The 72,089-nt window shown below is 46.5% G+C and overlaps 2 protein-coding genes and 1 pseudogene across 2 annotated transcripts; 2 read left to right on the plus strand and 1 right to left on the minus strand.

The window, feature by feature from the left end:
- The first annotated feature begins 26,199 nt into the window (after nucleotides 1-26,199).
- On the plus strand, nucleotides 26,200-33,852 carry LOC109775768 (vacuole membrane protein KMS1). Its single transcript, XM_020334466.4, has 8 exons — nucleotides 26,200-26,852; nucleotides 28,074-28,285; nucleotides 28,394-28,472; nucleotides 29,326-29,628; nucleotides 31,744-31,901; nucleotides 32,136-32,252; nucleotides 32,958-33,140; nucleotides 33,224-33,852. The coding sequence occupies exons 1-8, from the start codon at nucleotides 26,783-26,785 to the stop codon at nucleotides 33,401-33,403; spliced, it is 1,302 nt and encodes a 433-aa protein (XP_020190055.1). The 5' UTR covers nucleotides 26,200-26,782; the 3' UTR covers nucleotides 33,404-33,852.
- Nucleotides 33,853-34,560: 708 nt separating this feature from the next.
- Nucleotides 34,561-44,343, plus strand: LOC109775769 (insulin-degrading enzyme-like 1, peroxisomal). The gene is made up of 26 exons (XM_020334467.4): nucleotides 34,561-35,011; nucleotides 35,131-35,206; nucleotides 36,405-36,472; nucleotides 36,791-36,882; nucleotides 37,009-37,082; nucleotides 37,230-37,273; nucleotides 37,536-37,587; nucleotides 37,877-37,996; nucleotides 38,066-38,178; nucleotides 38,273-38,435; nucleotides 38,565-38,657; nucleotides 38,768-38,853; nucleotides 39,127-39,213; nucleotides 39,355-39,458; nucleotides 39,815-39,917; nucleotides 40,002-40,097; nucleotides 40,242-40,431; nucleotides 40,559-40,620; nucleotides 40,765-40,869; nucleotides 41,478-41,679; nucleotides 41,780-41,988; nucleotides 42,997-43,121; nucleotides 43,199-43,250; nucleotides 43,331-43,417; nucleotides 43,587-43,709; nucleotides 43,889-44,343. The coding sequence occupies exons 1-26, from the start codon at nucleotides 34,892-34,894 to the stop codon at nucleotides 44,141-44,143; spliced, it is 2,901 nt and encodes a 966-aa protein (XP_020190056.1). The 5' UTR covers nucleotides 34,561-34,891; the 3' UTR covers nucleotides 44,144-44,343.
- A 4,877-nt stretch (nucleotides 44,344-49,220) lies between these two features.
- On the minus strand, nucleotides 49,221-50,367 carry LOC109775767 (expansin-A8-like; annotated as a pseudogene).
- Between the last annotated feature and the right edge of the window lie 21,722 nt (nucleotides 50,368-72,089).

A 72,089-nucleotide genomic window follows, 5' to 3' on the forward strand; every position in this document is an offset into this window, starting at 1 on the left:
CCTATCAAGGGCAAACCATTGCCTTGCGTATAATCCACTTGAGCTAGATGATGACGATCTTGTCCTCCTCAAGATGGACCACCTTTCTTGATTGCGTTGGGTTGATGAAGACTAGTTGATTGCTCCCCCATACTCCACTATGGGTGAGCCACTCTTCGGCACATCTTCACAAGTCCATTGTCACCATAATGGACGGCAAGCTTCAAGCATGATCTCTTTGTGATGCTCCACTTGAACTTGCACACCGCAATCTTGATGACAATCACCACTTGATGTCATCCTCCATGGGTTGTATGATATCTTCTTCTAGATGCAAGCCCATGGACACATACCTAACCCTAGTTAGAACTCTCACATAGACCACGGGTTAGTACACAAAGCGTAATGGACAATGCTTACCATACCATGAGATCACTTGATCCCACTTGGTACATCTTCTACGCTTTGTGTGTTGATCAACTTGAATCACTCTTTGTACATAGTCTTGATCAACCTTGAATCTTTCCAACTCTCTCCATTAAGATGATGTCTTGAAGGTGAACATGAATGTTCACACAATCTTCTTCTTCAAGACATGCTTGCAATAATCTCAACTCACACATGATCAATCATTGGATAAATCCTTAATAACACCTTGGTCAACACATAAACTCCTTGAAACCAACACATGGACTTCAAGAAAAACCTATGGACAAATCCTTCAAATATAGCTGAAGGCAACCATTAGTCCATAGAGGATGTCATCAATTACCAAAACCAAACATGGGGGCACCACATGTCCTTTCAGGAAGGAACAAGCTAGACCAATACCAGATCTTGAAGTACTCTCTAGCTACACACACGGTCTTACCCCTCCGAGAGGAACAAGCCTGACCAGTACCAAATGCTCAGGTGCACTCGGGTCACTGGGTTAGACAAGCACCCACAGGAGGAACAAGCTTGACCAGTACCAAATCCTCAGGTGCACTCGGGTCGCTGGGTCAGACAAGCACCCCCAGGAAGAACAAGCTTGACCAATACCGAATATTGAAGTACCCCTGACCTATCCTCACTCGGTCGACCCATGAGTCAACAATGAAGAAGATAAAGGACAACAACACAAGATGGCCGCTTCATTCAGCTGACTTCTGAGTCAGCAATGAAGAAGGCTCTACCTATCATCTCGCCAATACACGAGTGTCGCCGAGCGACAATTCTAAAGACTACCATCGGTCGCCCAATATCGACGGCAGTCTTGGGGACTACACCCAGTGGGTGCACTCAGCGTGCCCCCACTGGAAAGTGACTCGTTGATGGAGCTAAAAAAATAGCCTAAGGGCGAAACGACCAATAAGTTCTAAGACTACTGATGCGGCTTGAACTACGTCGGTATTTCCCAAAAGAGGAAGGGATGATGCATCACAGCGACGGTAGGTATTTCCCTCAGTGATGAGACCAAGGTTATCGAACTAGTAGGAGAATCACGCAGCGCTACGTAAACGGTACCTGCACACAAAAAACAAATACTTGCAACCCAATGTGTTAAAGGGGTTGTCAATCCCTTTCGGGTAACGGTGCCAGAAATTGTCACGTGGACGGGAGAAAGTTGTAATAAATTGATAGATGCAAATAAAATTCAACGAGGTATTTTTGGGTTTTCATAATATAGATCTGAAAATAAAAGTTGTAAATAAAAAAAGAGACAAATAGCAAAATAGATCTGAAAGTAAATGATGAGAAAATAGACCCGAGGGCCATAGATTTCACTAGTGGCTTCTCTCAAGAAAAATAGCATACGGTGGGTAAACAAATTACTGTTGGGAAATTGATAGAACTTCAAATAATTAGGACGATATCCAGGCAAAGATCATTATGTAGGCATCATGTCCAAGATTAGTAGACCGACTCATGCCTGCATCTACTACTATTACTCCACACATCAACCGCTATCCGACATGCATCTAGTGTATTAAGTTCATGGAAAACGGATTAATGCAATAAGAATGTTGACATGATGTAGACAAAATCTATTCATGTAGGAATTAGACCCCATCTTGTTATCCTTAATGGAAACAATGCATACGTGTCGTTTCCCCTTCTGTCACTGGGATCAAGCACCGTAAGATCGAACCCATCACAAAAGCACCTCTTCCCATGGTAAGAAAAATCGATCTAGTCGGCCTAACTAAACCAAAGATTCGAAGAAGAAATAAGAGGCTATAAGTAATCATCCATATAAGAGATCAAAAGACTCAAATAATTTTCATGGATAAAAACAAAGATCTGATCATAAACTCAAAGTTCATCGGATCCCAGCAACCACACTGCAAAAAGAGTTACATCAAATAGATCTCCAAGAGACCATTGTATTGAGAATCAAAAGAGAGAGAGGAAGCCATCTAGCTACTAACTACAGACCCGTAGGTCTATAATGAACTACTCACGCATCATCGGAGAGGCACCAATGAGGATGATGAACCCCTCCGTGATGGTGTCAAGATTGGATCTGTGGTTTCTGGAACTTGCGCGGCTGGAATTGATTTTCGTTGCCTCCCCTAGGGTTTCTGGAATATTGGGGTATTTATAGAGCAAAGAGGCGGTGCAGGAGGCGGCCGAGGTGGGCACAACCCACCTGGGCGCGCCCTGGTGGGTTGTGCTCCCCTCGGAGCCCCCCTCATGTACTTTCTTGGCCCATTGTGTGTCTTCTGGTCCAGAAAAAATCACCAAAAAGTTTTGCTGCGTTTGGACTCCGTTTGGTATTGATTTTCTGCGAAGTAAAAAACAAGCAAAAAAACAACAACTGGCACGGGGCACTATGTCAATAGGTTAGTCCCAAAAAATGATATAAAGTTGCTATAAAATGGTTGTAAAACATCCAAGAATGATAATATAACAGCATGGAACAATAAAAAAATAGATACATTGGAGACGTATCATCATCCCCAAGCTTAATTCCTGCTCGTCCTCGAGTAGGTAAATGATAAAAACAGAATTTTTGATGTGGAATGCTGCCTAACATGTTCATCACATATTCTTTTCTTTGTAGCATAGACATTTGGACTTTTATATGATTCAAAGCAATAGTCTAGTTTTGACATGAAGATTTCAATACTCAAGCATATCAACAAACAACCATGTCTTTCAAAATATCAACACTAAAGCAAGTTATCCCTAGCCCATTATGCATAATCATTGATCCATTCATGAAACACACTCGCATATTAGCTATACCCAATGCTCAAGTACGATCATACTTCTCCTTAGTTGGTGCTTTGTAAGAGAAGATGGAGACTCAAATAAAAATAAAATTGCATAAAGTAAAATAGAAAGGCCCTTCACAGAGGGAAGTAGGGATTTGTAGCGGTGCCAGAGCTCAAAGCGAAAAAGATAGAGATAAAACATTTTGGGTAGCATGCCTTTCCTATCAACAAAAACGATCGAGTAGTTCCCAATACTTTCCATGCTAGATATATCATAGGCGGTTCCCAAACAGAAAATAAAGTTTATTCCTTTTTCCACCATACTTTCACATTCCACGGCTAACCGAATCCACGGGTGCCGTCCAAACCAACACTTTCCAAGGAGTTTATTATTTGACAACATAAAGTTAATTCATTTTTCATTTCGGGACTAGGCATCCCTAATACCTTTGTCGTACTCTCGTGCAATGACAAGTGAATAAACACTCATCTTGAGAATAACACATCTAGCATGGAAAAATATCAGCCACCCCCTACCGTTTCATTAGCGGTACGAGCACACAAAAGAGAAATTTATTTTGAAATTTAGAGATGCACATACAAATTTGCTTAGAACGACAAAATAATACCGCATATAGGTAGGTATAGTGGACTCATGTGGCAAAACTGGGTTTAAGGATTTGGATGCACAAGTAGTGATCATACGTAGTGCAAGTGAAGGCTAGCAAAAGATTGAGAAGCATCCAACCAAGAAACGAAAAATCTCATAAGCGAGCATTAAGCATAACTAACACCGAATAATGCACCACAAGTGGGATGTAATTTCATTGCATAACTATTGACTTTCGTGCTTGCATAGGGAATCACAAACCTTAACACCAATATTCTTACTAAAACATAATTACTCATTAACATGGCTCACATATCACTATCAACATATCGCAAAACTATTACAAAGAATCAAGTTTATTTTGTCCAATGATCTTCATGAAAGTTTTATTATATCCCTCTTGAATATTTATCACTTTGGGACTAATTTCATATGTTGCTTTTGATAGCTCAAACAAATCTAAGTGAAGAACATGAGCATAAAAAAAATTCTTCTCTCAAAATAATTTAAGTGGAGCAAGAGAGAATTTCTTAAAAAAATTGCTAACTCTCAAATAAATCTAAGTGAAGCATGAGAGCATTTCTTCAAAAATAATAAAGCACACCGTGCTCAAAAATATATAAGTGAAGCACTAGAGCAATTCCATATCTCATAAAGATTTAAGTGAAGCATAGAGAGCAATTCTAACAAGTCATAGCAAATTTCGGCTCCCTCAAATAGGTGTGTCCAGCAAGGATAGATGACACAAAATAAAAGGCAAAACAAGCAAATACTCATATCATACAAGACGCTCCAAGTGAAACTCATGATATGTGACGAATAAAAATATAGTTCCAAGTAAAATAGCGATGGTCGTTAGAAGAAAGAGGGGATGCCACTCGGGCATCCCCAAGCTTAGTTGCTTGCTTCTCTTTTAGATAATAGCTTGGGATGCCATGTGGCATCCCCAAGCTTAGGCTCTTCTTACTCCTCATTCCTTCATCCATCATGATCTCACCCAAAACTTGAAAACTTCAATCACACCAAACTCAACAAAACTTTTGTGAGATCCATTAGTATAACAAAGCAAACCACTACAATAAGTACTGTTTCAAACCCATTCATATTTTATTCTTGCATTATATCTACTGTATTACAACTTTACTATAGCTTATACCCTCCAATACAAACCATAGATTCATCAAAATAAGCATACAACACAAAGAAAACAGAATCTGCCAAAAACAGAACAGTCTGTAGTAATCAGGGAACTTCGTACACTTCTGTAACTCTAAAAATTCTGAAAAATTAGGACAACGTGAGCAATTTGTATATCCATGTTGTGTAAAACATTCAGAGCAAAATCACGTTTCTGTGATTTATGAAAATTATTTTACTGGGCGCAAAAGTTTCTATTTTTCAACAAGATCAAAGCAACTATCACTCAACATGATCCCAAAGGCTTCGCTTGGCACAAACACTAACTAAAACACAAATAACACAATCATAACATAGGCATAATTGTGCAAACACTCAAGAACAGAAAGAAAAAGACAAAAATAAATTTTATTCATTGGGTTGCCTCCCAACAAGCGCTATCGTTTTACGCCCCTAGCTAGGCACAATGCAAAGATCTAAGTGTTGTCATCTTTGTTTCCACTTCCCTTGGAAGTGTTTTTGTCAGGTGATTTTGCAAAGACAACATAAAACACCTCATCCATAGAGACTTTAGCACTATTAAGTTGCTTATCATTGTATCCCCTTTGATTTTCGGCAACAATCCAAGAATAGTGTTGATTAACATTATTGAAAACTTGTTGGATTATGTCTGAAATAGAGACTTCCTTTTTAAGATTCTCATAATTTTTTTGATTATTTCCAAGCAAGTGTCTTAACATATAATCACTATTACAAAGGATCTCATCTATTACCTTTTTTCATGGTTCATACCATAAAAATCAAAGATCTCCCTAGCTTCCCGTATTATATAGTCAAATTCATTCATAAGAACAAGGGTAGCCAACTTTTTAGCTTTGGGATTCTTTATAACAGGTAACTCATAAAACAATCTTTGCAAGGTAGGATGAGTACGGATGAACTTGTTCTCAAGTTTCAGAACTAGTGCTGAAATAGGCTCTGCATGTGATTTTGTTCTTTTAAGTATAGGAGCATCATCAAGAGTTAAATTTCCGACACAATTGAAAAATTCTTGGATATGTTCTTTTCCCATAATATTCTCTTGCCCCAAAACAAAAGTTTTAGCATCTAGATTGCCAGATCGTCCAATTTTAGGAGTTAGGCCATCATCTGTTTCTGCCATGCCAAAGTCACTCATGGTGACAAATTCAAGCAAATAGGAGATATGACAAGAAAACGGCGAACGAAAAAGAGGGCAAATAAAACGGCAAAATTTTGTGAAGTGGGGGAGAGAAAAATGAGAGGCAAATGGCAAATAATGTAAATTGCAAGGAGATGAGATTTGTGATTAGGAACCTGGTATATGTTAATGATGTCTCCCCGGCAACGGCGCCAGAAATTGGCGAGCGGCCGGGAGACTATCTTGACTTGATCCTCCCCGGCAACGGCGCCAGAAATTCCTTTTGATGCGGCTTGAACTACGTCGGTATTTCCCCAAAGAGGAAGGGATGATGCAGCACAGCGACGGTAGGTATTTCCCTCGGTGATGAGACCAAGGTTATCGAACCAGTAGGAGAATCACTCAACGCTACGTAAACGGTACCTGCACACAAAGAACAAATACTTGCAACCCGACGTGTTAAAGGGGTTGTTAGTCCCTTTCGGGTAACGGTGCCAGAAATTGTCACGTGGATGGGAGAAAGTTGTAATAAATTGATAGATGCAAATAAAATTCAACGAGGTATTTTTGGGTTTTTTATAATATAGATCTGAAAATAAAAGTTGCAAATAAATAAAGAGGCAAATAGCAAAATAGATCTGAAAGTAAATGATGAGAAAATAGACCCGGGGGCCGTAGATTTAACTAGTGGCTTCTCTCAAGAAAAATAGCATATGGTGGGTAAACAAATTATTGTTGGGCAATTGATAAAACTTCAAATAATTATGACGATGTCCAGGCAATGATCATTATATAGGCATCACGTCCAAGATTAGTAGACCGACTCCTGCCTGCATCTATTACTATTACTCCACACATCGACCGCTATCCAGCATGCATCTAGTGTATTAAGTTCATGGAAAAATGGAGTAATGCAATAAGAACGATGACATGATGTAGAAAAGATCTATTCATGTAGGAATTAGACCCCATCTTGTTATCCTTAATGGCAACGATACATACATGTTGTTTCCCCTTCTGTCACTCGCATCAAGCACCGTAAGATCGAATCCATCACAAAGCACCTCTTCCCATGGCAAGAAAAATTGATCTAGTCGGCCTAACTAAACCAAAGATTCGAAGAAGAAATACGAGGCTATAAGTAATCATGCATATAAGAGATCAAAAGACTCAAATAACTTTCATGGATAAAAACAAAAATCTGATCATAAACTCAAAGTTCATCGAATCCCAACAAACACACCGGAAAAAGAGTTACATCAAATAGATCTCCAAGAGACCATTGTATTGAGAATCAAAAGAGAGAGAGGAAGCCATCTAGCTACTACCTACGGACTCGTAGGTCTACAATGAACTACTCACGCATCATCGGAGAAGCACCAATGAGGATGATGAACCCCTCCGTGATGGTGTCTACGTTGGATCTGTGGTTTCTGGAACTTGCAGAGGCTGGAATTGATTTTCGTTGCTTCCCCTAGGGTTTCTGGAATATTGAGATATTTATAGAGCAAAGAGGCGATGAGGGAGGCGGCCGAGGTGGGCACAACCCACCTGGGCGCGCGTGGGCCCCCAGGCACGCCCTGGTGGGTTGTGCTCCCCTCAGAGCCCCCCTCATGTACTTCCTTGGCCCATCGTGTGTCTTCTGGTCCAGAAAAAATCACCAAAAAGTTTCGCTGCGTTTGGACTCCGTTTGGTATTGATTTTCTGCGAAGTAAAGAACAAGCAAAAAATAGCAACTGGCACTGGGCACTATGTCAATAGGTTAGTCCAAAAAATGATATAAAGTTGCTATAAAATGATTGTAAACCATCCAAGAATGACAATATAACAGCATGGAACAATCAAAAATTATAGATAGGTTGGAGACGTATCAACTACCGCCGACTATTCCTGTCAACGGTAGCCTCGGGGACTACACCTAGTGCATGCACTTAGCGTGCCCCCACTGGATCTTGTCCACTTGGCTACGCTCCGGCTAGACTCCGAGTGAATACAAAAGAAAAGCACACGAAAAAGGTTCAAAGACTCATGCCGATAGGAGCCTCGGGGACTCCACCTAGTGGGTGCACTCAGCGTGCCCCCACTGGATCCTGAACACCCGGTGGGTGTGCCCTGCACAAACCCACTGACAGAAATCTTACCCAAAGAGAAAAGAAAAACTTCGACTAGAAATCATACTCACAATGGTACTTACTCGGACGTTGGTCTGCAGCGCCGCGCTGGCATCATAAGCCTCCTTCAGCTGGTCGCACATCAGCCCCACATGGCTCAGAGCCTCCTTGCTCACCCCACCTGATCTTTAGGGACATGGTACAGGGGGAAGGAGGTTGTTGGGGTCGATGGAGCCGCAGGCGTCGGCCTCGGGCCGGAATCACCGCTGCCTCACTTGGAGGGGTCTGGGTAGACCCTGCAGGCAGCACCACTGCTGGCGAAGACGCCGAGCCACCTTGAGCCAAAGGACTCAGCCTCACAGTCTTGGCAGCAACCTTCGACAGAGAGGTACGGGCCACTCGGCGAGGGGAGGCGTCCGACATGGGTGTGTCGGCACTCGGTGCTCCCTCCCTGACGGCATCTGGATTGGGCGGTTCGGCCTTCCCATCATCGTCCAGCTGGATGACCACGGGTGGAGCTACATGAATTTACGAACCAAGCGATCATTAGAATTCTGTCGGAGAAGGCCTGGCTTGCGGGCATAACATACCTTTGCAAGTGGCAGCGTCCGCTGCATTAGCGTCATTCGGGCCTGGCTTGGGGGTGTGCGGGTCCGCTGAAGTCGTCGAGGTGTAATTGCTGCGGAAGTCAGAGAACACTCAGTCAGCAACCGAACCAAAGCAAAAATAAAGAAGGGATTGACTAGAGCACTCACGTCGAGGCCACGGGCACCGCCACCTTGATCCGAGGCACCGCGACCTTTCGAGGCTTGGAGGAGATCTGCTTGGGCAACTTGGACTGTTTCTCCGCCAAGCTCTCAGCCTCGGCACGAGCGTGCTTCGAGCTCCGTGTCGACCGACCAGAGGCAGTCGGTTGCTGAGCTGCACTCATCTTCCCCTTGGGGTCATGCAACGCCTTGGAGCGGGGTTCCTTGGGAGCCTCATAGGACGGAGAGTGACTCTGCCTCCTCTCCCTCCTCAGAGCTCTCCTCATCACTCTCCTCCTCGTCATCACTCTCATTGTCGTTGGATTCCTCTGTGTACCGTTGCTCGGTGTCACTCGTCAAGTCTTCGGGTGACCGGTCCACCACTGGGATCTTGGAGATCATCTTCAGGAAGTCCTGAAGGGAAAATTCATCACAACAACTAAAGTCAGGTACACATAAAATGACGCACGCATGGACCGACTGAGCATCACGTACATACCTCTAGGGGCTGCAAGTCTTTGGAATATGGAGGCACCCTCCTAGTCCCCCTCGGGTTGTCTCGGGCGTAGGTGATGGCCTTGATCTTGGCCCCCACGTTCGTCTCGGCAAGCTCCTCAGGATGCACTCGGGTGGGATCACTCGGCCCCTCATACACCCACATCAGATGAGCCCTGGCCTGCAGCGGCTGGATTCGCCGAGTGAGAAATGCCTCCAGCAAGTCCATCGCATTGACACCAGCGTTCACGACGCTAATGAGGGCAGTGGACAATATGTCCACCTCCGCCTTCTCCTCCTTCGCCACAGAGACTGATGGGGGAGCCCTCACTCTCTCCGAGATGTACGGTGGAAGGCCTAACCGGGTGCTGGTGCTGGGGACATCCCTGCAGTAGAACCAGGCGCCCTGCCATCCCTTGACGGAGTCAGGGAAACTCATTTTTGGGAAAGATCTCCCTCCGCGAACCTGGATGCCCAAACCCCCGCACAGCTAGGTGGCGTTGGTCTTCTCACCAATCGGCGAGTCTTTCTTGACGGTCATCGATCGGCAAGTGAAGATATACTTGAAGAGGCCCCAGTGGGGTGGGAAACCCAAGAAGTTCTCGCAGAGAGAGACAAAGGCCGAGAGGTAGATAATGGCGTTGGGAGGAAGATGATGAAGTTGCGCTCCGAAATAATCAAGAAATGCCCGAAGAAAGGGTGGGGAGGCATGAAAAAACCCCGCTCAGCGTGGGTGCAGAGCACGACGCGCTCGTCCTCCTGAGGCGCCAGCTCGACCTCCCCCATGCCCGAACGACGCCACCCTTCATGCGGGATTAGACCCTCCTCCCTAAGCTCCTCCAGTCGCTGGGCCGAGACGCGCGACGCGATCCAGTCTCCCGCCGCACTGCCGCGCCGGAGCCAGAGGAGGAAGCATTCCCCCTTCTTCGCTTTCTCCGCCTTGGCCGTGGAATCCCTCGCCATCGCTGCACGCTCGACAGGAGGAAGGAGGCGGAGGAGGCGGAGTGAGGAGAAGGGGATCTGAGGCCCGGAGCTCTGCCCCCAAATCTTTTATACCTCCAAACAAAATCTTCAGCCATATCTCCCACTGCGAATCCCCGGATCGACGGCCCGCACGGCAAGGCTTTGCACAGGGCAGGCGCGACACGTGGCGGGGATCGTGTGCACAAATCGAGGAGCCACGCCCCCACTTTCCCACTAACGCACGACGTTACCGCTTCAGCGCGCGAACACGTAAATTCAAATCCCGAGTTTTCCAGACAAACCAATCCGATATCACCAGCGGTTCCTTTCGCATGTTAGTCCGACTGACTACCCTCTGCGGGGACCCGTGCACTCTGCCACGTTAAACACCCGACTGAAGTCTTCATCAGGATCGTTATGTGATGAGCTTGACGCCCCTCTGTGGGTTCACTTGGCCCTCTCGGTAGGCTCCAAGGCGCATGACTCGTAAACCTGGACTCGTAGGAGGCCTGCGCTGGCGTTCCCCTGGGATAAGGAGTGGCATCTCTCCGGAGAGTCAAACCATGCGCCGGCATTGCCACTCGAGTTGTGATGGCATGCCCTCACTCGGGCCCCTAGTCTATCTCCTCCGAGAGACAAAACAAATGCCACCGGGTTTTTTCTCGACGATCGACAACACCCAGTCATCTGGGTAAACCTGAAGTCCAGAATCCATTTTTTTTATTTAAGGAAAAACAAACCACGGTACGGAAACATATTTCGAGTGCCCCTGCAGCACTCGGACTCAACCGAAGGGTCGGTTTGTTTGTCCTACGAAATCCCAACCGATTCAGGCGGCTAATGATGTGGTCACCTATTATAGGTAGGGTCAAGGACCCACATAGGGCCCATCACCATCATAGGTAGGTCCCTGGACCATGCCAGCATTCGGATGCATACATCAGGAGGTTCACTCGGACGACTCTGTGGCACTCGGATGATCACGTGTCACTCGGCTGATGGACCACCACTCGGACGTAGAGGACAGGATGGCGTCGTAGGAGCTGCAATGGTCGAGGAATCCTAAGTCATCCACTAAATAGAGTTATAGCTACCGTTACCTATAACTGCTGTAGTAGAGGCTCATTACACTAGTAATTGTCTCATTCAATGATATTAATTGCCTCGACGGCGTGGGAGACATGGGGCTGCAGCGCACTCTATATAAGCCGCACCCCTCTCCATAGTCGGGCACGTTCAATCTCTGTAACCATATCCATCAAATCAAAGCAAGCCTCAAGGCACGAGACGTAGGGATTTTACCTTCGCCGAGAGGGGTCTGAACTCGTTAAACACCGAGTGTTACACCTACGCTGTAGCTAGTCTCTGCCCCTTATTCATACACCTAGTACTCATTGTCAGGATCATAACCCCGACACGTGCCGCCTTGACCGGGCATGGATTCATGCGCGGCGTCGATTCGCACAGCGACCGCTTGCCTGTGCACGGCACGTGGGCCGCCATCAATCGCTGTTCACATAACTCCCCCTACTCGCCGCTATAAAACCGCCCTACGCCGGGGCGCCGCAGCAGTTGCCTTCCACCCCCAACCCTTGCCCTCCCTCGCTCTCCGGTGTTATCCCCCTGTCAACGGTGCTACTTGTGAGCTGCGTTGGGATTTCCCCGAAGAGGAAAGGATGATGTAGTATAGTAGAGATAAGTATTTCCCTCAGTTAAGAATCAATGTTATCAATCCTATAGGAGAACCACGCGAAACCTCGTTAGCAGCACCTACACACAAAAGAGCAAATACTTGCATCCAACGCGATCAAGGGGGTTGTTAATCCCCTCGGCGGTTATTTGCAAGAATCAAACTAAGAGTGATAGATAGGTAAAATAAAACACAAAATAAAATAACGATAAATAAATTGCAGCATGGTATTTTTGGATTTAATATATGATAAAGGTAGACCCGGGGGCCATAGTTTTCACTAGAGGCTCAATTGATAGAAACGCGCATATTTATGACGATATTCAAGTCAATGATCATGTATATAGGCATCACGTTCGAGACAAGTAGACCGACTCCTGCCTGCATCTACTACTATTACTCCACCCATCGACCGCTATCCAGCATGCATCTAGGGTATTAAATTCATGAAAAACGGAGTAACGCCTTAACCAAGATGACATGATGTAGAGAAAGTAAACCCAAGCAATATGAATAAACCCCATCGTTTTCCCCTTAATGACAACAATACAAATACGTGTCATGTCCCCTTCTGTCACTGGGATTGAGCACCGCAAGATTGAACCCATTACAAAGCACCTCTCCCATTGCAAGATAAATCAATCTAGTTGACCAAACCAAACGGATAGATCGGAGAGGAATACAAAACTATAATAAACATGCATAAAATAATTCAGAGAAGACTCAATTAATATTCATGAATAATCTGATCATATACCCAGAATTCATTGGATCCCAACAAACACACCACAAAAAAGATTACATCGAATAGATCTCCAAGAACACCGAGGAGAACATTGTATTGAAGATCAAAGAGAGAAGAAGCCATCTAGCTACTAGCTATGGACTCATAGGTATGTGGTAAACAATTCATGCATCATCGGAAGGGCAGCAAGGTTGATGTAGAAGGCCCTTCATGATCAATCCCCCCTCCGGTAGAGTATCGAAAAAGGCCTCCAGATGGGATCGCGGAAGAACAAAAACTTGCGGTGAAGTATTTTGGGTGGCTCTCTGATATATTGGGAATATTTGGGAATTTATAGAGGTGGATGTCGGTGTCAAAACCGGCGGATCTCGGGTAGGGGGTCCCGAACTGTGCGTCTAGGATCGATGGTAACAGGAGACGGGGGGCACGATGTTTACCCAGGTTCGAGCCCTCTCTATGGAGGTAATACCCTACTTCCTGCTTGATTGATATTGATGAATACGAGTGTTACAAGAGTTGATCTACCACGAGATCGTAATGGCTAAACCCTAGAAGTCTAGCCTATGTGAATATGGTAATGAGTATCTGCCTATCCGGACTACGCTCTCCGGTTTATATAGACACCGAAGAGATCTAGGGTTACATGGGGTCGGTTACATGAGAAGGAATCTTCATAGTTGGTCGCCTAGCTTGCCTTCCACGCCAAGGAGAGTCCAATCCGGACACGGGTATACTCTTCGGCCTTCATATCTTCACAACCCCTCGGTCCGGCCCAATGAATAGCAGGCCGGACGCCCGAGGACCCCTTAGTCCAGGACTCCCTCAGTAGCCCCTGAACCTGGCTTCAATGACGAGGAGTCCAGCGCGCAGATTGTCTTCGGCATTGCATGGCGGGTTCCCCTTTTTCCGAACTCCAAGATAGTCTTCGGATGCGATGATTGTATCTGGACCTGTAACGCATACCACGCACAACCGCAGAGAGAATATAATATTTGCACGAATCTAATCTGTCGACAGCTTTTTTACAACACGACATCACGTCTGTCCGGTCATAATTTCGAACCATTTTTATGTTCGATGCCCCACGTCCCGAGACATAGTTGCCATTGGCATGTCTTTTCAAAGCAGAGATCGTGTCCCCTTATCGCAGGATTCTCATCAATGCGGGCATGGGTAACCCAACCGTGCCGTTTATACAGCCCTTGGGAATAGGTGAATCTTAAGGCGAGTGAGGAGGCATTTAATATTTGCTGCCTTTATAAGGGGATAAGGATTCCCTCTTCCTCTTCTCACGTTCTCTCTCTGTCTCCGCCTTTCCAATCTCGAGCTCCAGCACCCAAGTTCTCATCTCCTTTCCACTCAAGCAACCATGTCCGGATCCGGCGGTCAGGGCAAGTGGATGGTCTCCTCCGTCAAGGAGGAGGACATTACTGAGCTTCGGGCGCCCGGATATTTGGCGAAGGAGATCGCCCACCGTCTGCCGGCTGAGGGACAAGTCGTCCCCACGCCGAAGCCCGCTGAGAGGGTAGTATTCATCCCCCATTTCTTTCGCGGGCTAGGGTTTCCACTCCATCCTTTCGTCCGCGGGCTGATGTATTATTACGGGATAGATTTCCATGATCTGTCCCCGAATTCCTTCCTCAACATCTCGACGATTATCGTCGTGTGTGAGGCCTTCCTCCGCATCCAACCCCACTTCGGACTGTGGCTCAAAGTCTTCAACGTGAAGCCGAAGGTGGTGGATGGCCAGCACGCGGAGTGCGGGGGAGCCATGGTGAGGAAGCTATCCAACGTCTCCTGGCCCAAAGGCACTTTCATGGAGACAGTAATGGAGTGGCAGAAGCAGTGGTTCTACATCACAGAACCTCGCGGCACCACCTGGGCCGCAGCTGCCGAATTCCGCTCCGGTGCTCCTATGCGACTCACCTCCTGGGTCGAGAAGAGTCCAGACTAGTGTTCACCTGACGAGTTGATAGCGCTGCAGACACGTGTTCAGAGTATGGTGACCAAGAATGTCAAGCTTGTTGGCGTAAGCCAGGTGATGCTGGTTCATCGGGTTCTTCCGTGCCAGCGCTGAAGCTGCCCTCTGTGGGAGTTCAATTCGAAGAAGCACCAGACCTTGATAAGGCTCTTCGAGACTACTCACGAAGGCGCCTGGAAGTTGCTCTTTAAGGGCAACGAGAAGCCACCGGCCACGGACTCAGACCATGGTCACGATTGTAAACACCCCGCCAGTGAGGTATGTTATTTCTGACGTATCCCCAACTTAATTGTTTCGAGGATGATGTCTGAGCTTTTATTATTGCTCTTTCAGGACTGGACGGAGAGGGCGGAGCGGATCCAGTGTCCGGCTCCGCTGCCTGAAGAACCGGTCATCCTGCGTCTAGCGAAGATGCTGGTGCCGGCGCCGTACAAGGCGCCGGAGAAGAAGGCCAAGAAGAAGGCCAAGGGGGCCAAGAGTGGTCCCCGTCGCAAGGGCACTTCGGACGTGACGTCCGAAGACGACGAAGCCCATTCCTCTGTCCCTGAGGACAATGACGAGGAAGAGGAGGAGGAGGAAGAAAACAATCCTCCCCCCGAGGAGAAGAAAAAAAAAGAGGGCGGCCTCAGCGCATCTGGAGGCGGAAGCGCCCAAAAAGGGGAAGGGCGCCCCAGCGATCAATACCGCGTGGGACGTTGACAGTAGTCCGGAACGACGCCCCCGCACTAAGCCCCAGGCCGCATCGTAAGTGACATGGCTCATTCATGCGCACACCCAGCCCTTTCTCTTTATTATTTTAACATAGTTAACCGCACTATTGCAGTCCGGCCCGTGACCTTATCCAGCGATCCTCATCTGGAGGTTCGTTGGCTCCGTCGGAGATGGCGAGCATGTCGCCACCGCCTGCTTACTCCTCCGGGGTCAGGGACGACACCGAAGTGTTGTCCCGGAGGACCGCTCCGAAGGAAGGAGCCCAGGACGCTGTCCGGGAGGCGCCTCAAGGCAAGACCTCCACTGCCGGACACATGGGGGAGCTGATCCCCATGAAGACTGGCGAAGAGGGCCGCATCCAGTTTGGCCCTCAGCCGAATACGATTCCGGGGACCCATATGGCTCCGGAGTCGGGCGAGCAGCCCCCTTTGAAGGAGGGGGGTGCGCCGCTTCCGCCGGTGGTTCCTGTCCATCCAGGGACGCCGGATAACCTGATGGAGGCGCTATGAGGCGCCTCTGTTATGGACGAGCATCGTGTCCTTATGGGTGCGGTGATCGAGAAGGCTTAGTCCGTCAAGAGTGGACTGAACGAAGCCTGCAGCAACCTGTTGACAGGTTTCGAGGTAAGTGACACAAAAAGAGAAAAACCCCATGAAGTCAGTAGCCCCTGAGACACTGTCCGGTGCTCGGCGAGAAGAACCGGACAGAGGATCAATCTTTTATTGTAGGAACTAACGTGATATGTATGCATAAGCAGGCGTCGGTGTTGGCCGCAACCTCGCATGCTGAAGAAGTCTCTGAACTGAGGCAGAGGCTGGAGCGGACCGAGAGCGAGCTCGGCGAGGTTAAGGTTCGGCTCCAGGAGCAGCAAGGTGAGTAATGACCTGCTGTGTATTCGGAAAGCATAGGCACTGCGTATTGACTGTAGTGTCGTAATATGTGCAGGAGCCGCGACCGAGGTCGAGGCCCTGAGGAAAGCCCTAGGCGAGGCCGAGGAGAAGGCTGTCCAGCAGCAAGCCGCCTGTAAGAAGCTCGAGGCCCGGGTCAAAGAAATTCAGCAGGAGCTCTAGGATGCGGTGAGAAAATGTGAGACCTTGGAGCATGATGCATCAGCTCGAGGGGCCGAACTCACCAAGGCTTTTCAGAGCGCGGAGACCGCACGGAATGAGGCCCAGGCCACTCTCCAGGAGATCCAGGAGGCCAAGAAGATCACGGCGGGTAAGGCTTTTAAGATGCAAAGCAAGTATGCGGAGAAGCAATACCTTTTACTAACCCGGGTTCGGAGTTCCCCAGGGGCTTTTGCGGATCTACCATGCAGCGTATCAGACGCTGCGGAGTTCTACCGAGCCGAAGGAGGGGGTTCTATGGAGAAGCTATTCTGGCCGCAGTATGCGACGCCAGAGCATCCTGTGTCCTTAACCGATCAGCTGAAGCAGCTGGTGGAGCTGCATAGGGTGGCCGAACTAGCCATGAAGGATTTGATGATCCGGCTGTGGCCAACCGAAGCTATGCCCGGTAGCTACTTCGGACTCGTGAGGCGGCTAGTGGAAGCCTGTCCGCGGCTGGACGTCGTCAAGCGCTCTGCCTGTATTGAAGGTGCCCGTATGGCCTTCGCTCGTTGCAAGATGTGGTGCGCGAAGATGAACGCCGTTGAAGTTGCCAGCGGGCCGCCGGAGGGCAAGGAGCACAGCACACCCGAGAGATATTTTGCGGATGTCATAGAAGGGTCTCGACTTGTGGCAGCTCAATGTTCGCATGACATTGTATTTGAATAAATGTATTCATGTTGCCCTTGCCTTGTATTATGGAAACAAAGCCTGTAATGTAATTTTGTTATGCTTTAATTGTTTCCTCCTGTGCGGCCGTGTTGTTTGTAATCTGAGGGTTGGCCAGTCGTCGGCTTCTGCCCTCGCGTAGGTAGTACGGAGGTGTTCGGGATGGAATCTAAACAATCTTGATCCAATTATATGGTCCTTTGAAGGAGTTGTTTAGCGCAACGAACAAGGCAATCAGACTATACTGCTTAAACGCCCTCACTTAGCCATAGGAGTTTTATAATAAAGCAAGTGCGCGGCCCCTGGTCCAAGCCAGGGTGTTGTCAGCATCTGATCGGGAAGTGCCGATCCTTCGCATAACGCGGAAAAAATCTCCAACGTTTTTGTAACCCTTGAACAGCTGACCGGCTCTCGCCGTATCATGACAGTCATTTTTCGGCTTTCTCTACTGAGGTGCTCATCCGGTCAAGGCCAGGGCACAATCGCAGTAGTTCTCCCTTTACTACCCTAGCCGATAGAGCGGAACGTAGGGTAGCAAGCACAGGAGCCGGGCAACCCAACTATTGACCAAAGACATGATTCGGAGCCAATGCATATAATGCTAAATTCGGGGTGCCGAACTTACATATAAGAAGTGTTCGGACTTTGCTGCCGTATTGTGGGGCGATAAGTAGCCCATGGAGAATATGAAACGTACAAAAGAGTACCGATGTAGCCGATAAGCAGGTCGAAATAAAATGAAGTAAGAAGCGAAAACCACAGAAAGTGGGCTGCAAACCATTTTCATTATAACTGGATGGATACGTCAAGGCGTATCTTGTACAAATAGTGCGATAAGCATCCGGGCTATTTAACATGCCGGGATCAAGAGGGCGTAGTGTGCGGGTCCTGATAAATAAGTGGAAATACCGTCAAGAAGAACGTATAGGGGTTACCTTACACACCTATGTTGCTTGCCTCCTTTGTATGTCGATCCTTCAAAGGGACAGGTGATCAGGCCCGTGAGAAAAGGAACCTGAAACAAAAAGAAAAAGGTGAAAGTATGTGTGTCCGGGATCGGTCTAGCCGAACTGTAGATCCCGGGTTAGCTTGTGCCCCCGTCGATGTCCATGGGATTTGAGTGCGTAATTATGTACGCGTGGTGCGAATGCCACTACTTCATCGGGACTGGGACGGAGGTTGAATTGCTAATCGAGCTCTTGACGAGCCGCGCCGTCCTGCTGCAGTGTAGTCCGGAACCTCTTAATGATGTCCAGGGGCTCGGCAGCCGTACGATGGTGCTGCTTGAGAAGGCCGCTCTGTACCTCTGCTGCTAGGGTAGCGGTGTGCTCCTCTGTTCGGAGGAAGCGTTCCGTATTGCCATTGACTGTTATGACGCCGCGTGGACCGGGCATCTTGAGCTTGAGATAAGCATACTGTGGCACTGCGTTGAATCTAGCAAACGCAGTTCGTCCGAGCAGTGCGTGGTAGCCGCTGCGGAAGGGGACGATATCGAAGATTAACTCTTTGCTTTGGAAGTTGTCCGGAGAACCGAAGACCACCTCCAGCGTGATTGAGCCCCTGCAGCGGGCTTCTACGCCTGGTGTGACTCCTTTAAAGGTAGTCTTTGTTAGTTTGATTCGTGAGGGGTTAATGCCCATCTTCGGCACTGTGTCCTGATAGAGCAGGTTGAGGCTGCTACCACCGTCCATCAGGACTCGTGTTAGGTGAAACCCGTCAATAATTGGGTCAAGGACTAGTGCGGCTGAACCGCCATGGCGGATACTAGTTGGGTGATCTCGACGGTCGAAGGTGATCGGGAACGACGACCACGGATTGAATTTTGGGGCGACTGGCTCTACCGCGTAGACGTCCCTAAGTGCTCGCTTACGCTCCCTTTTGGGGATGTGTGTAGCGTATATCATGTTCACCGTTTTGACTTGAGGGGGAAATTTCTTCTGCCCCCCAGTGTTCGGCTGCCGGGGCTCTTCGTCCTAGTCCTCACTTTGTGATCCCTTTTCTTTGTTTTCGGCATTTAACTTGCCAGCCTGCTTGAAAACACAACAATCCCTGTTGGTATGATTGGCTTGCTTATCCGGGGTGCCGTGTATCTGGCACGGACGGTCGAGTATGCGGTCCAGGCTGGAAGGTCCTTCGTTGTTTCTTTTGTAGGGCTTCTTCCGTTGGCTGGACTTGGAGCCACTGAGTCCGGCGTTGACTGTGGTGTCATCCGTGTTGTCGCCATTGCTTCGGCGTTTGTGTCTATTGCGCCGGAGCTTGCCGGTGCTGTTCTTGGCCTCAGTGGGGCCTACCTTGCTGGCTGTGTTTTTGCTACGAGCCAGCCAGCTGTCCTCACCCGCACAAAAGCAGGTCATGAGTGCCGTAAGGGCTGCCATAGACTTCGGCTTTTCTTGGCTGAGGTGGCGTGCTAGCCATTCATCACGGATGCTGTGTTTGAAGGCTGTTAGGGCCTCGGCATCCGAACAGTCAACGATCTGGTTCTTTTTTGTTAGGAACCTAGTCCAGAATTTCCTGGCTGATTCTCCAGGTTGTTGAACTATGTGGCTTAGGTCATCGGCATCTGGTGGCCGGACATAAGTTCCTTGGAAGTTATCAAGGAAAGCCTCTTTCAAGTCCTCCTAGCTGCCGATGGAATTCTCAGGCAGGCTATTTAACCAGTGTCGAGCTGGTCCTTTGAGCTTTAATGGGAGGTATTGGATAGCGTGGAGGTCGTCTCCTCGGGCCATGTGGATGTGGAGGATAAAATCTTCGATCCACACTGCGGGATCGGTTGTTCCGTCGTATGATTCAATATTGACAGGCTTGAACCCCTCGGGGAATTCGTGATCCAGCACCTCGTCCGTGAAGCAGAGAGGGTGTGTGGCGCCTCTATAGCGAGCCGCATCACGGCGTAGCTCTGATGGAGTCCGTCTGCGGCATTCGGCCAGGGCGTGGTTAGGTTTGTCACGTCCGAATAGGTAGCCGTCGTTGTTCCTCGAGGCACGTACTCGCGATCCGTAGATTGATCTTGTATGTCCTGCTCTATTGTTCAAGGCCTGCCAGAGGTCGTACGTGTGACCCCGAACTCTTCCGTCTCTATTCGGGGCGGTGGGGCAGGCTGCTATTCGGCCTGAGTTGCCAGTTTATCCCGACCGCGGGGTGGCCGGTGGGCCGCCCTGTCTCGACCACGTGGTGGTCGTTCCGCATTACGCAAGGGAGATGTGTTCTCGGGTGCCTCCTCATCGAATTGAGGTAGCAGTCTGCGTTTCGGGTAGCTCTTGGCTAGGCGCTTGAGGCCGTATTCTTCGGCTGTCAGGACATCAGTCCATCTGTCGACGAGCAGATCTTGTTCGGCTTGAAGCTGCTGCTGTTTCTTTTTTAGGCTCCTTGCAGTGGCAATGAGCTGAAGCTTAAAGCGCTCCTGCTCCAGAGGATCCTCAGGCACGATGAACTCTTCATTGCCGAGGCTTGTCTCCTCCTCGGAGGGTGGACGGTAACTATCGTCCTCCGAGTCATCTTCTATGGCCTGTTCATCAGGGTTGTCTTGTGTGTTGTCATGTTCCTCCTGTTCGGATGCAGCCCCGACAGGGTCTTCATTGTTTTCGGCGTCGCCCGGAGTACTGTTTTCTCCGGTGCCGGTGTTGCCATCTTTTGACCGACGAGGCTTAGAACGGCATTTGGGGCGCCGGCGCTTGGACTGCGTCTCGGAGGGTTTATTCGCATCTGGCTCTTCTTTGTCGTCGCCAGATCCTTTAGGTGTATCAACCATGTACACGTCGTACGAAGAGGTAGCCGTCCAGCGCCCAATGAATGGCAGGTCTTGGCCTTGCTCCTTGTCGGCATCGTCGTCCATACCGTCCATGTCTTCAGAGCCATAGTCAAACACGTCGGTTAAGTCATCGACAGTGGCTATGAAGTGGGTGGCGGGTGGGAAGCAAAATTCCTCGTCATCCGCTTCTAGCTCGAACTGAACATAGTTCGGCTGTGAGTCTTCCTCCAAGGACAAATTCTTTAAAGAGTTTAGCACGTCACCCAAAGGTGACTGCTGGAAGATGTCTGCGGTGCTAGATTCGAAAATCGATAACCGATCCAGCTCGGAGTCCGCAGGCGTACCTGATCCGGAACGTATAGCCGGAGGCGAGTCCGGAGTTCCATTGACGCAAACATCGTAGGATGTCGAGTCCGTGTGCGGCTCCAACGTCGCAGACTTTGTGGCCTCGGAGGGTACGATCTGCTTCGGTTCTAAGGCCGTTGCAGCAACAGGATCCATCTCTTGGATGTCATCCGATGACAGATATGAGTCATGTTCATCGGGATGAGGGGGAGCGATCGCTGCGGTTTCAAACCCATTGAAGATCGAGTCTCCACGGGTATCCGCGGCGTAGTTCAAGCTTCCAAATCTGACCTGGTGGCCAGGGGCGTAGCTATCGATCTTCTCCAGACGACCAAGCAAGTTGGCCCGCAGTAAGAAGCCGCCGAACACAAAGATCTGTCCGGGGAGGAAGGTTCTTCCTTGGACAGCGTCATTATCGACGATTGAAGGGGCCATCAAACCTTTTGTCGACGGCACAGTGGAACTCTCAATGAAAGCACCAATGTCGGTGTCAAAACTGGCGGATCTCGGGTAGGGGGTCCCGAACTGTGCGTCTAGGATCGATGGTAACAGGAGACGGGGGACACGATGTTTACCCAGGTTTGGGCCCTCTCTATGGAGGTAATACCCTACTTCCTGCTTGATTGATCTTGATGAATACGAGTGTTACAGGAGTTGATCTACCACGAGATCGTAATGGCTAAACCCTAGAAGTCTAGCCTATGTGAATATGGTAATGAGTATCCGCCTATCCGGACTACGCTCTCCGGTTTATATAGACACCGAAGAGATCTAGGGTTACATGGGGTCAGTTACATGAGAAGGAATCTTCATAGTTGGTCGTCTAGCTTGCCTTCCACGCCAAGGAGAGTCCAATCCGGACACGGGTATACTCTTCGGCTTCATATCTTCACAGCATCGGTCCGGCCCAATGAATAACAGGCCGGACGCCCGAGGGCCCCTTAGTCCAGGACTCCCTCAGTGGAATTATGTCAAGAGGTGCCATGAGGGGCCCACAAGGTTGCGCCTACCCCCCTGGGGCGCTCCTCTCGAGCTTGTCGCTCCCTCGTGGCTCTTTAGGTCTTCTCCCGAACTTTCTACGGTCCCTTCTGGTCCAGGAAAAATTAATCCACAAACTCTATTTGATATTGATTTTCTAAAAAGCCAAATACAAGCAAAAAACAGCAAGTGACACTGGGCACTAGGTTAATAGGTTAGTTCCAAAAAAATGATATATAATTGCATATAAAACATCGAAGATTGATAATATAATAACATGGAACAATAAAAAATTATAGATACATTGCAGACATATTAGACGGCGATGGCACGCCTCAACCTCACGCTCGAGGAGGTGGACGAGCCCGCCCACTACCGCATCCCCGCCGCGCCGAACGTGCGGCTGCCGTCCAGGTGATGCCTCAGCGTCGACGGCGTGCCGGTGCCGCGGGTGGGCACCCACCTCTTCACGCGCGCCGTCGGGCTGTATCGGGCGGGACTGCTGGCGGAGATGCTGCAGGACTCCCGGTACGCCATCAACATCCCGCACTGGCCAGACCTGCTCGCCAAGGAGCACAAGCTGCGCGTCAACGCCTTCAACGGGCTGCGGCCGCCGATGAAGCACAACCGAGGGCACCGCCACGAGCTTTGGGACGTCCGCACCTTCGAGGAGGTGGTCGCCCCGTACCGCGCACAGGCGGCCGCGGGCGCCCTGCCAGCCCCGCCCGACCCCGACTACCAACTCTTCTGCCGCGACAACGACAATGGGCAATGGGTTTTCGCCTGGGGCGGCGGCTGGGCAAGCGGTCTATTTTTTAGTCGTATTGGGCGGGCGAACGACTGGCGGGTATTTTATACGACCTGTGAAATGACCCCTTGCCCTTTATACGTTTTTTGGGTGTGTGTGTGTGGGGGAGCGGTTTGTACCGAAGCGCGTCTCATACGTATATTGGTGAAACTGTTGAGTATCATTGTTATTATGAAAATATAGGATAGCGTAGGATTTATTCCACCTTGCCTTGTACTCCAAGACGACCTTGTACTCCTATATATATGCCCACGAGGCTCAAACAATACAACAACGATTTCCATCAAACCCCTCTCTCCCTTCTAACATGGTATCAGAGCCCGGGTTCTAAACCCTAGCCGCTTCCGCACCCGCGCGACGCCCCCGGGCGGTCGGCCTCCATGACCACCGCCGGGGGCCGCGCCGCCTGTACCTAGGGTTCGTCCGCCGGTTGTCGTGGGTTTAGCACGACAGATGTCCAGAACTTTGTCGTGGAGCCATCGCACCAGGTTAGCTTAGAGGGGTTAAACGGGACAAAGGACACGGGAGTTTATACTGGTTCGGCCCCTTGCGGTGAAGGTAAAGGCCTAATCCAGTTTGAGGTGGTATTGCTTATGTCTCGACTACCAGGGAGCGAATACGCTTGACCTAGCTTTTGATCTGTTCTCTCCTGCCCTAAGTCGCCGTCGGGTTGTTCCTTTATATACACAGGTCGACACCCGACGGCCTACAGAGTCCCGGCTGGCTCATAAACAATGTGTCCGGCCCGGTGACTAACTGCACATGCCTTATCCTACAAGTTACACATATATGACGGTTTACAATCGTTTGGGCCTTAAGTCGCCTTTGGGCTCTGGGCCTTCTCAGAGTCTGCGTAATAGACTACCGCCTTAAGCGTCTTCATGGGCTTTTTAACTTGATAAACCGCCAGGATCTTAACCCGGCCCCTCCTGGGCGGGTTAACCCCATAGTTATATCCCCAAGACCAGTTGTATTGACCGGCTGCCCTAGAGAGTCTTTTTCCCGAGCCCTTGCTCCGGGTTTTTTCGCTCTCTCGCCGGTCGTTTTGACCAGCGTTGTTTCTTTTTGGTTTTTCGATTTATGCTTGATCGGTTTGCGTCGCCCGCCGCCGCCGTCGACCACCGTGCGCCTCTACTCCGACACCGGCATGACCGGCCGGCCTCTTCACCGACCAGGCGGCCTCGCACGACATGCGGCCCCTAAGGCCGCCGTCCGTGCGTCTGCCCGCCCGTCGCCCTGACCCGGCGGCCTCGCGCAACAGGCGGCCTGTCACGACCGTCGTTCGCGCGTCGGCCTGCTCGTCAACCTACGCCGGCCGTCACCGCCCTGTCCCTGAGTTCAGCGTGCCCCTCCACTGATCGAGCAACGGGCTGCCGCTGTGTCGCCCCATCGGGCTGTAGCGCCGCCGCCCCGTGGTTCTCCCCGTGGCTGCACCTATCCGCGCCACCGCTGCGTCGCCCCTTCGGGCCGTAGCGCCGCGACACGTGGTCCTCACCACCGCCCTGAGGCTGTTCCCGTGGTTGCACCACATCGCGCGCTGCCGCTGCGTCGCCCCTTCGGGCCGTAGTGCCGCGGCCCGCGGTCAACCGCCGCATCGAGGCTGTCCGCTCCAGGCCGTCCCCGAGGCTACACCGACCCTCGCACTGCCGTTGCATCGCCCCGTCGGGCCGTAGCGAGCGTGGCACGCTATCCTTGCAACCGCCTTGAGGTCTTCCCCGTCGTCGCCCCGACCTGCCCGCCGCCGTTGCGTCGCCTCTTCGGGCCGTAACGCTGCGGCCCGCGGTCCACCGCCGTCCACGCGCGTTGACTTCCACGTGATATGCGCCGCGCCGCCTCCCTTGGTGCGGGAACGTCACCGTCCACGCCGGTCTTCGGCACGCTGTCGGGTTCATTATCGCCTACTTCGACACCGCCGCCGCGCTCCTTCTCTAGCCGCCGTCGCCTCCTTAGGCCGCCGCGGTCGCTGCTCTTCTTCCGCGGCTCCACGGCGACTACCTCGACACCGGCGACCCCCGACTCGACACCGACCACGGCGTTCTTCGCACGACTACCTCGACTACTGCTACACCACCTACGCTCTCGGCTACCTCGACAAACGGCACAAAGGGCTACTGCCATGCTTGAGCAACCTCGTCGGTTTCCACTCTAGCCACGACTCCGCAATGCATCGACCGTTACGACTATGGGGGTGTCCATCGGCTTGCCTTCGGATTCTTCTCCAGTCTCACCGTCTGTGTCGCTACCGTTGTGACTGCGGGGGATGTTGAGTATCATTGTTATTATGGAAACATAGGACAGCGTAGGATTTATTCCACCTTGCCTTGTACTCCAAGACGACTTTGTACTCCTATATATATGCCCACGAGGCTAAAGCAATATAACAACGATTTCCACCAAACCCCTCTCTCCCTTCTAACACAAACCAACTCTTTTGCGTGCAGTTTGCGTGCGGCCGGAAAGTACTCGGCCGGCTCGACAACAGCAGAAGTGCTCTCGACAGAAAGAACTCGTTTAAGAAGGGACCTGGGCCAACAACCACAGCCGATGAGCTCCAAAGTAAAGTCCTGCCAAGGAATGAAGAAGCAAGGTACATGTGAATTTGCCATCGAAACTTGATTCACAAATGATTTGATTGCTCTTTGTTCGAAAAACAAACATGTTCTGATTGCTCTTTGTTGGGAAAACAAACATTTTCTGATTGCTGGCCATGAGGGTTAACTTGTCGTGTAAACTAAAGAAACATGATTCATATCATCAGATGTTAAATTAGTCAACCACTTCCTGTTTATATCAATTAATTAAAGAGACTTGAATCTGAGAAGGAGCATTGATTACCGAATTATCGTTTCAGATAACAATGACTATTTTTTGTTGTAATTTTACATTGCGAGTCACGCCTGCTTTCGACATATTTCTCTTTCGGTTTGAAAAAATCGGGCCCCCTAGTTGCTGGTCACGCTCCGCCACTGCCAACATGGGAGACCGGGATAAGAGCATCTTCCCCGTATTCTATTCCGCAGCCGCCATTTTCCTTTTCCCAGCAGTGCGCCATGCCTTGGAACGCCTTGCAAGCAACGACAAGCAGCAAGGCTCCCACGTCCACGCACCCCCACCTCCCGTGCACGTCTCCCTCCCGCTCACCCCCCACTCCCGTCTCCCGGCGCGCGACCCGCCGCACCCACTCGCACCGCCCCCCTCGCCGCAAACCGCCACTGACGCCCGGGTCCGCCAGACGAGACAAACCAATGGGCCCCGCTAGCAGCGCCAGCCCTTTTTTTCCCCACCTAAAGGGCGAGTCCAGATTTCGCAGCGCCCGAGCCCGGCACCCGCAGCAACGGAAACAACGGCCCTGGGGGAGAGACAGAGAACCGGCCGGAGAAATATAAAAAAAACAGGCCGCGCGACGGGAGCCACCACGCCATTACTTCGGCGCCCCGCCCTCCTCCAACCGCCACCTCCCTCCCCCCATCTCGTCGCGCGATCTCCGACCGCCCGCCGAGCCCCAGCGGGAGGAGCTTCGAGCCCGCGCCCCCGGCGTCCCATGGTGGGTACGGCACATCGGGGCCGCGAGATCTAGGGTTTTCGCGCCGCGGCGGGAGCGATGGGGCGCCGGAAGGCCACGGCGGGGCCGGCTCGGGGCTCCTCGAGGGCCGACCACGGCGTAATCTCCGGTGAGATCCGCGCCTCCGTTTTTTCTCTTTGCGTGTGTCGTGGTGCCAATGCGTTGCCATTCTTCTGGATCGAAGCTAGCTGCTACCGGCCGTAATCGTAGTTGGATTTGGTATGGGGCTGTAGCTGTCTAGCTGAGCTGGGGCGGGGATGCCCGCGGAGGGCGAGTGGTAGACGTCAGCTATTTGTCAGTGTTAGCATGGTGATGTCATTTATTAAATGTGGCCTGCGCACTGTCACATAGCGTGTACATGGTACATCATGATTTTGTTTTATCAGCGTTTGCGAGCGCAGAGTTTCAGTATGAACCTGCACATCATATGTGCACATGCGCTATAGCTGCATAGATTTGAGTAATGAGGTAGAAGTGTTAAATGAATCACACTCGTATTTTATGGAAAGTTAGTATTTATACTCTGATTGGATGTCTGTTTCCTTCAGTACTTGATACATCAAATTTGTATCTGAGGCGAAGCATTAATTTAGGATCATAGGAAGGGGAGTCAGTGATTTACAGGCGGCTGGCAGGTCACCTACGCACTAGGAGCCACCCTCTTGTATTGCCGCCTAGGTGCCTGTGGCCTTAGCTCACATACGTGCTAAGCGGGGTACCATGCAGCATCATAACACTTGTGATAAAACCTGGTCACACTGCAAATGACTTTGCTTGTTACAACTCAAACCAATGTGTTCATAATTTGACAACCATTTTGTGGTTTCTTCGATTCAGTGATGTCTAGCAGGGAATGCTGGATATCTAAGTTGGTTCTGGATTCCATACCATTAAATTTTTCGAACTTGGCTGCATTGCAAATACTCAAACCAGAGAAAAGCTAATCAAGTCCTTCCAATTTACTATTTGATTGCATGTGACTACTATATCATGTTAAAGAGCTTTGCCATGTCTACTTCTCAACTGCTGTGCCTGTATCGTTCCTCCTTACATAGCAAATCAACTTGTGAGTTCAAAATAAAGTTTACATTCCATTTATCTAATGACTGGCTAGACAAATAATTTTCTGTCTGGTTAATGAAAAGCCCGTTTACATTCCATTTATCTTCTTTGTTGACTCAAAATCTGCCAGCTTAGTATCTTCTACCTGATACATGTTGCTTTAGTTAGATCTGTCGTAGTAACACAGCTTCTTAAAGTTGGGTATTGTATTTAACTAATTTGAAGTGACATACTGTGTTTTCTATCCTAACTTTTTATTTATTTTCAGAAATCCGGGAGAAACATAAATTGGAATTGGAGAATTTGACACTAACAAAGCACCCATTCAGGACATTGCACTTCTTCAATTTAGCTATGTTGCAATACTTGAAAAGATCAGCAGCATATATCCTGAGTAAAAGAGCTTTGTTTGTTCTCCTAACTGTTATGGTGGTAATTCCTGGAGTTGCACTTCTGGTTACCGATGGTCTGCACAAAAAGGTGTGGGCAACTTTACTACATTTGTGGAGTATACTGACATAATACCAGTTGATAGTGCATTTTGTAAACTACATGAGTGCTAATGTTTGTTTTCTGATTTCTATGCAGCATGTGCAGGAGTTCCTTAATTATGCTAGATTTGTGTTGTGGTGGGTTTCATTAGGTGTGGCCTCTTCGATCGGACTAGGCAAGTGTCATTAACTTCTCTCAAGATTATGTAGTGTGATCACATAAAATAAAGGAAGTGCAAATGAAGCATGTTTTAACATAGTTAATTTATCCTTTTTGTCCTACAAATACTTTACCTTTTATAGCTAAACAGTTAAACCATACCGTCTGGTGGTTGAAGCATCTAGTGAACATGAACCAGCTCGCTAGAAACTAATTTTAAAAGTTGGCACATCCTTTATTTTAGTTATAATATAATTAGTTATTTCCGTGTTAATAAAAAGTAAATACCAGCAGCAAAATTATAATATATCGACCTTTGTTGACCTTGAGAAAAAAAGGCTAAAGGTCATACTTCACGAAAATTGGAGAGGAGAGCAAGACTGTGTGTAGTAGAAGTTAGAAGTTGTGACATTTTAGGGTGTCCGGTTTAAGTTTTTGCAGTGACTGTGTGTGGCACTAAGACAACCTTTGAGGTTGACTACCTCATGATATATCATTAATGTCGTGCTCTTTTGCACCCAGAGAAGGACACTGTTACCATATTCATGTTTCTAGCAGAATATATGGATATTTGGAATTGTCAGATGGTTTTGAGACATTATTTAGGCAAAATGTGAGAACAATATTTGATCATTTTAGGGACTTAGGCATGATAAAGCCTATACCAACTTTAGTTAGTTTTGTATACTTTCTTAGTTAGCAGTTGTCTTGTGCTGTACATGATAGGTTCCCCTTTATCATATGCCAAGACATGTAACAATGAATGCTGCCAAGTGTTAAATTTGGAAAATAGAACCTTGAAGTTTATTTGTTTGCCTGGAGCAAGGAGTTCGTTTTTGAAAATTGATGGATTAGTATTTGAAATGCAGGTTCAGGTTTGCATACATTTGTGCTGTATCTTGGGCCCCACATTGCTCTCTTCACTATTAAGGCTGTTCAATGTGGCCGTGTTGATTTGAAGACCGCTCCATATGATACCATACTGCTTAAACAGGCGCCATCATGGCTTGACAAGAAGTGTTCGGAATTTGGATCGCCCATGTACCCTTCATCAGATCATTCAGTGATGATCCCAGTCTTTGATTTACTCCCTCAGGTTCAGTTGGAAGCTGTTCTTTGGGGTATCGGGACGGCACTTGGCGAGCTCCCTCCTTATTTTATATCACGAGCTGGTAATTGTGCAATTCATTTTATTCTGAAGTAATTGTGATATCCTATTAGATACTTTACAGCTGTACAGTATATTATTCAATCTATGTGCAGATAATGTTAGTTCTTTCTGTGTTGTTTCTTAACTGATTTCCCTTGAACACTATCTATAGCGCCTACTTTTTACTGTACTATGTAACATGTGTGCGTGCCATCATTGTTATATCCATTTAGCTGTTGTCCCTTCCGTAGGTACCTAAGTTCACCAGCTTCATTTATGGAGCACTTGCACATTGTCGTAGCATTTCATGGTTATTGTTCATTTTCCTCTTATAAAAAGATTGAAACTCTTACCAATCTAGGAAAACAGTACTCATTTCATTCTCAGTTCTCAGTAATGGGATGTAATACAACTTTTGAGACTGTTATTTTGTCACTAGTCATGTTTTGTGAAACTTTGGGCCAGTTTTTTTGGGCTGCAGCTTATGCATAAGCTCCTGTGAAAATAAGCCTCAGTTAAGCTCTTGTGGAAATAAGCCCATGAGAATAAATAAGCTAACGAGTTCATTTTGGTTCCTGTCCCTCCAGCTTAATTTTGATATACCTAGTGAAAAGTCTGTAATACCCCTGGACTGTATTGTTCTGATATTCAGTTGTGTTTTAGTGTTTTGTCGCCCATATGAACATAAAATTGCTTTTTCAAACATCATGAAATGTTAGTCGAAGATCAGTTTGTCACATGCAAGGTGGATCATTTTCTCACATACAAACATCATTGTCTCACATAGAGTGGCGTAACAAAAAAAAAGGACAGCTCCATGTAGAAAAGTTGTGCTGCTGATTGACACTGACGAAACTGAACACTCTGAACATCATGTGGAAGCTCATCAGCACGAAACTATAACATTCATATATAATTAGCTTCATTGGGGAGTGGTTGTTACAGACACTCATTGACACTGATTGATGCTGACGAAACTGAACAAAACACTAGTTCAACAGGGATAAGATGCAACAGGGGGTGAGTACAAAAACTCAATCTGCATCTGGTGGACTCCGATAACACACGCTCCCAGATCCTACACACACTCTGTACTGGGTGTTCGCACCCAGGTACATTAGCAGCACAATACCAAGAACTAGTATGGTGGCCATCAGGTTGGTGCACGCTATCAGTAGAGTAGCAGCAGCCATGACTTGAGATGATCGGCCCAGAACGTGATCAGCGTGCAGATCTGCTGGCTTGTGTGCGGCAAGCCTGCTGGTTGATGCGTGGTGCTGAGCGGCATTGGGGGTTGTAGCCCTTGCGATCTGGACAGCTGAATCCAGGGATCCAGGCGCGTAGGCGTGCGTTGGGAATACTGCCGGCGCTGGGAATCTTGCTCGGCGTCCCCTGACGAGAGGACGAGCGACTGTGGACGGCTGGACAGAGGAGTGGCAGGGTGGGGCAGAGCAGAGGGAGGCTGGGGAGGAACGCGTCTACCCAGCACCAACGGGATCCATGTTGTCGCCGCTGGAGTAGGGCGGCATCAGGAGGCGAGGTTGTCGGTGGCGGGAGGCGTGGGCGGCGGTGACGGGGAAATCCTATTTCACGGGAGGAGAGGGGCGAGAGGGGGATAGATAAGGGCAGTTGCATTTCCTTTGTAATTGTGTGCAAGTGGGAGGGCAAGGGGATATACCGGTTTGTTTTTAAGTGACCGCTCGCGGGAAGCTGACCACCCCCAGCTTTTTTCCATTGTGAAGGAGAGGGCTGTGGAAATAAGTTAAGCTCTATGCCCCAAAACGAGCTCTTTTGAGTTTTTGGCTTAATTTGACAATAAGCTGCTCCACAAAAGAACTGGCCCTTCATTGTGGGTAAACAGTACTGGTTCACTCTCAGTAATGGGATACAATACAACTTCTGAGACTGTTTGTTACTATAGTCATATCTTATGAAACTCTCTTTATTCTTGTTTGTTCTCTTTCCTTGCATGCTGGAGTTGATTATTTAAGGGCTATTTAATGGTTGAATGTTAAACTCTAGAAATTATTTTGTAGCAAACCATAGCTTGTGCGTTCTCGAAATCTGCAACCTTCATTATCTCGAGGTTCATTTTTTTAAGCTGTCCATACTGAGCAAATGATCTCTCATGTTGCAGCTCGTTTGTCAGGAAGTGAGTTAGAAGCTGTCAAAGAGCTAGATGTTGCTCCTTCTTCAGAAGATGGTCCAATAGCATCCACTGTGAATCGTACAAAACGCTGGCTCCTTTCTCACTCACAACATCTCAACTTCTTCACTATCTTGATACTTGCTTCGGTTAGTCTTTGTCCTGTCTGAATCTTTGAGTAACGATTTCTTACAGAAAATAGTAGTTGCAGAATTTTGCTTTGGCAGTATATCATTCATGCAGCTCTTGCAGGCTTCGGCCCTAATTTTTCTATTTGATGCCATGCTAATTGGACATTGTTCATACCAAAATTAACACATGTAACTAGTTCCAAGTATGGATATATAATGCATCATGTAACTTATATTCTTTGTGTTTACTAGGTTCCAAACCCGCTGTTTGACCTTGCTGGTATTATGTGTGGTCAATTTGGTATACCCTTCTGGGAGTTCTTCTTTGCAACTTTGATCGGGAAGGCCATCATCAAGACTCATATTCAGGTTTATGATCTATACATTTTATTGAAAAATCCTGGCGTTAATTTGTGTTTCTCTTGGTATCACATGTTTATTTTTCTCTCTTGATCTGCTGGTGATTGGTATACCAGTCTGCTTTAAGATCCCATGAGATAATCATGTATTCATCATTTTAATATATTCTTAGACATACTTTACGTGATCATGTCTTTTTGGTTCTGTCCAGTTAGAAACAAAATCTTGAAATCTTACAAGTTACCCCTACAACCCAAGCAAAATTGTAGTTGCGACCTACATGCCTACATTGATTATTCTGTGTGATCTCTGCAGAATATGGTGTGAATTGTATCAGAGATTTCACTCAAATACTATATTTACTGTGATAAAATGATAATGCCATTAATGCTTGCATCAGAAGTACATGATGTACCTGCCATACCAATTGCTGTTTCTTCTAAAATTTTGATTTTTCTTACCTTGTTTTTTCTTTCCTCACAACAGAATAAACAAACTACAAGTGATACAATTTTGCTTCTTTTTGTGCTCCTTTTTTTCCTGAAAATCAAACAAACTTAGGTGGAAAACTATCAATTTCTTATTCTGTTTAACTGAGTTTCTTATCATTTTGGTTTATTGTCAATTTGACACCTTACTTATCTGGTTGGATTGAAATGAATATTTGCAGTCTCTCTGTACTGACACATGAATTGTACCTTCTCACTTCTGCAGACACTGTTTATCATCTCGTTATGCAACAACCAGCTCTTGTATTTTATGGAAAAGGAGTTGATCTGGATATTTGAGCACATTCCTGGGTTTTCAGCGACCCTGCCATCTGTAATTGCCAAACTCCACAGTGCTAAGGAGAAGTATTTATCACCACCTGTGACAGTCTCACCTTCACAAATGGAGGTTGGTATCTTCATTTTCATGTCATTTGATTTTCAGTTTTTTCTTACCTGTTCATTGATGTTCTGTAACTGTCATTTGTACAGGATAAACAGTGGAATTTCTCTTTTGCATTGGTCTGGAACACTGTAGTGTGGCTTGTGCTTGTGAACTTCTTCATTAAGATCGTCACATCAACAGCTCAGGATTATCGCAAAAGGCAGCAGGACATAGAGATGGAGCTCATTACTGATTCCTCACCCCAGAATCATTCTAAAACTAACTAACAGCAAACATGGTTGTATTTATTCAGCTGCACATTGCGAATATTCTCCTTAGTAGCCTTTGCGCCTGGCTAAGCCCTTGCGGATGATCCCAATGCTGGTAGAAGTCCCAATGCTGGTAGAAGTTGTGTTCTTCTGTACAGTGAACAGAAACATGGGCCTCTCCAACCCGCCACAAGTGATGGCTGCGACTTTTTGTCATTGCGCCTCTACTGGCAGTTCCTGGAGGAGAATCAGTCCTGTTATTTTTCAGGCGCCAACTTGGATGAACTTTAGGGATTGTTTGTTTGTTTAGCACGATTTCATTACTAAGATGTAATTTACCAGTACCTTTTTTTACCTTCTTATGTTGGAAATACGGTAGCTGATAGGGCACCCGAGAGTACTGAAAGGTGATATGTTTTATTGTTACATTCACAATGCAAATGCATATTCTCAATTGGAGCCAGCTAGATTTAACGGTGCACTTCAACTACAAGTTCACTCGGGCAAATAATAAAGCTGCTGATACCAAGATTGCCTTTGTTTTCTTTTTTTGGTGGGGATCTGCATCACGTGGTCGATTCGAAAACTGTGTCAGAAATTGTTACCTTGTGACTAGCTCAGACTGGGAAACTTGTGATTCTCAGCATTCACGTTATCTTTTGCATGCTCTTTGGCTTGTAGCTTGTGGTTATTAAGCAAAGCGGACGCATCTGAAGGTCAGTCAGGGAGGTGAAAGGCGAGGTGCGATTACACATCATCAGCAGATAAAATTGTTACTGTACTGCAGCCTCTTTACACCCGCCCAAGTGTTGTCAATGCAACAGAGGTGGTCGTGGGCAGTTGTCCGAGTTCTCTTGGGCGTGCTCGCTAGTGTCATCCAGCGAGCGCCGTGCACCACGTAAGTTGGAGCACACGCGGGGCAAATTTCGTCAAGATACTCGAGCACGAGACTCCAAGGCGTGTCCTCGTGTACATTGCCTTTTTTTCACAAAGGCGATCTCTACTGCGACGAGACGAGAGATCACCGATTTTCTAAGTTGGAGGAGACAAAAGCCAGACTACTCGCACGGCACGATGAATTGCCATGCCTACCTATATGCCTACACGACCCGGCTAGCGACCGCCGAGCGCGCCGAGGAGTACTCAGAACCGGGGAGGGGCCCCCTCGCCGTCGCGGGCACGTCATTCGCCGGTGGAAAAAATGCGTTCGTCATCTAGCACCATCGCAACCGCGCAACAGACGTCTCCCATCCGGCCATCCCATCACCAAAGTGAAGTTCACCTCGGTTCAGAGTTCAGACTCCTCCCGGCTCCCGCAGCCGCAAGCGAAGCCGAAGGCCGAGGCCACCCACCCCCCCTGCCCTGCCCTGCATATATTAACGGGACGGCGGCAACGACAAAGCATAGAATACTAGCGCCCCCACTAGCCTAAGCCCCGAGCCTCCAATCCGCCACCGGAGACCGGAGCAAGCGCGGCTAGCGAGCGAGGAGGCGAGCCCGGCGCGCATGGCGGCGGCGGGCAATGTGGAGTTCATCCGCGCGCGCAGCGACAAGCGGGAGTACCGCCGCCTGCTGCTCCCCAACGCGCTCGAGTGCCTCCTCATCAGCGACGCCGACACCGACAAGGTCCGCCCCGGCCCGCTCTCTCTCGCTCGCTGAATGCTCGCCGGTTGGTCGACGTTTTACCGCGCGTGATTCATCCGGCGTTGTTGTTGTTGTTGTTGTTGTTGTCTGTTTGTGCGCAGGCGGCGGCGTGTATGGAGGTTGGCGTGGGCTCGTTCAGCGACCCGGAGGGGCTCGAGGGCCTCGCGCACTTCCTCGGTGAGTCCATTCACTCCCCTTCCCTCTCCGCGCACTCTCCTCGCCGCCGTCGTCGTCGGCCATCTCGCTCGCCGATTCCGGTTCGTTGCGTGGGCGCGCGTGATCTAACAAACCCACCGGATTCCTGGGGCGAGTACTAGTACTTTCTGGCCAGGCAGTGGTTGGTTGGATGGGGATTGTTGGCTGGACCCAGCGCAGCGCTCCTGCTCTCCGACTGCGCAACGGCGTCGGCGTCAGATGAATCTCCTCCCCCTTTTGGGATCCGTCTGGGGTCTCCTCCAGATTTTGTCTCCATGGAATCGAGTGACGGAGGAATGCTTCCTTCCTTGGCCACTTTTCCCCCATTGGGCACTGCCTTGCCGCTTTAGGCGTTCCCGACCGCCAATGATGGCGTCGCAGATTTGCGGCCAGGTCAATGGATGTTTTTTCCTTTTCCAATCGAAAAGTTGATTGAATGAATCGGTCCATTGATTTGGTCCAGTCAGTGTCGCCCGGCGTGTTTTCACCGTCGGATCACGCCATTGACTGACGGTTCGGGCTAAAGTTCAGAGCATCCATGATTGATCTCAGTGGCACGGGCATCGGGCCGTACATGTTCTGCCTTCGCTACGAGTGTACGACTGCTGGCTAGCTGAATGTCTTTCTTAAATGCTTCTCAGGTTTCCAGCCAAATTATTTGGTGATGTCAGTACTATGTGGTGGGCATAATTATGTGTTTGTTGAACGATCCAAAAGAGTTTCATGAGAGACACGGATTTGGTTGGGCGGGCTCCATCGCTCCAGGATATGGGAACCTGTCGCTCTCTAGATTAGCAGCCTGCTCTGCTCAACTGCCCATACACGTTGTTGCCTAGTAGGATCCTTGCAGCTTGCTGGATGCTCTCACTCCACGAGTCCGTATTGGTATTTTCTCTGGCGTGTGAAATTCTACCCGTGGTAACAGCACAAGATAATTCTACTCGACACAGGCCCTCCGTACAACACGCAGGACAGTGCCAGTTTATGATAGAGAGAGTGGGTCATTTTTGCTTCACAACTTTTAAATTCGACGAGTGTAAGAGTAGTAAACCATTTGTATGGAGGAGACGATTAGCACGATGAATGTTGGTTGCATCAAATCAAAACTGATTTTCTCTTTAGCATTTTTCTTCTTCTGTTTTCTGTTTGTTTTGATTTATCACCATGGACTTGCTTGCAGAGCATATGCTGTTTTATGCCAGCGAGAAATACCCTGGAGAACAAGATTATACAAAATATATCTCGGAGGTACCTCTTTCACGTTTGCTTGCAATTATTACTCACACACGTTAATGCCAGGTTTGTAAGAGTTTGAACCAGGTTTACCGTCCCTGCAAGCATCACATTAGATGACTATTCATAGAAGTATCATTAATATCCCGACTTACAACAGCTTTGTCGTCCTATCACAAGCTTGTAAAATGGCCTATGATTTTACTTCTGGGACCCGTCAATATAATTATTTCATACCAGCTTAAATATTCTGTTTCATGCTTGGAAGTTACATTCAGTGTACTTGGATTATAAGTTTTTTTTGAGTATTTGGCATGTCGTGAAAAATATCAGCATGGTGGTTCTTCCAATGCCTTTACATCCTCCGAGACAACGAATTTCTATTTTGATGTTAACGCGGACAATTTCGAAGAAGCCTTAGATAGGTAACTTTCTTAGTAGTATTTTCTTCAGTTAATGCATGCACATTGAATCAGGTTGTGATTTCTGTTCTGCAGATTTGCATGATTCTTTATAAAACAATAAATAAGTAGGTGATTTGTGTTGCGCAGATTTGCCCAGTTCTTCATTAAGCCACTGATGTCGCAGGATGCTGTTCTTAGAGAGATCAAGGCTGTTGATTCTGGTGAGCAGTTGCTTTATACATTCTAGTGCTATTTGCTTCTAACATAACTTTTAGCTTATCACAATTACTTTATGTTTATGTTTTATTTGGAGTAGTAAGAACTAAGAAACACATTGTGAATAATGTTATATTTCATTGTTCTCACAGAACACAAGAAAAATCTGTTGTCAGATGGCTGGAGAATGCATCAGGTACTTCAGAGTCTCAACCTTCTTAGTTAAATACATGTGATATCCTTTCGTGCAATAATGTCATATCTGCATCATGAATATTTGTTCTTTTCATACAATCATATTTGGCATGATATAAGCCCGGCTTATACTCACTTACTCAGAATGCCAGGTTAACCATATTTGGCATGTTCTTAGCCTGATTTATCATCATCCTGTATATCCCGTTAGCCCTGGTGCACTGTTAGTCTGTTACTTCATTTTTGAGTATTTTTTTTCACAGCTTCAAAAGCATCTGGCCTCAAAGGATCATCCTTACCATAAATTCAGTACGGGTAAGCAATTGTTGGTATTCAGACATTGTTAATACTCATCCAGCTAATTATGGTTGTTGTTTTGTATTACTGTATAAGTGAGTATGCAAATCAATATGACGTCCGAGTATTCCTGTGTTCCAACCCTTAATATGTTTCTACCAGATTCAGAGATCACGCTTTTTTAATTCACATACAAATGCTAACAAAAATCATGTATATTTTTAAAAATTCTTGTTGTGCATGCCTAATATACAATCTCCTTCCGGAATTTGCATCTTATTTGAAATTATGTTATTTAATGCGTCAGGGAGTTGGGAAACACTGGAAACTAAACCAAAAGAGAGGGGTTTGGACATCAGGCTTGAGCTTCTTAAGTTTTATGAGAATTATTCAGCAAATCTTATGCATCTTGTTGTTTATGTAAAAGGTAAGTAGTACAGGTTCGTCAATTTTGGCATACCTGAACTTATTTGTTACTGATAAAATGATTTTGTAGAGAGTCTCGATTGCATTCAAAGCTTAGTTGAAAGCCTGTTTAGTCACGTCAAGAACACGGACCAGAGAAGCTTCAAATGTCCAAGTCAGCCCCTTTCAGCAGAACATTTACAGGTAACTTGAAACAACACCAGTCACACTAAAAGTAAATACAGGAATGACAAAGGATATGTAATTTCGCATACTTTCCTCTGTCCTTGTCATGCAGCTTCTTGTCAAAGCAATCCCAATAATAGAAGGCGACTACCTAAAAATATCATGGCCAGTTACACCTAACATCCAGTTCTATAAAGAAGGTCCTTGCCGCTATCTCAGTCATCTTATTGGACATGAAGGCGAGGGATCCATCTTCCATATTATAAAGGAATTAGGCAAGTTAACTTCAGCAGTATATTGTTGTAAATATTCTTTTGCCAGCTTATGTACTCAAACACTGGTCATTCTTTTGTTTCTCGTGTCAACTTGTGTGACCTGCGACAGTTCTATTTTGACTACATCAGGATGGGCCATGGATTTGGTGGCTGGTGCCGGCAGTGACAGCAATGAATACTCTTTTTTCTCAGTAGGCATGAGGCTCACTGATGCTGGTCATGGTAAGATCTCATCTTCATTATGCTCTCTTATAACATTTCCTTTTTTAAAAGTTTTAAGCACACCTTGATAGTACAATTTAGTAAGCTATGTGCATATCCAACTATTTCAGACCACATGGAGGATATTATTGGGTTGGTCTTCAAATACATCCACCTATTAAAAGAAGATGGAATCCATGAATGGATATTTGATGAGGTAACTGACAGACACATTGTTTAATCATGTATATAGTTATTTGACGATTTATGCTCCTAATGTGCAGTTACTTTGAATATGAACATTGCACCCATGGACTCTGATGTGTTCTTTTAATAAAACGATCTCATTGGGTTTAAATTTTACTACCCAAGGTTGTTTGCTGAAGCAATTCATAGTTCAAAATTTTACTACTGATAAGCAGAGTGAGGAGAAACTATGATTACATTTAATTACATAAATATACATACTAATGTGTTCATTGTTTTCTAGCTTGCGTCAATAAATGAAACAGAATTCCACTATCAAGACAAAGTCCATCCAATCAGCTATGTCACATCTACTGTCTCAAGCATGCGGGTATGTTTCTGTAGAGCTCTAATTTTTCAGCTTTTACAGTTCCTTGTGATCAATAATTTTTGCGAACTCTGATGTATATCTCTTTGTACTTCAGTAGTATATTTTTTCTTCTAACTGATATGCTTATGAACTGGCTTGCAGTTGTTCCCACCAGAGGAATGGCTGGTTGGAGAATCATTGCCGTCAAAGTATGCGCCAAATAGAATAAATATGATACTTGATGAATTGTCACCCGAAAGAGTTAGGTAAGCATCCACCGTTCACATGACAACCTTGATTGTTCCTGCTTCTATATGCATATTCTCTCGGTATGCCAACATATGAATGTATATGCAGAAGTCTGCCATTGCTTAATTACTACAACCTCTGTAACTTAATATACTGCAAAAATGTCTTACATTAAGTTACAGAGGGAGGAACTGATACTGGGACTCGTCAATAAAGAATTATCACTGGCCATGGCCTTACTTCATATCTTGAACTTCAATTTTACTGATAAGCTTGTGTCAAATGATCTGCGGTTATGCACATAAACTAGCATACAATGCGAAATATCATGCCTTCATTCTTTCTTTGATGCAATACTTCTCTATGTCTGTAGAATACTCTGTGAATCTAAAAAGTTTGAAGGATCTACCAATTGTGCTGAGCCTTGGTACAATACATCATATTCTATTGAAAATGTCACTCCATACATGATAAAGGTTTGCACCCCACCCTTACCTGCACACGCACCAGCAATATCATCTTCCAATTATTATTTCTCATCTTATGCCTCTATGTGGCAGCAATGGATTCAAAAAGCTCCTACTGAGAAGCTTTATCTCCCAAAGCCTAACATTTTCGTTCCAAAGGATTTATCTCTTAAAGAAGTGCCAGACAAGGTAAAATTTGGAGCGGCTTGTTTGTTGTGTGTTCACATTAGCACACTTTGTATGAATTATCAAAATTTATATATACTCACAAAGTATATATACTTTATCGAACATAGTATATTAATTTTGACAAAAGTAGAACTGTTTCACCAGGTTACATTTCCGACAATATTAAGGAAGACGCCACTTTCACGGCTGTGGTATAAGCCCGACATGCTGTTCTTCACTCCGAAGGTTTACATTATAATTGATTTCCACTGCCCATTGTCAAGCCACTCCCCCGAAGCAGCCGTATCTACAAGTCTGTTTGTCGATTTGTTAGTCGATTACTTGAATGCTTATGGTAAGCAACAATTCTGAAATTATCTGAATAATTGCATATTTTACCATATTGAACAGACTGTCTGGGGATTGTTCCCTCGAACTTTATGTACTAATGTACACTGACAATTAGTTTCTGCCTTTTGTAGCTTATGATGCTCAAATTGCGGGTTTATTCTATTCGATATATCTTACTTCTACTGGATTCCAGGTTTAGTTCTGTTGCTGCATCCTTTCTGTTTCCTATGAGTGTTCCGGACAGCTAAATTGCTCTTCGTGCATTACGATGTTGCTGGTTTTTACCCAGTTTTGAATTCGAACTCAAACAATTACCCGATTTTTTGTTGTTTTGAAGGTGTGCGTAGGTGGTTACAATGACAAGATGAGAGTTCTGCTACATGCCATAATGAAGCAAATAGTGAACTTTGTAGTTAAACCAAACAGGTTTTCTGCCCTGAAGGTCAGATATGGATTCTTAGTTTTCCTTGTCAACTGTCATAATTTCGCTCGGACACATTTGTACATTTACCTAGTCTCTTCTTCATCAACTTGTGTGGATCAACTTAAAAGGTGTTGACTTTTTCTTTCACTGAACACTGTTTATCCTGTGGATTGCAACTGGTAGATGATGTAAACTGAGGTATGCCAGATTTTAAGTTGTGGACACGATATTGCTAGAACCAAATTCATAAAGGGTTCCTGAACACTCTGAATACATAATTATGATTCATTGTTTTGCATCTTTTGTAACATACTTCTGTGAAATTTATAGCAACCTTCTTTAAATATGAATAACAAAGGTTTTGGAGACTACAGATTCATTTACACAAGCACATCAATTTAGACACCATATAGAAAATTAATAATATCTTAAGATCCATTGTAGCAGATTTGTGGTGGGGGTGTTACAACACAGTACTTATTTAGTTGCAGTTATACTACAGATTTTCACCATGGTTGATTTTTAGACTGGGAATATTCTTTCCCTTCAGATTCTTAGCGGTGCTTTTTGAAGCTGTGACTATTTCTTTCATGCCTACTTTTTTTACCAACATCTTGCTACCACAGGAAACTTCTGTCAAGGACTACCAAAATTTTAACTTCAGCCAACCATATTCTCAAGCTTCGTATTATCTTTCATTAATACTGGAAGAGAAAAAATGGCCTTTGGTAGAGAAACTTCAAGCTCTTTCTAAGCTTGAGTCAGATTCTCTTGCGAAGTTTGTGCCGCACTTGCTGTCGAAGACATACTTGGAATGCTATATTCAAGGTTTGGTAAATTCCATGTTAATACTCTACTAAATGTTCAAGGACAGGACTGAAATGCAATCCTAACTGTGCTTAATAATAATTAAGAACTCTTCTTGTAGGAAACATTGAGCCAGGTGAGGCTGAGTCTATTGTCCAGGAGATTGAAGATACTATATTTAATACCCCCAATTCTGTATTCAAACCCATGTCTCCATCACAATACCTGGTCAAGAGGGTTATCATGCTTGAAAAAGAGATCAAATGTTGCTACCAAATTGAGGGATTAAATCAGAAGAATGAGAATTCATCGGTTGTCCAATATATTCAGGTATAGGCTTCTTCTAAACTTTGAAGCAGTTCATGTTATCGAAGGCGATTACTTGTTGGTGATCAGTACCTTCTAATATTTGTAGCCAAACTAATGGCTGGTCATCAATTGGTGAGCCTGTTCCCAGATAATTACTGGTTACGATCAATCCAGTAGTAGTTTTTTTAGGTAAAAACCCAGTAGTAGTTGGAACAATCTGGAGGGGACTATGGCTGCTCACCACTCAATTGCGGCAACTCAAAATAATTGGAGAGTGCCACTTTTCCTTACTTGAAACATTGTTGTGAAATGTTGTCTTACATGCAAAATATAATGCCAAGAAATCCAAATTAGGCTAAGAATAGTGCAAAACTAATCAAATACTCCCACCGTCCCATAATATAAGAGCGTTTTTGACACTACACTAATGTAAAAAACGCTCTTATATTATGGGACGGAGGGAGTATATAACTAATAACTGGCTCCTGGTCGGCTCACGAAGTATATTCTATGTCGGGGCAGACCGCATACTCAGTTGCACTACATGATTGAAACATCTCAGCCTTGAGCCACTAACCCGAGGCACGACTGAACATGCATAAAAGGCATGTTCATAAGGGACAGATAATTAGTGCTACGTTATTTTTGACCTGTCTGTGAGGTGAGCAATGGCGTGCTTGAACCACTAAGCGAGGCCCTACCGACTCAATAACATGTCGAATCGATAAAATATACAAAATATGGTGACGGTTTTGCTCTGTTAACTTCCTTTAAGAAATAATAGTTCTACAGGGAGTTTTTATTTCTTTTTTGAAAAGAGGAGGCCCCGGTCTTTGCATCATGATGATGCACACAGCCAAATTTATTAGAAGTGGTTCAAGTAGTTCAAAGTACTAAAATACAAAGTGAGAATTGTTCTACAGGGAGTTGCATAATATTCTAAGAAGTAGAAGAACTGTCTCATGTCAAATGCGTTCTATAACAAGCAGCATGCCAGGTTACTAATATAAGCATATTCAATGTATCCAGGTCCATCAGGACGACGCCCTCTCAAATATCAAACTCGAGTTGTTCTCTCTAATTTCTAGTCAGCCTGCTTTCAACCAGCTGCGGACTGTTGAGCAACTTGGGTATATAACGTATCTTTCTCTGAGGTACGTCCTTTCAAGAGAAACACACACATTTTGTTTGCACTGTTCATTTATAATCCTAACTTATTTTGATCCCTCAGATCCGATCGTGGAGTCTGGGCACTCGAGGTTGTCATTCAATCCACAGTGAAGGTACATGTTGAAAGATTGAGTAACAAATATGACATACTTTTTTGCCACTTTCTCCTACTGACCTTATTATGGAATCCTAGGATCCTTCATATCTTGATTCTAGAATTGATGAATTCTTTAAGACATTCGAAAGCAAAATCCATGAACTGTCCGACAAGGATTTCAAGGTTAGTGGCTTCAGAACTAACTGATGTACAATGCCAAATTGCGCATCTCTTTCATAACTACCCAATTACTCATGATATGATCTGTTCCACATAGTGTCTTCTTGTCGAAAGACAAAAGGTTTTGGCATTAACAAAGCATTTTGACATTGCCGTGTTTTGCTTATGACAGAGAAATGTCAAATCGCTTATTGATTCGAAACTGGAGAAATTTAAAAACTTGTGGGAGGAATCTGGCTTCTACTGGGGAGAGATTGAAGCCGGAACTCTCAAGTTTGATAGGGTCGAGTCCGAGGTAAGTGCTTTAGTTCGGGCAACAATAAACGCTGTGATATATGAGAGAAAACTACATGAAACAAAAAGCAAGCCGGAAAAGTGGGTCAAAACTAGGGCATTTTTCAAAAGTTCCGTTTCGAGGAAACACATCGCCCTTTTTTTTCCCGCAAGATATATGACCTTGAAAATCATTTGCAGGTTGCTCTCCTAAGAGAGCTCAAGAAAGAAGAATTCATCGAATTCTTTGATGAGTACATAAAGGTGGACGCCCCTCAAAGGAGGACAGTAAGCGTGCAGGTCTTCAGCGGCAACCATTCGGCAGAGTTCAAGAAGGCGATCGCCGAAGCTGATCAGCCCAAAACCTGCCGGCTTACCGACATATTCGGCTTCAAGCGATCAAGGCCTCTGCACCGCTCGCTGAAGGGAGGTCCAGGCCTGATCACAATGGACTGACATACTACATGTTCTTTCTTTGCTGTAGTGTAGTACATAGTCTGTCACCACACGCATGAACCCAATTTTGATTGATTTCTCAATGGTCACACACGATTGCACAATGCTACTCTTCATGTATGGAGTAACCATGTGATGCTATTTTGAGAACAAATGTACCAGCTTATAGAAATTAAACATGCATTGCTACTTTGTCTGCATCTACTTCTTCTGACAAGTATGTACATTCACATGAGCTAACGATCACAGCGGAGCGGACAAGATGGCGCCATGCATAAGCCGAGAACACGTACACATTGTGCGCGGCACGTGCCCGACGTAGGTGTCATGTCACCATCCTCGCACGCGTCACCGGCCGCCTCGGCTACGGCACGGCCCCGATCGCCGCCGCCCTCCCGCGGCCGCTGCCCCACGCGTAGCTGGCGCGGTGCCAGCGGCACCGGAACGAGCCCCGGTGCGCCGTGGGCGAGCACACGCAGTAGTGGTGCCGGTGCGCCTGTCGCTGCGGCGAAGGCGTGGGCGCGGGCGCGACGACCCCCGCCGGCCGCGAAGGCCGCCGCCTGGCCGCGCAGCCCGGCGGCAGAGGCGGCAGCCCCGGGTGGCACATGCTCCGGACAAGGCCTGGCGACGGCTAAAGCTGCAGAGAGGGCTCTGTCCACCCGGCCAGACGCATAAAAGGGCGACGGAACGGAATCGGGTTCTGGTGTTTTCCGGGATGCGCCGGCGGTGGAGAAAGGGGGGAAAGCGAGGAATATTTGTGGGCGCGCGGGTCACTAGGCTGGTTGCCGTGGCCCGTGGCGGCCGCTGGTTTCGTGAGGTGGTGGGCGGGAGGCGGGGGAAAGGGAGGAGGCGCGGCCGCGTGGCGGGAAGGCGATGGGGAGTGGACTGTGGAGCGCGAGGCGTGGCGAGCGCGCGGGGAGATCGATCGCGTGGAGAGGAGCGCAGTGGCGCGACATCCTGGTTTTGCCTAGTGTAGTGTGTGATGGAATGGAACGGAATGGAATGTCTAGTCGTGATCCACTCCGGGAGGGGACGGTGATTGAAGGTTCCTTGCGGTGCACTTCTTTCGGCTCGACGGGGAACTGGAGTGCGCGCCCGGTCAGGACAAAAGCCGGTAGCATATGATATCGATCTTTCCATCCTCTCGTCTCGTGGCTTCTTTGCGGCGCACTTTTCTTATCCTCTTGGACCCATCCGACCGACATGGTAATGCCGGAACGCCAACGGATTGTTTGGCCCATACGTTTGGCATCTACCGGCGCTACGTGTCTGTTACTACTCCGTATCAGCGCGTTCCATCCTTTTGCTCCGCAACAAGTGAAGTGCGTCATAAGTCCATAACTATCTCAAAATCCTTTCCCCCGTCTCTGAAGTAAGAGCAACTCCAACGGGCCGACCCAAACAGACGACGTTTTTGTTCGCCTTTTGTCCATTTGGGTGGCCGCCCACCTACCGTCCGCCCTCTTTTAGTTTTGGATCGGCAGTGCACCCAACGGGCCGACCCATTCAATGACCGCGTGCGTTTTAGACCATGCCAGCGGCCATGCCGTCGCCCTGGTTTTGGCGCTCCAGCGCGCGGGAAAGGTTCGCGCGCGCGGGGAAAGCGGCCTAGCGCGCGCTGGTTTTGGCGCTCTAGCGCGCGGGAAAGGTTCGCGCGCGCCGTGGCCGGCGCTCGTTATAAGAAGGCGCTCCCTCCACACTGTCCGCCGCCCACTCGTCTCGCCCCCTCTCACTAGCCTCGCCGCCTCTGCGCCACCATGTCGATCCGCCGTCTGGGCGCTTCGGATTTTCGCGGAGTCCGCGAGCGCCGCTCCGGCGCCTTCTCCTCCGAGATCTGGTTTCGCGAGAAACGTCTCATCCTCGGCACCTTCGACACCGCAGAGGAGGCGGCCCGCGCGCACGACGCGGCGGCGTGGCGCCTCCTGAGGCCTCGTCGGGATATAAATTTTCCCGACATGTCGAGCCAGCGGGCGTAGGATCTGGCGCCTCTCCCGCGGCTTTTCACCGACGAGAATCGTCGTGTCCACCGGAAGCGGCAGCGTCGCCATGCCATCGCCGAGATGGACGTGGAAGCCATGGTGGTGTGGCGCAAACGGTTCCTGCAGGACATCGTCGACGAGCGCCAGTTCTACAAGCAAAGGAGGTTGGAGAGGGACGCGAGGAGGACGGAGCGAGCCGCCTATCGGGAGGACAAGCGTTCGCGGAAGCAGGGCGCTCAATTGAAACTGAAGCTACGAGAAACGTCGGGTTGGGACTTTGAAGACGAGCAGCATGCTGACGCCTATATTCAGACGTCGGAGGAGGACATTACCGAGTCGGAGTCAGAAAGCGACGAGTAGTGGTCTTTTCTTTTATCTGTGTACGCTAGAACTATCTATGTATCCATTTTTATCTGAAAAAATGGCCGGCGGCGTCGGCGACGAAGCAGGCGGGCGAGGGTGTGCTGTTTGATGTGGAGAGGCCAATCCAATGTGCCATCGACCAGCGGGCCTGGTGAGGAAAGAGGACGAGCGCGCGCGCGTCGTCACGTGTCCGCGCCGCCGCAAATCAGGCTAAAAAATGGCCCGGGAATGGGCCGGCAGGCGGACGAAAGCGGACACGCGTCCGTTTGGGTCGGCGCATTGGGCCAACTTTTTTGTCCGCGCCGACCCAAACGGATGGCCGCGGACGAAATGAGTCGCCCCATTGAAGTTGCTCTAAGTGCGTCACCTAGATCCAAAATTCAAAATCTGGAGGACATTGCTTTGTGCTTTGCTTGAATGAGTGTCTCGTTTGATGCCTCAGTCGGTATAGATCAAACAAAGGAGAAGTTTTGGGGTAATAAGATTGAAGACTACTATTGCAACACGGTGACTGTCCCATCCAACTGCACTCAAGGCTCACTTGGACACCACTGGGTGCAAATCATGAATTATGGCCCACTAATTGAATAGCCATACAAGCAACGCAATAAAAAGGGCGGCATCAGGGCCTTCACATTGTACCATTGCTACAAAAAATTAATTGGCAATCATGGATACGGAGGAACTTGGAAACGAGACCAAAGAGATTGGAGATTAGCATATCCGTTGAAGCCGGTGATGAGGAGGATGAAATTCCAAAAAAAAGCCACGTGGTGCAATGATTGCAAAAGAGAGGAAGAAGCATGAAGGCGTCGGTGCCTATAAAGACGAGCTTTGTGCAAAGATTGAGACCAGGAATGCTTTGGCGGCCCAAGGGAAAGAAGAGAAGGCAACAAGGTGGAATGAGCTCAAGTCTATGGAGGATGAGAAGTTGAGAGCAAAGTTTGCGGCACAAGCGAAAATGGTAAAAGCGAAGGAGCGTAGCCTTGCATTTGAGGAGGAGAGGCTTGCAAAAGATAATAAGGCCGGCGAGAATCCTACCATGTTCGTGGACCAAGGTACGATGGATGCCGTGGCATGGAAGTGTTGGGAGCTCGCTCGTGAGGAGATATTAGCCCAAAAGGAGACCGTATGTGGTGGTGGTACTACCCGTTGGGGTTATGGTGGTGGACATGGAGGACATGGTGGTGGCCGTGAGGGTGAGGGTGATGGAAATGGAGGAGATGGTGATGACCGTGTGGGTGATGGCGGTGCTGGTGAGCACAAAAGCGCTTGAGTTTGTGTTGTATGCATTTGGTAGGGCTCGGTCCACGACATAAGACATGCTATGTTATGATATTTTGGATCAAAATTGATCGATGTAGTGGCTTTCGGATGAACTATGCATGTTTTAATTTGAATTGTTGGATTGGATGAACTATATGTATGTTTATGGTTGATTTATTGCGTATGTTGAGTTTGAATCATTCATATGATTGCTGAAATACCGTGCCATTGTTTGAAATGTATGGTCCAATGGATAGACAAATTAGCCAATAAACATTTTGTGCTTGCGCCGCTAAACAACATACCCCCTTCCTTGGCAAGGTTGCATAAATTAGCTTAGGTCTAATGTATGTCTTGTTGGGTATGTCATATGCTTTGCTATAAAAATTTGCTACGGAGGACTACTTGTACGATGATGCTTAAAGACGTAACTATGTCGAGTACTACAGCGACGAGGAATTAATAGTTAGGAGATGTCGGGTGGCTGCCTGAGACCTTGTGGGATGGGATCGTTTCCTTTTCCTTTTAGCCTCTCTAGGCATTTGCATCTTGTATGTAGTCAGACTTGCCTCTCTTTCCACTATGTAATGGACGTAATGTAAGCCATGTGGCTTTTTGGATGTAATAATTTGGATCTTGCCTCATGTGAGTCCTACATATCTACATTTTTCTTCCTCATAGATCATTTTATAATGATTACCAACAATCTAGTACTCTGTACTGTATAACCATGCGTGCATGGTTGAAGTTATATGATACATGTAGGTATCAGATGCGCCTCTACTCTGGGATTGGCAGCAACACACTAGATAGGAGCAACACACTAGATAGGAATAGTTTTGCATCCGCGGCCTTACATGGTGTCTCTTCTAAAATATGCGAATGATGCCATCCTTTTCATGGAACATGATTTAGAAAAAGTTGCAAGTACGGAGCTTATGTTTGTTCTTTTTCAACAAGTCACACACGAAGGTTGAAATCGGAAAACAAAGTTGAATCATGTGCATGCAAGTGTTTTTTATGGATTTTTTGGATGTCTGGAAATAAACTTTTGGATATAACTCACACACCCAACTATGATACCACTTATTAGAATAGGAAGCACACGGTGATCTATTGAGGATCGGAAAGCAACCACATGATTTGTTAACCGGTTCGGCGAACAAGCATGACTATGGTGCTCCTAATCCACATTGCTACCACCACAACAATGGGCCATCGAGCATCGGCCCCCCCTTGGCGGTTTCAGGTACGAGTAGTTCGGGTAGGTTCTCGGCCATAGAATCATGCCGAGGTTTAGAGAGATGGCCAGGGGCGGCAAGGCATGCACGATAGCGCCGCCGGGCATGGTTCACATGTACATGCAGTTGGTTGCCAATACATACAAGTGGGTCGTTGGTTAGAGGAGGAAGAAGCCGGAGGAGGAAGATGTCCCAACTCCCAAGCGTTGGATTTCAGCCCCAAAGCAAAGAAAATCGACTGAAATTCAGACACAAATAGGCGACCCCTATTAAACGCTAGAGATCTGATTGAAGATAAATTACTCTTCGAATGTTGTGCACACACATATAATCTTATGATCTCATGCCACAAGAGAATTAATGGAAGGTAAGTACACAAACTTGGACAAGCAAAACATAGATACAAAGAAACAAAAGAGGAGATCTAGCCTCGGATGAAATCATCGGGCCTGACTATTTGAGTACCCTCAGATGAGTACGTACATCAACCTTGCAAGATGTTAGAACTGCTGCCACGAAGTGTAGGTGCCACCGAACCACCAGTTGGACGGGGCAACATTGTCAGCCATGACGACCCGACCGTCGTCAGTCTGTACCCGGAAGGACATGCTCTGGCCGTTGAGGTAGGCATTGCTCTGCCAGTTGGCACCCCAGTTTCTGCTCATTACCATCCAGTCAGTCTTGGACCCCTTTATCCACATTTGGGACACCACGTTGCTACCACCGACATTACCACCGTCACGAGCTCAAAGTAGTCGTTCCCCTTCATGGTGAACCTCATGCCCCCACTCCTCTGGCAGGGAACCCTCCTGTAGTTGACGGGCACAATGCCGTCTTGGTAGATGGTGATGGTCTCCCACGTGGGCTGCGACATGTTGAAGTGTTACCGCGGGGGGTTGCACCATCTGCCGTTGTCGCTGGCCAGGGCGTAGTTCGACGGGCAGAAGTTGTTGGCCTTGATGGTGATGGACGTGCCCTGTTTGCACGACTGCGTCTTGCTAGCGCCGCAGGTGATAGTGAAGCACATGCCACATGACGCGCCGTTGTTGAAGAGCGCCGTGCTCAACGTGGCTGAATTAACCCCGAACCCGGCGTTGTACAAGTTCCCAGACCCGCACGCACCACCTGCATTTTTGTGTAAGTTGCGTCCTGCTTAGTAAGAAGATCAAGGATGTGCGACATCCAAATAATGCATGCAGCTCAAGCGTAAAAGAAACATTACCCATGGTGTCCGACGCGTCGTTGCCGCCATAGAATGTTGCAAATGCAGGCGTTCATTGAGCAACGGAGGCCTTGAATGCAAAGGCCAACAAGGTGGTGAGAAGAAGCAGAGAAGGAGTCTCCATTTCAATTTCAGAGTACACCTACTAGCAAGTAATGTAGCAAGGCAGCCAAGTCCTCAAGGTTTTTGTCTTGTGCTTTGCAATGGTAATGGCGTCCCTATTTATAGTGTTCATATCATCAGAGCTTGCATGTTGGTTGCTAATAATTGTAAGCTTGATTGGTCACGGAGATTTTCCATGTGATGATTTTCGTTAGGATTGGTCAACATAACAATTATTGGGATGAACATGCCTTGATTTGCTCAGGATGGCCGTTGGCTCTTGACGGTTGAGACTTAAGACACGGATACACGGATTAAACAGCATCATACCCATGTGCCGTTTTTCCATAGCAAAGTACATGAGGCACCGCTTTCAAGTTCTCTTAGTGGATGGGATGTCTTGTATTGCGACGTAGTATGAATTTCTAAAACTTTATTTGATTCTTTTTGCTAATTAAAGTTTTAGAAAAAGCTTTTAATTTGATTCTTTTTGCTAATTAAAGTTTAGCAAAATACCTTATGTTAACTTAATACTTTTATATTTTCTTTTCTGTTAAAAATTTATTTGATAAGAGAGTTATTTTGATTGAACTTGAGTTTCTTTAAGTTCTCAAAAAGTTTCTTATAGTTATTCTTTGGTTGTCTTTGTTGTTTCACTTTTACTTGTTGAATTTCTTTTGATTGTTAGAGTGAATGCTTATATGTATGCAATTGTTTGGTTACAATAGACTATTATTGGAGTGTGACGAATAGATCAATCAATTGTGAGAGCGATGAATTCCACCAACAAGTATCAGGCAAGTTCACCTCGTTCATGATTATCATCATACCCATGTTTTTATTGCATTTAGTATTTATCCTTTCCCACCATGCATGTAAAGTAGGTAATTTGGAAACTTGGCCTTGAGTAGTGTCATGAGGTAGGAACCCATGTCCTTTGTTACCGAGCCCCGGAAATGTTACTATTTGCAGTTGCTATGCTTAGTAGACGGGATTGGTATAAGTGTTCATGGAAGTTGTGAGAGTGATGAATTATAATTGATGACAACAACTTCAAGACTGATGACGACAACTGCAAGACCTCAAGGACTCGAGACATGATTTTTCAAATATACCTCTGGGTGGAAATTGGATGAACGACGCCCTGGAGGACCCAGTGGTTAGCCTAGGTGTCGCTGGAGAAGTGCCAGTCAATCACGCAGAAAGTTCCACCCAGGTTCAAAGAGACGGATGAATACTTCAAGACTGGAAGCTTACCTGTGCAACCACAAGTCAATATGGGCTCTGGCTTGGTTGAACTTAGTTGTGACTCTGGCTGGATCGTGCTAGCAGATGTAGACGAATGGTAGGATTGGACGGGCACTCTCAGTGGTCAGGGAAACTCTCTGAAATACCATGTTTCGTTCATCCCATTCTCAAACACCTAGAAGTGCGAGGTCATAAAAGGAGAGATCGATTCTTGTGGGTTAAGTGCACAAGACTCTACAGAGTATCAACCTAATCGATTAGCCGTGTCCCCAGTTACAGACAACTTGATCATCTGGAATTGGATCTATCTCGGAAATCTCAACACCGAACTATAAATGGACTATCTGATGAATTGATTATTGGGATTTAATAATGACTTTGGGATATGAGATTTGGTTGGTGATACGTCTCCAACGTATCTATAATTTTTGATTGTTCCATGCTGTTATATTATAATTCTTGGATGTTTTACAATCATTTTATAGCAACTTTATATCATTTTTTGGGACTACCCTATTGACATAGTGCCCAGTGCCAGTTGCTGTTTTTTTGCTTGTTTTTTACTTCGCAGAAAATCAATACCAAACGGAGTCCAAACGCAGCGAAACTTTTTGGAGATTTTTTCTGGACCAGAAGACACCTGTTGGGCCAAAGAAGTACCAGAGGGGTGCCCCGAGAGGGGCACAACCCACCTTGGCGCGCCCAGGTGGGTTGTGCCCACCTCGGTGGCCTCCTGCACCGCCTCTTCGCCCTATAAATACCCAAATATTCCAAAAACCCTAGGGGAGTCGACGAAACACAATTCCAGCTGCCGCAAGTTCCAAAATCACGAGATCCAACCTAGAAACCATCACGGAGGGGTTCATCATCCTCATTGGTGCCTCTCTGATGGTGCGTGAGTAGTTCATTGTAGACCTATGGGTCCGTAGGCAGTAGCTAGATGGCTTCTTCTCTCTTTTTGATTCTCAATACAATAGTCTCTTGGAGATCAATTTGATGTAACTCTTTTTGCGGTATGTTTGTTGGGATCCGATGAACTTTGAGTTTATGATCAGATCTATTTTATCCATGAAAGTTATTTGAGTTTTGATCTCTTATATGCATGATTACTTATAGCCTCGTATTTCTTCTTCGAATCTTTGGTTTAGTTAGGCCGACTAGATCGATTTTTCTTGCCATGGGAAGAGGTGCTTTGTGATGGGTTCCATCGTTGATGACCCACAAGTATATGGGATCTATCGTAGTCCTTTCGATAAGTAAGAGTGTCGAACCCAATGAGGAGCAGAAGGAAATGATAAGCGGTTTTCAGCAAGGTATTCTCTGCAAGCACTGAAATTATCGGTAACAGGTAGTTTTGTGATAAGGTAATTTGTAACGGGTAACAAGTAATGAAAGTAAACAAGGTGCAGCAAGATGACCCAATCCTTTTTGTAGCAAAGGACAAGCCTGGACAAACTCTTATATAGAGAAAAGCGCTCCCGAGGACACATGGGAATTATCGTCAAGCTAGTTTTCATCACGCTCATATGATTCGCGTTCGTTACTTTGATAATTTGGTATGTGGGTGGACCGGTGCTTAGGTGATGTCCTTTCTTGGACAAGCATCCCACTTATGATTAACCCCTATTGCAAGCATCCGCAACTACAAAAGAAGTATTTGTTGGAAATATGCCCTAGAGGCAATAATAAATGGTTATTATTATATTTCTTTGTTCATGATAATTGTCTATTGTTCATGCTATAATTGTATTATCCGGAAATCGTAATACATGTGTGAATACATAGACCACAACGTGTCCCTAGTAAGCCTCTAGTTGACTAGCTCGTTGATCAACCGATAGTCATGGTTTCCTGACTATGGACATTGGATGTCGTTGATAACGGGATCACATCATTAGGAGAATGATGTGATGGACAAGACCCAATCCTAAGCATAGCATAAAAGATCGTGTAGTTTCGTTTGCTAGAGCTTTTCCAATGTCAAGTATCTTTTCCTTAGACCATGAGATCGTGCAACTCCCGGATACCGTAGGAGTGCTTTGGGTGTGCCAAACGTCACAACGTAACTGGGTGACTATAAAGGTTCACTACGGGTATCTCCGAAAGTGTGTGTTGAGTTGGCATGGATCGAGACTGCGATTTGTCACTCCGTGTGACGGAGAGGTATCTCTGGGCCCACTCGGTAATGCATCATCATAATGAGCTCAATGTGACTAAGGCGTTAGTCACGGGATCATGCATTACGGTACGAGTAAAGAGACTTGCCGGTAACGAGATTGAACAAGGTATTGGGATACCGACGATCGAATCTCGGGCAAGTAACATACCGATTGACAAAGGGAATTGCATACGGGATTGATTGAATCCTCGACATCGTGGTTCATCCGATGAGATCATCGTGGAACATGTGGGAGCCAACATGGGTATCCAGATCCCGCTGTTGGTTATTGACCGGAGAGGCGTCTCGGTCATGTCTGCATGTCTCCCGAACCTGTAGGGTCTACACACTTAAGGTTCGGTGACGCTAGGGTTGTAGAGATATGAGTATGCGGAAACCCGAAAGTTGTTCGGAGTCCCGGATGAGATCCCGGACGTCACGAGGAGTTCCGGAATGGTCCGGAGGTGAAGAATTATATATAGGAAGTCAAGTTTCGGCCACCGAGAAAGTTTCGGGGGTCACCGGTATTGTACCGGGACCACCGGAAGGGTCCCGGGGTCCACCGGGTGGGGCCACCTATCCCGGAGGGCCCCGTGGGCTGAAGTGGGAAGGGAACCAGCCCCTAGTGGGCTGGGGCGCCCCCCATGGACCTCCCCCCTGCGCCTAGGGTTGGAAACCCTAGGGTGGGGGGGCGCCCCACTTGCCTTGGGGGGCAAGTCTCCCCCTTGGCCGCCGCCCCCTCCCTTGATGGGATCTTGGCCGGCGCCCTCCCTCCCAGGGGGCCTATATAAAGGGGGGGGGGGGAGGGAGGGCAGAAACACAACAGCCTTGGGCGCCTCCCTCCTCCCCTGCAACACCTCTCTCTCTCGCAGAAGCTCGGCGAAGCCCTGCCGACATCCCGCTACATCCACCACCACGCCGTCGTGCTGCTGGATCTCCATCAACCTCTCCTTCCCCCTTGCTGGATCAAGAAGGAGGAGACGTCGCTGCACCGTACGTGTGTTGAACGCGGAGGTGCCGTCCGTTCGGCACTCGGTCATCGGTGATTTGAATCACGGCGAGTACGACTCCGTCAACCTCGTTCATTGGAACGCTTGAGCTCGCGATCTACAAGGGTATGTAGATGCACTCCTTTCCTCTCGTTGCTAGTATACTCCATAGATGGATCTTGGTGAGCGTAGGAAAATTTTAAAATTCTGCTACGATTCCCAACAGTGGCATCATGAGCCAGGCCTATGCGTAGTTACTATGCACGAGTAGAACACAAAGCAGTTGTGGGCGTTGATGTTGCCAATTCTTCTTGCTGCTACTAGTCGTTTCTTGTTTCGGCGGCATTGTGGGATGAAGCGGCCCGGACCGACCTTACACGTACGCTTACGTGAGACAGGTTCCACCGACTGACATGCACTAGTTGCATAAGGTGGCTAGCGGGTGTCTGTCTCTCCTACTTTAGTCGGAACGGATTCGATGAAAAGGGTCCTTATGAAGGGTAAATAGAAATTGGCAAATCGCGTTGTGCTTTTACGTAGGTAAGAAACGTTCTTGCTAGAAACCTATTCAAGCCACGTAAAAACTTGCAACAACAATTAGAGGATGTCTAACTTGTTTTTGCAGCATGTGCTTTGTGATGTGATATGGCCAGAAGATGTGATGAATGATATATGTGATGTATGAGACTGATCATATTCTTGTAATAGGAATCACGACTTGCATGTCGATGAGTATGACAACCGGCAGGAGCCATAGGAGTTGTCTTTATTATTTTGCATGACCTGCGTGTCATTGAATAACGCCATGTAAATTACTTTACTTTGTTGCTAAACGCGTTAGCCATAGAAGTAGAAGTAATCGTTGGCGTGACAACTTCATGAAGACACAATGATGGAGATCATGATGATGGAGATCATGGTGTCATGCCGGTGACGAAGATGATCATGGTGCCCCGAAGATGGAGATCAAAGGAGCAAATGATATTGGCCATATCATGTCACTATTTGATTGCATGTGATGTTTATCATGTTTTGCATCTTATTTGCTTAGAACCATGGTAGTAAGTAAGATGATCCCTTATAATAATTTCAAGAAAGTGTTCCCCCTAACTGTGCACCGTTGTGAAGGTTCGTTGTTTCGAAGCACCACGTGATGATCGGGTGTGATAGATTCTAACGTTCGCATACAACGGGTGTTGACGAGCCTAGCATGTACAGACATGGCCTCGGAACACACGCAATACACTTAGGTTGACTTGACGAGCCTAGCATGTACAGACATGGCCTCGGAACACGGAGGACCGAAAGGTCGAGCATGAGTCGTATAGAAGATACGATCAACATGGAGATGTTCACCGATCTTGACTAGTCCGTCTCACGTGATGATCGGACACGGCCTAGTTAACTCGGATCATGTTTCACTTAGATGACTAGAGGGATGTCTATCTGAGTGGGAGTTCATTGAGTAATTTGATTAGATGAACTTAATTATCATGAACTTAGTCTAAAATCTTTACACTATGTCTTGTAGATCAAATGGCCCACGTTGTCCTCAATTTCAACGCGTTCCTAGAGAAAACCAAGCAGAAAGATGATGGAAGCAACTATACGGACTGGGTCCGGAACCTGAGGATAATCCTCATAGCAGCCAAGAAAGATTATGTCTTAGAAGCACCGCTAGGTGAAGCACCAATCCCAGAGAACCAAGACGTTATGAACGCTTGGCAGCAGCGTGCTGATGATTACTCCCTCGTTCAGTGCGGCATGCTTTACAGCTTAGAACCGGGTCTCCAAAAGCGTTTTGAGAAACATGGAGCATATGAGATGTTCGAGGAGTTGAAAATGGTTTTCCAAGCTCATGCCCGGGTCGAGAGATATGAAGTCTCCGACAAGTTCTTCAACTGTAAAATGGAGGAGAATAGTTCTGTTAGTGAGCACATACTCAGAATGTCTGGGTTGCATAACCGCTTGTCTCAGCTGGGAGTCAATCTCCCGGATGACGCGGTCATTGACAGAATCCTCCAGTCGCTTCCACCAAGCTACAAGAGCTTTGTGATGAACTTCAATATGCAGGGGATGGAAAAGACCATTCCTGAGGTATATTCAATGCTGAAATCAGCGGAGGTGGAGATCAGAAAAGAACATCAAGTGTTGATGGTGAATAAAACCACTAAGTTCAAGAAGGGCAAGGGTAAGAAGAACTTCAAGAAGGACGGCAAGGGAGTTGCCGCGCCCGGTAAGCCAGTTACTGGGAAGAAGTCGAAGAATGGACCCAAGCCCGAGACTGAGTGCTTTTATTACAAGGGAAGTGGTCACTGGAAGCGGAACTGCCCCAAATACTTAGCGGACAAGAAGGCCGGCAACACCAAAGGTATATGTGATATACATGTAATTGATGTGTACCTTACCAGTACTCGTAGTAGCTCCTGGGTATTTGATACCGGTGCGGTTGCTCATATTTGTAACTCAAAATAGGAACTGCGGAATAAACGGAGACTGGCAAAGGACGAGGTGACGATGCGCGTCGGGAATGGTTCCACGGTCGATGTGATCGCCGTCGGCACGCTACCTCTGCATCTCCCTACGGGACTAGTTTGAAACCTCAATAATTGTTATTTAGTGCCAGCTTTGAGCATGAACATTGTATCTGGATCTCGTTTAATTCGAGATGGCTACTCATTTAAATCCGAGAATAATGGTTGTTCTATTTATATGAGAGATATGTTTTATGGTCATGCCCCGCTGGTCAATGGTTTATTCTTGATGAATCTCGAACGTGATGTTACACATATTCATAGTGTGAATACCAAAAGATGTAAAGTTGATAAAGATAGTCCCACATACTTGTGGCACTGCCGCCTTGGTCACATTGGTGTCAAGCGTATGAAGAAGCTCCATGCAGATGGACTTTTGGAGTCTCTTGATTACGAATCATTTGACACGTGCGAACCATGCCTCATGGGTAAGATGACCAAGACTCCGTTCTCCGGAACAATGGAGCGAGCAACCAACTTATTGGAAATCATACATACCGATGTGTGCGGTCCAATGAGTGTTGAGGCTCGCGGAGGATATCGTTATGTTCTCACTCTCACTGATGACTTAAGTAGATATGGGTATGTCTACCTAATGAAACACAAGTCTGAAACCTTTGAAAAGTTCAAGGAATTTCAGAGTGAGGTTGAGAATCAACGTGACAGAAAAATAAAGTTCTTACGATCAGATCGTGGTGGAGAATATTTAAGTCACGAGTTTGGTACACACTTAAGGAAATGTGGAATCGTTTCACAACTCACGCTGCCTGGAACACCTCAGCGAAATGGTGTGTCCGAACGTCGTAATCGCACTCTATTGGATATGGTGCGATCTATGATGTCTCTTACCGATTTACCGCTCTCATTTTGGGGCTTTGCTTTAGAGACTGCCGCATTCACTTTAAATAGGGCTCCGTCGAAATCCGTTGAGACGACACCGTATGAATTATGGTTTGGGAAGAAACCTAAGCTGTCATTTCTAAAAGTTTGGGGATGCGATGCTTATGTCAAGAAACTTCAACCTGAAAAGCTCGAACCCAAGTCGGAGAAATGTGTCTTCATAGGATACCCTAAGGAAACTATTGGGTATACCTTCTACCTCAGATCCGAAGGCAAGATCTTCGTTGCCAAGAACGGGTCCTTTCTGGAGAAGGAGTTTCTCTCGAAAGAATTGAGTGGGAGGAAAGTGGAACTTGATGAGGTGATAGTCACCCCTTCCGAACCGAAAAGTAGCGCAGCGCGGGAAAATGTTCCTGTGGTGCCTACACCGACTGGGGAGGAAGTTAATGATGATGATCATGAAGCTTCGGATCAAGTTACTACTGAACTTCGTAGGTCCACAAGGACACGTTCCGCACCAGAGTGGTACGACAACCCTGTCCTGGAAATCATGTTGTTAGACAACGGTGAACCTTCGAACTATGAAGAAGCGATGGCGGGCCCGGATTCCGACAAATGGCTAGAAGCCATGAAATCCGAGATAGGATCCATGTATGAAAACGAAGTATGGACTTTGACTGACTTGCCCGATGATCGGCGAGCCATAGAAAACAAATGGATCTTTAAGAAGAAGACAGACGCGGATGGTAATGTGACCATCTATAAGGCTCGACTTGTCGCCAAGGGTTATCGACAAGTTCAAGGGGTTGACTACGATGAGACTTTCTCACCCGTAGCGAAGCTGAAGTCCGTCCGAATCATGTTAGCAATTGCCGCATACTATGATTATGAGATATGGCAGATGGACGTCAAAACGGCATTCCTTAACGGCGATGCAGCCAGAAGGTTTTGTCGATCCTAAGAATGCTAACAAAGTATGCAAGCTCCAGCGCTCATTCTATGGGCTGGTGCAAGCATCTCGGAGTTGGAACATTCGTTTTGATGAGATGATCAAAGCGTTTGGGTTTACACAGACTTATGGAGAAGCCTGTGTTTACAAGAAAGTGAGTGGGAGCTCTGTAGCATTTCTCATATTATATGTGGATGACATACTATTGATGGGAAATGATATAGAATTCTTGGAAAGTATAAAGGCCTATTTGAATAAGTGTTTTTCAATGAAGGACCTTGGAGAAGCTGCTTATATATTAGGCATAAAGATCTATAGAGATAGATCGAGACGCCTCATTGGTCTTTCACAGAGTACATACCTTGACAAGATATTGAAGAAGTTCAATATGGATCAGTCCAAGAAGGGGTTCTTGCCTGTATTGCAAGGTGTGCAATTGAGCACGGCTCAATGCCCGACCACGACAGAAGATAGAGAAAAGATGAGTGTCATCCCCTATGCCTCGGCCATAGGGTCTATTATGTATGCCATGCTGTGTACCAGACCTGATGTAAACCTTGCCGTGAGTTTGGTAGGAAGGTACCAAAGTAATCCCGGCATGGAACACTGGACAGCGGTCAAGAATATCCTGAAGTACCTAAAGAGGACTAAGGATATGTTTCTCGTTTATGGAGGTGACGAAGAGCTCGTCGTAAAGGGTTACATCGACGCTAGCTTCGACACAGATCTGGATGACTTGAAGTCAAAAACCGGATACATGTATATTTTGAATGGAGGAGCAGTAAGCTGGTGCAGTTGCAAGCAAAGCGTCGTGGCGGGATCTACATGTGAAGCGGAGTACATGGCAGCCTCGGAGGCAACACAGGAAGCAGTCTGGATGAAGGAGTTCATTACCGACGTAGGGGTGATTCCCAATGCGTCGGGCCCGATGACTCTCTTCTGTGACAACACTGGAGCTATTGCCCTTGCGAAGGAGCCCAGGTTTCACAGGAAGACCAGGCATATCAAGCGTCGCTTCAACTCCATTCGTGAAAGTGTTCAAAATGGAGACATAGATATTTGTAAAGTACATACGGACCTGAATGTAGCAGATCCGTTGACTAAACCTCTCCCTAGAGCAAAACATGATCAACACCAGGACGCAATGGGTGTTCGATTCATCACAATGTAACTAGATTATTGACTCTAGTGCAAGTGGGAGACTGTTGGAAATATGCCCTAGAGGCAATAATAAATGGTTATTATTATATTTCTTTGTTCATGATAATTGTCTATTGTTCATGCTATAATTGTATTATCCGGAAATCGTAATACATGTGTGAATACATAGACCATAACGTGTCCCTAGTAAGCCTCTAGTTGACTAGCTCGTTGATCAACCAATAGTCATGGTTTCCTGACTATGGACATTGGATGTCGTTGATAACGGGATCACATCATTAGGAGAATGATGTGATGGACAAGACCCAATCCTAAGCATAGCATAAAAGATCGTGTAGTTTCGTTTGCTAGAGCTTTTCCAATGTCAAGTATCTTTTCCTTAGACCATGAGATCGTGCAACTCCCGGATACCGTAGGAGTGCTTTGGGTGTGCCAAACGTCACAACGTAACTGGGTGACTATAAAGGTGCACTACGGGTATCTCCGAAAGTGTGTGTTGAGTTGGCACGGATCGAGACTGCGATTTGTCTCTCCGTGTGATGGAGAGGTATCTCTGGGCCCACTCGGTAATGCATCATCATAATGAGCTCAATGTGACTAAGGCGTTAGTCACGGGATCATGCATTACGGTACGAGTAAAGAGACTTGCCGGTAACGAGATTGAACAAGGTATTGGGATACCGACGATCGAATCTCGGGCAAGTAACATACCGATTGACAAAGGGAATTGCATACGGGATTGATTGAATCCTCGACATCGTGGTTCATCCGATGAGATCATCGTGGAACATGTGGGAGCCAACATGGGTATCCAGATCCCGCTGTTGGTTATTGACCGGAGAGGCGTCTCGGTCATGTCTGCATGTCTCCCGAACCTGTAGGGTCTACACACTTAAGGTTCGGTGACGCTAGGGTTGTAGAGATATGAGTATGCGGAAACCCGAAAATTGTTCGGAGTCCCGGATGAGATCCCGGACGTCACGAGGAGTTCCGGAATGGTCCGGAGGTGAAGAATTATATATAGGAAGTCAAGTTTCGGCCACCGGGAAAGTTTCGGGGGTCACCGGTATTGTACCGGGACCACCGGAAGGGTCCCGGGGGTCCACCGGGTGGGGCCACCTATCCCGGAGGGCCCCGTGGGCTGAAGTGGGAAGGGAACCAGCCCCTAGTGGGCTGGGGCGCCCCCCATGGACCTCCCCCCTGCGCCTAGGGTTGGAAACCCTAGGGTGGGGGGGCGCCCCACTTGCCTTGGGGGGCAAGTCTCCCCCTTGGCCGCCGCCCCCTCCCTTGATGGGATCTTGGCCGGCGCCCTCCCTCCCAGGGGGCCTATATAAAGGGGGGGGGAGGGAGGGCAGCAACACAACAGCCTTGGGCGCCTCCCTCCTCCCCTGCAACACCTCTCTCTCTCGCAGAAGCTCGGCGAAGCCCTGCCGACATCCCGCTACATCCACCACCACGCCGTCGTGCTGCTGGATCTACATCAACCTCTCCTTCCCCCTTGCTGGATCAAGAAGGAGGAGACTTCGCTGCACCGTACGTGTGTTGAACGCGGAGGTGCCGTCCGTTCGGCACTCGGTCATCGGTGATTTGAATCACGGCGAGTACGACTCCGTCAACCTCGTTCATTGGAACGCTTGCGCTCGCGATCTACAAGGGTATGTAGATGCACTCCTTTCCTCTTGTTGCTAGTATACTCCATAGATGGATCTTGGTGAGCGTAGGAAAATTTTAGAATTCTGCTACGATTCCCAACAGTGGCATCATGAGCCAGGCCTATGCGTAGTTACTATGCACGAGTAGAACACAAAGTAGTTGTGGGCATTGATGTTGCCAATTCTTTTTGCCGCTACTAGTCGTTTCTTGTTTCGGCGGCATTGTGGGATGAAGCGGCCCGGACCGACCTTACACGTACGCTTACGTGAGACAGGTTCCACCGACTGACATGCACTAGTTGCATAAGGTGGCTAGCGGGTGTCTGTCTCTCCTACTTTAGTCGGAACATATTCGATGAAAAGGGTCCTTATGAAGGGTAAATAGAAATTGGCAAATCGCGTTGTGGTTTTACGTAGGTAAGAAACGTTCTTGCTAGAAACCTATTCAAGCCACGTAAAAACTTGCAACAACAATTAGAGGACGTCTAACTTGTTTTTGCAGCATGTGCTTTGTGATGTGATATGGCCAGAAGATGTGATGAATGATATATGTGATGTATGAGATTGATCATATTCTTGTAATAGGAATCACGACTTGCATGTCGATGAGTATGACAACCGGCAGGAGCCATAGGAGTTGTCTTTATTATTTTGCATGACCTGCGTGTCATTGAATAACGCCATGTAAATTAGTTTACTTTGTTGCTAAACGCGTTAGCCATAGAAGTAGAAGTAATCATTGGCGTGACAACTTCATGAAGACACAATGATGGAGATCATGATGATGGAGATCATGGTGTCATGCCTGTGACGAAGATGATCATGGTGCCCCGAAGATGGAGATCAAAGGAGCAAATGATATTGGCCATATCATGTCACTATTTGATTGCATGTGATGTTTATCATGTTTTGCATCTTATTTGCTTAGAACGACGGTAGTAAGTAAGATGATCCCTTATAATAATTTCAAGAAAGTGTTCCCCCTAACTGTGCACCGTTGCGAAGGTTCGTTGTTTCGAAGCACCACGTGATGATCGGGTGTGATAGATTCTAACGTTCGCATACAACGGGTGTTGACGAGCCTAGCATGTACAGACATGGCCTCGGAACACACGCAATACACTTAGGTTGACTTGACGAGCCTAGCATGTACAGACATGGCCTCGGAACACGGAGGACCGAAAGGTCGAGCATGAGTCGTATAGAAGATACGATCAACATGGAGATGTTCACCGATCTTGACTAGTCCGTCTCACGTGATGATCGGACACGGCCTAGTTAACTCGGATCATGTTTCACTTAGATGACTAGAGGGATGTCTATCTGAGTGGGAGTTCATTGAGTAATTTGATTAGATGAACTTAATTATCATGAACTTAGTCTAAAATCTTTACACTATGTCTTGTAGATCAAATGGCCCACGTTGTCCTCAATTTCAACGCGTTCCTAGAGAAAACCAAGCTGAAAGATGATGGAAGCAACTATACGGACTGGGTCCGGAACCTGAGGATAATCCTCATAGCAGCCAAGAAAGATTATGTCTTAGAAGCACCGCTAGGTGAAGCACCAATCCCAGAGAACCAAGACGTTATGAACGCTTGGCAGCAGCGTGCTGATGATTACTCCCTCGTTCAGTGCGGCATGCTTTACAGCTTAGAACCGGGTCTCCAAAAGCGTTTTGAGAAACATGGAGCATATGAGATGTTCGAGGAGTTGAAAATGGTTTTCCAAGCTCATGCCCGGGTCGAGAGATATGAAGTCTCCGACAAGTTCTTCAACTGTAAAATGGAGGAGAATAGTTCTGTTAGTGAGCACATACTCAGAATGTCTGGGTTGCATAACCGCTTGTCTCAGCTGGGAGTCAATCTCCCGGATGACGCGGTCATTGACAGAATCCTCCAGTCGCTTCCACCAAGCTACAAGAGCTTTGTGATGAACTTCAATATGCAGGGGATGGAAAAGACCATTCCTGAGGTATATTCAATGCTGAAATCAGCGGAGGAGTTTCTTCCCGAAAGCTTGCTTATGATTTTTTCTCGGATGAAAGACTTCATATAGCAGAAGATGGGCACCGGAGGCCTGCCAGGGGGACCACAAGGCAGGGGGGCGCGCCCAGGGGGGTAGGGCGTGCCTCCCACCCTCGTGGCCAGGGTGTGGGCCCCCTCTGGTGGATTCTTTCGCCAGTATTTTTTATTAATTCCAAAAATGACTTCCGTGAAGTTTTAGGACTTTTGGAGCTTTGCAGAATAGGTCTATAATATTTTCTCCTTTTCCAGCCCAGAATTCCAGCTGCCGGCATTCTCCCTCTTCATGCAAACCTTTTAAAATAAGAGAGAATAGGCATGAGTATTGTGACATAACATGTAATAAGAGCCCATAATGCAATAAATATTGATATAAAAGCATGATGCAAAATGGACGTATCAACTCCACCAAGCTTAGACCTCGCTTGTCCTCAAGCGGAAGCCGATACCGATAAATATGTCCACATGTTTAGAGATAGAGGTGTCGATAAAATAAAATACGGACATGAGGGCATCATGATCATTCTTATAACAACACACACACACACACACACATATATATGGTCATATGATTTCTTATGCTCAAGTAATAATCTATTCACAATGTCAAGTCTGAATCAGAAACTTCATTGAGAACCAACAAACTATAATCTCAGTCATTGAAGCAATTGCAATTTATCATAACATCGGAAAGAGTCAATATAAGAGCTTTTCAGCAAGTCCACATACTCAACTATCATTTAGTCTTTCACAATTGCTAACACTCACGCAATACTTATGGGTATGGAGTTTTAATCGGACACAGAGAAAGATAGGGGCTTATAGTGTTGCCTCCCAACCTTTTACCTCAAGGGTAATGTTAACAATAATAATTCATGCTAACTCACATCCAATTGGATATATATATCAGGATCTTTCCAACACAATGTGCTTGCCAAAGGATAAAATGTAAAAAGGAAAGGTGAAGATCACCATGACTCTTGTAAGGTGTGAGACAAGAATAAAAGATAGGCCCTTCGCAGAGGGAAGCAGAGGTTGTCATGTGCCTTTAGGGTTGGATGAACGAAATCTTAATGCAAAAGAACGTCACTTTATATCGCCATTTGTGATATGGACCTTTATTATGTAGTCCGTCGCTTTTATTGCTTCCATATCACAAGATCGTATAAAGCTTATTTTCTCCACACTAATAGATCATACATATTTAGAAAGCAATTTTTACTGCACGCAACATGACAACTTACTTGAAGGATCTTACTCAATCCATAGGTAGATATGGTGGAATCTCATGGCAAAACTGGGTATATCTACTTGGTGCAAAGAATTTGACTAGCATGAGGGGGAAAGGCAAGCTCAACATGTTGGATGATCCATAACAATATACTTTATTTCGAATATAAGAAAGCATAACCCATTACGTTGTCTTCCTTGTCCAACATCAACTCTTTAGCATGTCATACTTTAATGAGTGCTCACAATCATAAAAGATGTCCAAGATAGTATATTTATATGTGAAAACCTCTCTTTCTTTATTACTTCATTTTAATTGCAACGATGACCAAAACTATGTTTGTCCACTCTCAACAACTTTTATTCATCATACTCTTTATATGTGAAGTCATTACTTTCCATAAGATCAATATGATCTCTTTATTTCTTTTTATTCTTTCTTTTTCTTTAATTCCCTCACGATCATAGCAAGATAATCAATCCCTTGACTCAACACTAATCTTTATTATATATGGCTCACGGACTCAATTACATAGAAGGATCATAAGGCAAAACTCAAAACTAAATCACACTAAAACTTTATTCTACTAGATCAAGATATTACCAAAAGGACCGAACTAAGAAAAAGGGTAAATATAGGAGTGTGATGGTGATACGATACCGGGGCACCTCCCCCAAGCTTGGCAGTTGCCAAGGGGAGTGCCCATACCCATGTGATTATGTCCTCTTCTTCGGGGGTGGTGATGATGGAGTTGTTGATGATGTAGGCTTGTCGTCCATCTTCCAAGGCATAGGCTCACCATCATAGAAGGATGATCGAGTCTCCGGAATCCTCAAATATGCAGCCAAACTCATCCTCTTGAATCTATATTCATACTCACAGTTTTGGTTTTGCAGGTCATAGATTTGGGCTTGGAGGTGCTCGATTTTTTCGTGAAGCTTGAAGATGGTATCCCCAATGTTCTTGGCATCTAGCTTGTTGTTTTTGGTGAGCTCCGCGATCATCATGTGGTTGGCGTTGAGCCCACGTTTCACCATCCCTTGGCACTTGAAAACTTGTTGCTCCATTGCTTCGAGTCTTGTCTCCACGCCTCCGGTCCTTCTTGGTCCCTCGACATCGCGGATGTGCAACAACCCATCATGCATCTCAATGGTTTGAGGGTGTTGCAGCACCTCCGCGAGGTAGGGATTGATAACCTTCTCGAAGAACTTGTCCTTGGGGGCACTTGAAGACGTCATGGTGATCTAGATCTGTCAAAAAAATAGCTCGAAACAAAGATAAAGGATATTTGCGTGGTACGATGGTCAAAACCTTCGGGAGATTACATAATGAATTTTTACCGACCAAAAGAAGTATCGTGCAAGAAAACGGAGTCCGGAGGGCACACGAGGTGCCCACGAGGCAGGGGGCGCGCCCAGGGGGGTAGGGCGCGCCCTCCACCCTCGTGGAAGCCTCATGCCCTTCCCGGACTACTTCTTATTTTCCTATTTTCTTAAATATTCCAAAACGGAGAAAAATTGCCATTAGAACTGTTTTGGAGTCGGTTTACTTACCGTACCACATACCTATTCCTTTTCGGAGTCTGAAACGTTTTGGAAAGTGTCTTTTATGTATTCCTCCGGGGTTAAGGTTTCAATAACATTGGTTTCAACATTTATAGGATTACCTGAAATATAATGTTTGATTCTTTGACCGTTCACCACCTTCGGATTTGTGCCTTCGAAGTTGTTGATTTTTATGGCACCGGAACGATAGACCTCCTCGATAACGTAAGGACCTTCCCATTTAGAGAGAAGTTTTCCTGCAAAAAATCTTAAACGAGAGTTGAATAGCAACACATAATCACCTACATTAAACTCACGCTTTTGTATCCTTTTGTCATGCCATCTTTTAACTTTCTCTTTAAATAGTTTGCCATTCTCATAGGCTTGAGTTCTCCATTCATCAAGTGAGCTAATGTCAAATAGCCTCTTCTCACCGGCAAGTTTGAAATCATAATTGAGCTCTTTAATGGCCCAATATGCTTTATGTTCTAGTTCAAGAGGTAAGTGACATGCTTTTCCATAAACCATTTTATACGGAGACATACCCATAGGATTTTTATATGCAGTTCTATAGGCCCATAATGCATCATCAAGTTTCTTGGACCAATTCTTTCTAGATCTATTAACAGTCTTTTGCAAAATTAATTTGAGCTCTCTATTACTCAATTCTACTTGACCACTAGACTGCGGGTGATATGGAGATGCAATTCTATGATTAACATCATACTTAGCAAGCATTTTACGAAAAGCACCATGAATAAAATGTGAACCACCATCAGTCATTAAATATCTAGGGACTCCAAACCTCAGAAAAATAACTTCTTTAAGCATCTTAATAGAGGTGTTATGATCAGCACTACTAGTTGGAATAGCTTCTACCCACTTAGTAACGTAATCAACAGCAACTAAAATATGTGTATACCCATTAGAGGAAGGAAACGGTCCCATATAATCAAAGCCTCAAACATCAAATGGTTCAATAACAAGTGAATAATTCATAGGCATTTCTTGACATATACTAATATTACCAATTCTTTGACATTCATCACAAGATAAGACAAACTTACGGGCATCTTTGAAGAGAGTAGGCCAATAAAAACCGGATTGCAATACCTTATGCGCAGTTCTATCTCCAGCGTGGTGTCCTCCATAAGCTTCGGAGTGACACTTGCGTAAGATCTGTTCCTGTTCATGCTGAGGTATACAACGTCTAATAACACCATCTACTCCTTCTTTATAAAGGTGTGGGTCATCCCAGAAGTAATGTCTTAAATCATAGAAAAACTTTTTCTTTTGCTGGTATGTGAAACTAGGTGGTATAAATTTAGCAACAATATAATTAGCATAATCAGCATACCATGGAGCAGTACGAGAAGCATTTATGACATTTAATTGTTCATCAGGGAAGCTATCATCAATAGGTAGTGGGTCATCAAGAACATTCTCTAACCTAGACAAGTTGTCTGCAACGAGGTTCTCAGCTCCCTTTCTATCAATAATATGCAAATAAAATTCTTGTAGCAAGAGAACCCATCTAATAAGTCTAGGCTTAGCATCTTTCTTTTCCATAAGGTATTTAATAGCAGCATGATCAGTGTGAACAATTACTTTAGAATCGACAATATAAGGTCTGAACTTATCACAAGCAAATACAACTGCTAAAAATTCTTATTCAGTAGTAGCATAATTTCTCTGGGCATTGTCTAGAGTTTTACTAGCATATTGAATAACATTTAATTTCTTATCAACTCTTTGGCCTAGAACAACACCTACAGCATAATCGCTAGCATCACACATAATTTCAAACGGTAAATTCCAATCAGGTGGCTGAACAATAGGTGCAGAAATCAAAGCTTTCTTAAGTATTTCAAATGCTTCTACACAATCATCATCAAAGACAAAAGGAACATGTTTTTGTAAGAGATTAGTTAGAGGCCTGGAGATTTTGGAGAAGTCCTTAATGAACCTCCTATAAAAACCAGCATGACCAAGGAAACTTCTTATACCTTTAATGTCCTTGGGACACGACATCTTTTCAATAGAATCAACTTTAGCTTTATCAACTTCAATATCTCTTTTAGAAATTTTATGTCCCAAGACAATACCTTCATTAACCATAAAGTGGCACTTCTCCCAATTCAAGACAAGATTAGTTTCTTCACATCTCTGCAAAACTCGATCAAGGTTGCTCAAGCAATCATCAAAACAAGTTCCATAAACGGAGAAATCATCCATGAAAACCTCAACAATCTTTTCACAAAAATCAAAGAATATAGCCATCATGCATCTTTGAAAGGTAGCAGGTGCATTACATAAACAAAAAAGGCATACATCTATAAGCAAAGGTACCGAAAGATCCTTATAGATGGTCACATTACCATCCGCGTCTGTCTTCTTCTTAAAGATCCACTTGTTTTCTATGGCTCGCCGATCATCGGGCAAGTCAGTCAAAGTCCATACTTCGTTTTCATACATGGATCCTATCTCGGATTTCATGGCTTCTAGCCATTTGTCGGAATCCGGGCCCGCCATCGCTTCTTCATAGTTCGAAGGTTCACCGTTGTCTAACAACATGATTTCTAGGACAGGGTTGCCGTACCACTCTGGTGCGGAACGTGTCCTTGTGGACCTACGAAGTTCAGTAGTAACTTGATCCGAAGCTTCATGATCATCATCATTAACTTCCTCCCCAGTCGGTGTAGGCACCACAGGAACATCTTCCCGCGCTGCGCTACTTTCCGGTTCGGAAGGGGTGACTATCACCTCATCAAGTTCCACTTTCCTCCCACTCAATTCTTTCGAGAGAAACTCCTTCTCCAGAAAGGACCCGTTCTTGGCAACGAAGATCTTGCCTTCGGATCTGAGGTAGAAGGTATACCCAATGGTTTCCTTAGGGTATCCTATGAAGACGCATTTCTCCGACTTGGGTTCGAGCTTTTCAGGTTGAAGTTTCTTGACATAAGCATCGCATCCCCAAACTTTTAGAAACGACAGCTTAGGTTTCTTCCCAAACCATAATTCATACGGTGTCGTCTCAACGGATTTCGACGGAGCCCTATTTAAAGTGAATGCGGCAGTCTCTAAAGCATAGCCCCAAAATGAGAGCGGTAAATCGGTAAGAGACATCATAGATCGCACCATATCCAATAGAGTGCGATTACGACGTTCGGACACACAGTTTCTCTGAGGTGTTCCAGGCGGCGTGAGTTGTGAAACTATTCCACATTTCCTTAAGTGTGCACCAAACTCTTGACTTAAATATTCTCCACCACGATCTGATCGTAAGAATTTTATTTTCCTGTCACGTTGATTCTCAACCTCACTCTGAAATTCCTTGAACCTTTCAAAGGTTTCAGACTTGTGTTTCATTAGGTAGACATACCCATATCTACTTAAGTCATCAGTGAGAGTGAGAACATAACGATATCCTCCGCGAGCCTCAACACTCATTGGACCGCACACATCGGTATGTATGATTTCCAATAAGTTGGTTGCTCGCTCCATTGTTCCGGAGAACGGAGTCTTGGTCATCTTACCCATGAGGCATGGTTCGCACGTGTCAAATGATTCGTAATCAAGAGACTCAAAAAGTCCATCTGCATGGAGCTTCTTCATGCGCTTGACACCAATGTGACCAAGGCGGCAGTGCCACAAGTATGTGGGACTATCGTTATCAACTTTACATCTTTTGGTATTCACACTATGAATATGTGTAACATCACGTTCGAGATTCATCAAGAATAAACCATTGACCAGCGGGGCATGACCATAAAACATATCTCTCAAATAAATAGAACAACCATTATTCTCGGATTTAAATGAGTAGCCATCTCGAATTAAACGAGATCCAGATACAATGTTCATGCTCAAAGCTGGCACTAAATAACAATTATTGAGGTTTCAAACTAATCCCGTGGGTAGATGCAGAGGTAGCGTGCCGACGGCGATCACATCGACCTTGGAACCATTCCCGACGCGCATTGTCACCTCGTCCTTCGCCAGTCTCCGTTTATTCCGTAGTTCCTGTTTTGAGTTACAAATATGAGCAACCGCACCGGTATCAAATACCCAGGAGCTACTGCGAGTACTGGTAAGGTACACATCAATTACATGTATATCACATATACCTTTGGTGTTGCCGGCCTTCTTGTCTGCTAAGTATTTGGGGCAGTTCCGCTTCCAGTGACCACTTCCCTTGCAATAAAAGCACTCAGTCTCGGGCTTGGGTCCATTCCTTGGCTTCTTCCCGGCAACTGGCTTACCGGGCGCGGCAACTCCCTTGCCGTCCTTCTTGAAGTTCTTCTTACCCTTGCCCTTCTTGAACTTAGTGGTTTTATTCACCATCAACACTTGATGTTCTTTTCTGATCTCCACCTCCGCTGATTTCAGCATTGAATATACCTCAGGAATGGTCTTTTCCATCCCCTGCATATTGAAGTTCATCACAAAGCTCTTGTAGCTTGGTGGAAGCGACTGGAGGATTCTGTCAATGACCGCGTCATCCGGGAGATTAACTCCCAGCTGAGTCAAGCGGTTGTGCAACCCAGACATTCTGAGTATGTGCTCACTAACAGAACTATTCTCCTCCATTTTACAGCTGAAGAACTTGTCGGAGACTTCATATCTCTCGACCCGGGCATGAGCTTGGAAAACCAATTTCAGCTCCTCGAACATCTCATATGCTCCATGTTTCTCAAAACGCTTTTGGAGACCCGGTTCTAAGCTGTAAAGCATGCCGCACTGAACGAGGGAGTAATCATCAGCACGCTGCTGCCAAGCGTTCATAACGTCTTGGTTCTCTGGGATTGGTGCATCACCTAGCGGTGCTTCTAAGACATAATCTTTCTTGGCTACTATGAGGATGATCCTCAGGTTCCGGACCCAGTCCGTATAGTTGCTGCCATCATCTTTCAGCTTGGTTTTCTCTAGGAACGCATTGAAATTGAGGACAACGTTGGCCATTTGATCTACAAGACATAGTGTAAAGATTTTAGACTAAGTTCATGATAATTAAGTTCATCTAATCAAATTACACAATGAACTCCCACTCAGATAGACATCCCTCCAGTCATCTAAGTGAAACATGATCCGAGTTAACTAGGCCGTGTCCGATCATCACGTGAGACGGACTAGTCAAGATCGGTGAACATCTCCATGTTGATCGTATCTTCTATACGACTCATGCTCGACCTTTCGGTCCTCCGTGTTCCGAGGCCATGTCTGTACATGCTAGGCTCGTCAAGTCAACCTAAGTGTATTGCGTGTGTTCCGAGGCCATGTCTGTACATGCTAGGCTCGTCAACACCCGTTGTATGCGAACGTTAGAATCTATCACACCCGATCATCACGTGGTGCTTCGAAACAACGAACCTTCGCAACGGTGCACAGTTAGGGTGAACACTTTCTTGAAATTATCATAAGGGATCATCTTACTTACTACCGT

The sequence above is a fragment of the Aegilops tauschii genome, chromosome 3 (assembly GCF_002575655.3).
Source record: "Aegilops tauschii subsp. strangulata cultivar AL8/78 chromosome 3, Aet v6.0, whole genome shotgun sequence".
Taxonomy (NCBI): Eukaryota; Viridiplantae; Streptophyta; class Magnoliopsida; order Poales; family Poaceae; genus Aegilops; species Aegilops tauschii.

Coding starts and splice junctions, on each gene's coding strand:
- LOC109775768 (XM_020334466.4), top strand. CDS start 26,783: ATGGGGCGCCGGAAGGCCACGGCGGGGCCGGCTCGGGGCTCCTCGAGG. Junction 28,473..29,325: donor GGCCTCTTCGATCGGACTAG/GCAAGTGTCATT, acceptor TTTGAAATGCAG/GTTCAGGTTTGCATACATTT. Junction 31,902..32,135: donor CTATCTTGATACTTGCTTCG/GTTAGTCTTTGT, acceptor TGTGTTTACTAG/GTTCCAAACCCGCTGTTTGA.
- LOC109775769 (XM_020334467.4), top strand. CDS start 34,892: ATGGCGGCGGCGGGCAATGTGGAGTTCATCCGCGCGCGCAGCGACAAG. Junction 38,436..38,564: donor CCATATTATAAAGGAATTAG/GCAAGTTAACTT, acceptor TGACTACATCAG/GATGGGCCATGGATTTGGTG. Junction 43,418..43,586: donor TGTCCGACAAGGATTTCAAG/GTTAGTGGCTTC, acceptor TGCTTATGACAG/AGAAATGTCAAATCGCTTAT.